At 47.7% G+C, this 62,666-nt stretch overlaps 3 protein-coding genes, 1 long non-coding RNA gene and 1 pseudogene across 5 annotated transcripts; 4 read left to right on the top strand and 1 right to left on the bottom strand.

The window, feature by feature from the left end:
- Nucleotides 1–11,781: 11,781 nt before the first annotated feature.
- LOC120706044 (zinc finger protein BALDIBIS-like) lies at nt 11,782–14,776 on the top strand. Its single transcript, XM_039990616.1, has 2 exons — nt 11,782–13,043; nt 14,476–14,776. The coding sequence occupies exon 1, from the start codon at nt 11,842–11,844 to the stop codon at nt 13,018–13,020; it is 1,179 nt and encodes a 392-aa protein (XP_039846550.1). The 5' UTR covers nt 11,782–11,841; the 3' UTR covers nt 13,021–13,043; nt 14,476–14,776.
- A 1,286-nt stretch (nt 14,777–16,062) lies between these two features.
- LOC120706028 (7-deoxyloganetin glucosyltransferase-like) lies at nt 16,063–21,307 on the top strand. Its single transcript, XM_039990594.1, has 2 exons — nt 16,063–16,645; nt 17,752–21,307. Exons 1-2 carry the CDS (start codon nt 16,144–16,146, stop codon nt 18,732–18,734), a joined length of 1,485 nt encoding a protein of 494 aa, XP_039846528.1. The 5' UTR covers nt 16,063–16,143; the 3' UTR covers nt 18,735–21,307.
- An 8,694-nt stretch (nt 21,308–30,001) lies between these two features.
- Nucleotides 30,002–56,787, top strand: LOC120655027 (annotated as a pseudogene).
- A 1,244-nt stretch (nt 56,788–58,031) lies between these two features.
- LOC120656924 lies at nt 58,032–59,136 on the top strand. Its single transcript, XR_005668036.1, has 2 exons — nt 58,032–58,319; nt 58,398–59,136. It is a non-coding gene; the product is annotated as an uncharacterized LOC120656924 (long non-coding RNA).
- Nucleotides 59,137–59,496: 360 nt separating this feature from the next.
- Nucleotides 59,497–62,421, bottom strand: LOC120706014 (myosin-2 heavy chain, non muscle-like). 2 transcript variants are annotated; one of them, XM_039990578.1, is made up of 4 exons: nt 62,192–62,416; nt 61,943–62,087; nt 60,457–61,854; nt 59,497–59,733 (listed from the first exon to the last, which is right to left on the bottom strand). In XM_039990578.1, the coding sequence occupies exons 1-3, from the start codon at nt 62,215–62,217 to the stop codon at nt 60,463–60,465; spliced, it is 1,563 nt and encodes a 520-aa protein (XP_039846512.1). In that variant the 5' UTR covers nt 62,218–62,416; the 3' UTR covers nt 59,497–59,733; nt 60,457–60,462. The 2 variants fall into 2 exon arrangements, with proteins under 2 accessions (XP_039846512.1, XP_039846520.1); XM_039990586.1 differs by having other exon boundaries at nt 59,534–59,741; nt 60,465–61,854; nt 62,192–62,421.
- Nucleotides 62,422–62,666: the final 245 nt, after the last annotated feature.

Genomic DNA, 62,666 nt, shown 5'->3' with positions numbered 1-62,666 from the left:
TTTAAAACTGAAATTTTATTCAAACATTTTGACTGGATTCCCAATTTTTTGACAGTCGAGGTCCGTCAGTAGTCGAACCCCTGCACGGAGGTAGTTGCTGGACAAACTTTGTCGCTGCTTCATTTAATTTTTGCTGTTGTTTTGTTTTCCCCTTATGGCTGATTTTGGATTATTTGATGCATCTAGCTAGTGCCTCACTTATGATACTACGTGCCATGTTGGCATATTAGACCTTATTAATCCCACATGTGTACATGTTTGGTACTAAAGATATTCGGTTCTTATCTAAGACTTGCTGACCAGCTGAACCGCCTGTTTACATCTAACGACCCACGATGCAGCTGAGCTTTGCTCAATTGGTCGACGCCGTCGATATCGTCATGGCTCCCACATGGAGATGGAGCGGAACCGAATCACTTAAAAATATTCAGACCCCGGATCACCAAACGTGGCCTGTCGTACTTACAGCTAGCTAGATGCTATATCGATCAGATTTATCGCAGTGCATGCCAATCATAGTATCATCAGTTAACCAATAATAGGCTGCATGCACATGTGGCTGCACAGCACGTACTGCAATGAATCGGTGCCCTTGCTATTTGTCTGCTACCGCACATCTAGATCCTACTGGTAGTAAGGCCCTGTGTAGATTCAAAATTGAAAATTTCAAAAGAATGTTGCGGCATCTGCATGAAGAACTAAATCTAGACGAAATAAAAAATTAATTGCACATATTGCTTGTAAATTGCGAGACGAATATAATGAACCTAAGTAGGCCGTGATTAGACACTAAATTGCTATATGAAAGCTGCAGTAAACATATGCTAATGATGGATTCATTAGTCTCATTAGATTCGTCTCGTAGTTTACAAACGAATTCTGTAATTAGTTTTGTGATTAGTCTATATTTAATATTTCAAATGTAAAAAAATTCTCTTTCAAAAATTTTACACAATGCATCTAAGGCACTGTTTAGTTCCCACCCCGTAAACGCAAAAACACAAAATTTTGTGAAAGAATCTTACTAATTTGAAGTACTAAATGAAGTCTATTTACAAAACTTTTTGCATGGATGGGCTATAAATCGCGAGCAGAATCTAATGAGACTACTTAATTCACGATTTGCAACAGTGACGCTACAGTAACCATCCGCTAATTATTAATTAATCATGGATTAATTAGCATCATTAGATTCGTCTCGCGATTTACAACCCATTTATACAAAAAGTTTTGTAAATAGACTTCATTTAGTACTTCAAATTGATAAGATTCTTTTGCAAAAAAAACTAAACATGCTCAAGCAAACTACTGCCTAGCTAGCACACTGAGCGTCTTGAGCATCCTGCCGGGAACGATGGCGACCGTGTGGGGCTGCTGCTACTAGATATAGGGTCTGTTCAGATGAAACGCAATAACTTTTTGCGTTGGAATCTTGCTAATTTGAAGTACTAAATGAAGTCTATTTATAAAACTTTTTGTACAGATGAGTTGTAAATCGCGAGACAAATCTAATGATGCTAATTAATCCATGATTAATCAATAATTAGCGGATGGTTACTGTAGCACCATTGTTGCAAAACATAGATTAAGTAAGTTCATTAGATTCGTCTCGCGATTTACAGCCCATCTATAAAAAAATTTTGTAAATATATTTCATTTAGTACTCTATGCATGTGTCGAAATATTCGATGTAACTGTTTTTTGTGTTTACAGGTTCATGGGTGAGAGGCCCAAAGCCACCAAGCCACCGACTGCATTGGACCCGCCGCTTGCTAGGCACCGTACGACTGCTCCATCCCCCAAGTAGCTTGCGGGTGGTCAAACGCTGGTCGATTCGGGTTGCTTGCTTTACCGACAACTTGGCCCGGTTAATTGGAATCGTATACTATCTTTGGGAGGGCACTATTCCATCAGCCCAAAGGGATAAGATTTATACGAGTCAAATCTGATAGACCAATCAATGGCTTCCTTCCGTTGATCTATACCTCCGTGAAAAAGGCAATGTTTTGGCATCCGTTCTGGAACAACTGTATGTATATTGTGACGGAACCGCTAAATTAAAACTCTAAATTAAATTTAATAGCCGTTATTTGAACATATCGGACGCATTAGTTTAATGGTTTAATTTGACGGTCCTTTCTCAACCCACGTCCCGATCAAAACAACACTGGTAGTCCCACGCGAAGGCGGGCGCAGATGGTACAAACACGACAATTACTTGAAAATACAACACGATAAAAGTTTTATACAAACTTTTGCGCAAATCGGTTTTAAATACGTTAGTTTTACAAACCGAGTTCAACCATACACTAGCTTACATAAATTACAAGTTTTACAACCCTTGAGACCAGTGCTTGAATGAAAGGGAAAAAGACTGCACTTCACTACTTCTGCACCTCTGCCTAAGCATAACCGGTCAGACCGGTTCCTTCAACCGGTCAGACCGGCCTGCAAGAAACCCCTGCGCGAATACCGGTCAGACCGGTCCCAACAAAACTGACAGGGTGCACACCCTGCCCACAGGTGTGCAACCCGACAAACCTCTAACCTAGGGGTCTCGATCCACCACTTCTCACCCCTCTGCATCTCTGCGGATGAATTTGACGTAGCAGTGATAGAAGTCAACGTCCAGGTGTCCTGTAACAAAAATTGGTGGCAACAAACCCTAAGCAACTAATACTCAGCAAGACTTACCCGACTAGTGAGTATAACTTAGCCCACATATCTAGACATGCAAGGCATTTGGCTGGTGGTTTATTTTGTAGAAAAGCATCTAAAAGTGGATGCTTATTTTCAATATTTTAGCTCTAGGTTCTATATAGATTAACCTCAATCTAATATTTGCACAATTCAACTATTGCACACAAGGTGAAGCAATCATAATAATTCAAGGTGTTCAACATTATATATATATATATATAATTCACCATCCAACATTTTGCTACGATGCAGCAAAGAGATCAAGGCCCTCATATCCGCGAGACACGGCGAATCGATCCGATTTAACCTTGCAAGGTGGACCTAACCAACACGGCACGCATAAGCCCCGTCGGACCACACGCACCAACCATTCCCCTCCCCGCCTCGAACTACAGGACCGCCACACCATCATATGGTCAGCCGAGCTCAACGTGAGACCACCAAAAGTAAATACATGCATCACATTTCTCCGCGACTACTCGACTACCCCAGGAGGTGAGATAGGGTCCTGTACTTTCGAAGTGAGGCAGTACTAGGCTTACTGGTTTCGACTACCTCCTACTCCCGGCATGCAGTTAGTACAGTTCAATCCCCGATCAGCACTGCCGACAACGATCGGTCCTTAATCGACACAGACGGGGCTAAGACAACCAGGAACCCTGTCCTGCTGCCATACCTACATATCATCATTATTCCCAGCCCGGTCTCAAGTTTCCATCACTTCCACATTTCATTCCATAACTCAAATACTGAAGTATAACGATAATTGTATATTTATCTCGCGAGTAACCGGCAATTACTCGACTTCTAAATATCATGTATCTCGCGAGTGACAAGAAATCACCCGTCTTCTACCGAGACCTATTAAGCATGGCATCGCTATCGACCTATACATACTAGTATAAACTCAAGGAATCCTAAGGATCATGCAACTAGGGTTCCAAATAACTCCTAAAACGTAATGCACAAATAATAACTATATATATAGTGAATCATAAGTTAAAATAATAGGACATGCACCGGGGCTTGCCTTGCGTTTGCTGCTCAACACCGGGGTCCACTGGGCCCTGGGCCTGGTTCTCACGCCTCTCCTCCTGCTGGGCCTGCTCTAATGGCTCCAGGGGCTCCGCAACCACCTCGTATATCGCCTCCTCCGCTGTGGCTGCTATACGTATGCATATGCATATGATATGAGAGAGTGCGTGCATGACTTGCAAAAATTACAAGTAATCAACAACTAAATTAATTTCTATCCAATTCTGCCAACTAACCCTAATTGAACCCTCGCAGCCCTGCTAGCACCGGTCAGACCGGTAAACCAAACCGGTCAGACCGGTCTGGCCTGTGTGTGACTCGAAACCAAAAATCCGGAGTATCCGGACGTATTCTCGGAGTATCCGGACTCCCAAGTCCGGAGAATCCGGACCTAAACCCGGAATGTCCAGACTATCACAAACCCGGAGTATCCGAACACATAGGCGGACTGTCCGGACCCCTACCGGTCAGACCGGTGCCCCATACCGGTCAGACCGGTCCTAGGTACTCAACCACGCCACCGGTCAGACTGGTCCCAGCCAGACCAAAACCTAGAATTCCTTGGCGCGGCGAAAATCGCCCACCAATTCCAAAACCCATCTAGGCTCTAATTCTGGGATGCAAATGGATGTGTTTGACCAAAGAGAATCACTTAAAGCCATCTAGAACAAGAGATCGAGTAAACACAAGCTAAAACACCTAGAATGAGTTTTTCCCCCCACAAAACTTGAACCCACTGCACAAACCTATCTAGGCTCTAGCTTAGAAATGTAAATAAAGATGATTGACCGGAGGAAATCGATTTAAACCCCCTAGAACAAGGGACTTGCCAAACCCTAGCTTATTTACCTTGTGGTGAGCTCTTCCTTGCACCAAGAGCTTGAACCCAAGCCGCCCAGGAAAGGAGCACGCGGGATAGATGATCCACCACCCAATTGAAGCTCCCTTGGGCCTTGGATCAAGGGTAGAGGGAGGGTTTTGGGTCTCTAGGATTTGGGGTGAGAGAGAGCACGGGAGAGAGTGAGAGAGAGCTGGGGCGATGGGAAAGAGTGAGAGTAAGTGAGAGTGGAGAGAGTGTAGTTTAAATGATGTGGAGCCACTTAGCCCCATTTCAACCGGTTTGACCGGTCGCTCCGACCGGTCGGAGCGACCAGTCGGACCGGTCCGGGCTGAGCCAGCCAAAGATTGTTAAAAAATTTCCTGCTGATTTGTCCCGTCGATTTAGACCTTAATGACCATAATTAGCCTAAATGAAAAGTAATTAACACCCGAGGTGTTACATATATACTAGTAGGACGCATGCATGCATAGATAAAATGGTGCTGCTTTTTTCTTGAGCTCGCCATCGTGTGACAAAGCACTTTCTGGTATTTTATAAAAAAAACACTTTCTAGTAGAATACATACACATCTTTTCAGGCGCCACAAATTGATGTCATCATGATGAGCATCACACGTACGAAGGCGCTTAACATTTATAACACGAGAGCCCCCCATCCATCACATGCATATTTGCTACAGTTATTAGTAGCTACGGTACTAGGGTGTGTTTATTTCTCGAAAAGTTCGCGAAAAAGTTGCTGGAGCACGTTTCAGTTTTATTTGGTAACTATTGTCCAACCATAGAGTAATTAGTCTCAAAAGATTCGTCTCGTCATTTATAACCAAACTGTGCAATTAGTTATATTTTTTAACTATATTTAATACTCCATGCATGTATCGTAAGATTCAATATGATGTGCGTCAGTGAAAAATTTTGAAAATTTTTCGCGAAACTAAACACAGCCTAGCATGGGTTCACCACATGTTGTTGCTGGTCCTCGTCGTCGCAGCTGTCCTGTCGTTAGAAAAAGAGAGCGAGAAATAAAACCCCGCCCGTTAGCTTGACACATTCAGCATCTCTCTTTCGCTCTTGTGATCTTGTCGACGTCGGGACGGGGATGATTATTGATTAACCTCCAGTTCGATTGGGAACAAGGCGATTGTTCCAGCGATCCGCTTCTTCGCGACGCGTCCCATCGCCCAGCTCGATCGAGAGAAGACTTGCAGCGGCGGGCGTTTCACTGTACTACTGTAGCCGGCCGGATGTGGACTTTTTAGAAGGCTCCAATAAAAATGATGGGTTACGTGTGCTGCCTAGCTATATATGTATAGTCTAGCTCCTCCCGGAATATACACATACTATATAGAGAATTTTGGACGATGTGCCAAGTCTTTGCATCGAAACCGCGCGCAACAACAAAAGAAAAAGTACACGTACATGACGTTGGGTTTTGTTTAAAAGCAAGACGACGGGTATTTAGGATGCAAATGCATGCCTGTCTTCCTAGCTACTCCATCCGTTTCAAATTATGGGTCGTTTGATTTTTCTGATCTCAAATTTGACCACTCGTCTTATTTAAAAATTTGTGCAAAATATTACTTCTTTTGTTGTGGCTTGCATTACCGATACAAGTTCTTCAAGAATGACTTAAATTTGATTATATTTGCACAATTTTTTTGAATAAGACGGGTGGTTAAACTTAGGGCTAGAATAAATCAAACGACCTATAATTTGGAACGGAAGGAGCAGCTAATAAAAGTAAGAGGAGAAAAGGCGTGCATAGACTTTGATCGTTGCCCGAAGTCTAATCCATGAGCTGGGGCTATTGAAATTGTTGCTCGTCCGGTCGTCTATTCCAAGTTTAGTTTTCTAGATATACAAAACAAATGATAAGTTAATGTGGACTTTTAGGATTTCGCATGCTAGCTAGCTAGTATCCCCCATAATATATTGGTGGAATTTTGGATGCGATGTTTGTGCCTATGGCGTGTTTCGAAAATAAACAACATGCTACATGCACATGAGGGTTCATTTCAAGTTCCACCACACAAAGCCTAACCGACTAATTATGATATATCTGAGGGCTGGACAATATCTATGATACATATCTTAAAGCACAAAAAGAAACATGCATGTATAACTTTTTTAATTTCAACTCAAGTCTAGTATATGCGAGTTAGGCCTGCCAAAATTTCCGTTTGTCTTCTTTGAATGAAGCAGCACGAGTTTTGTAGTAGTCACACAAAGAGGATCAAAGGTAACGTACGGTGGAACGTCGATCCTTGTGAACGCGGGGTACGGTTAATCATTACATTCCTGCTTTATAAAAACCTCTTGCAAGGACTGTATCACGCCTATCCACGGGGAACTTTGGGACTATATATGGTTCGTACCAGGGGCGAAGCTAGAGCTAAATCGAGGGGGTGCCATGTGCATGATTCTGCTGTTAGCTCTCTAATTTATAAGATGAAAATTTGATGATCAACATTGAGTTTTCATTTTGACGTGGATGCCCGGGCACCCCCAGAATGAATGTAGCTCCGCCCCTGGTTCGTACCCATTTCATTAAATAGAGAAGATTAACATTGTCGTTTGTCATCTCAGTAGTATCTATACTATATATTTTAGTTTTCGTTTTGGAAATAAACAAATTAAGGGATGGATCGGACGGACAAGTACACCAAAGCACGTCTAACAAAGCCATAGAGCTCGAGGGAATCGATCCAAATAACCGGCTTGTGGGTTTGCCCCCAACCCTAGCTCTCTCTCTCTCCTGCTTTATCCCCCTCTGGTCCATTCCATCTCCGATCACTCCGGCGTCTCAATCAGTTTCGATCGGCTAACCCCTCCTCTGTGCACTGTCTCTTGCAAAGCGCAGTGTGTGGTGAGAATCGCCGCGCGTTAGGACCACATCGCGGCGGTGTTCGCCTCTCGACCACTCGTTCCCGGGGGGCTGCACGTACGTCCATTCTCATGTTTTGTTGCCTAGTTCCTCCCCATGACTTTCTGTCCATGTAGCAAACGCAGCTTTGCTTGCTTGCTCCCCCTGTGCTAGATTCGGATAATGATCCCATACCATCATGTCAAGGCAAGGCTACCTGCTGCACGGCGTTTTTTTTTAACATTTCAGTCTGTAATAGTTGGCCCTGCTTTCTAATGATATGGCTGTCCTGGAAAGTTCTTGGTAAAAGAAAATCATGTGTAGTTGCGTCTGCTTTGAAATACTTGCCAAGTTTTGTTCGTCTTCTTGTTTGAGCTTTCATCCATATATTATTGTTTCGAGAGTACTTAGTTGAGTAGACTGAAAAACAATTTTGATATATTTGTCGTAATACATGTCTTACCAAGGAAGGGAGTAGAGCGATTCTCTTAACCCTTGACAGGTCAGTCGTTAACCTCCTCCATTAGTACTACAGAATATACAATAAAGCTTACTATATTACCAAAATGCTTTTGTATTTTTTTAAATAAATAGTATCTTACGAATTGCTGACAATGAAATTTCGGCCGGATCTTGTCGAAAATGTCGGGAGAAGCTACGTGGCCAAACTAACAGGCTTGCCCGTTAACAGTTTCACAAACTCAAACTGCGCTTTAAGAGCAGGTTTAATAATATTGTCGCCAGCCGGCTGGGATGCCGCTCGCTCCGCGCCTGCTGCAGGCTACAAGCCGGCAAGTATGACGGTGCTAGCCAAGCGCCCGTTCTAGCTGGCGGTTTGTGAAGTGCCAACTTCTTTCTCTCTCTTCTCTTTTCTCTCTTTCACGTAGAATTCAGTTTGCTTATAGCTTACCATAATAATTACTTAGTTGCTCTAACCAATTCCGAAGTAATTTCCACGGCAGGCACACACGCGCCGGCATCTCCCCCAGGCCATCTGGCAGGCGGTTCCGGGTCTCGGCGAGCAACGCAGAGATCGAGCACGCGCTCGCAAAGCTAGCGCGATAGCTTAGCCCTGAAGCTAGTCCTCGACCAGCTGATGAAAGAGCCAAGAACGAAGACGGCGACGGGGGAGAGGTGCGGCGAAGCCGTGACTGCGAGCCTTTTCGTACGGTGGCCTGCACGCGCGCGTGCCCCCCCCCCCCCCCTCTCCGTTGTGCCCTCCGGATGGCCTGCGAAGTGCGAACCCCGATCGTTTTCAGCGCAGAGGACCACACCACCCGCGCTCACTGTTGCACTGACCAAGGAACTGTGCAGCAGGGGGGAGAGCTTGGAATTTCCCTCAGGGATTTGCAATTAAAGAGATCTTTGGGTACCTGAGAGATCACACTGTTCTAGCTCGATTCAGACTAGACAGCCGAACGCCCGAACCAACACTTGGACTGTTGGGTGGTTCAGGGTCATCTCCCCCGGATTCAAGACGAGATCTTTGTTTACTCAGATACGCGTGGCAAAGCTTTCATTTTTTTCCTTTCTACTCAAGTGTACCACGTGCCCGTTGATGGCGCAGACGAACCCAAGTGTAAAGCAGAGCGTGGCGTGGGTGAGAGGGCGTCGCTGACTCGCCGCCGCTGGTGGAGGATGAGAGAGACGCGGCGCCGGCGCCGGCCGTGCGTGCGTGCGCGCCATGTGAAAAGGAGCGCGGCGCCACGGCCGCATGCTTGCCTGGGACTGGGACAGAGAATCCGCGGATGCCGGCGGGATGGGGTAGCGGCAGAGCAGCAGCCATCCAGCGGCCCAGCGCTGATTGATTGGTGCCGGAGATGACAAGCAGGAAAGGAACCAGCAGCCCACGTGACACGATGGCATGGCGCGCGGAAGCTGATGGGGAACGCTGCTCCTCCGCACGCACGACCTGCACTCCACTCCCCACCGTTGGTGGGCGGACCTGGTGCTGAGCCTACTCTACTCCGTCCAGGCAATCAGGCACGCAACACGGCAACAGAACAGGGCCGCTCCAGCAGAAGCGACGGGGAGCGGCGCACCCGGAGCCGGAGGGACGGGGCGGGACTCGGGAGGCCTCGGCTCGGCCGGCCGAACCCGCAACGCCGTGGCGGCGAAGGATTGATCCATCAAAGAGCCTCGCAGGCGTCCCTGGTTGGTTGCTTGGAGCCGCAGCGCCGCCGGATGCAAATAAGGTGTTGGTTGGTTTTTGATACCGTAGTATATTTCGTCGTTACTTGACAAATATTTCCTCCATTTTCGTTTATAAGGCGTATGATGATTTTCTGCTTTTCTCCATATGTAAGGCGGGCCATCTCGAAAAGAGAGAATGATTTCGCATGGAGTTGAAAACAGGCGCATGTGGCCATGCAACCACAACATTAACGCTAACCACAAGAAAACCTCCACAGCATTCACCTCCGCAGCATTAATTCCACACCTTGGTCTCTGTGATACGCCTTAGAAATGAAAATGGAGGGAGTAATGTTCAATTATGGATTAATTAAATTTAAAAGATTCATCTCGTGCTAATCAGTTAGACTGTGTAATTAGTTATTTTTTTCAACTGCATTTAATACTCCATACATGCGTTCGAACATTCGATGTGATGGTTACTGTAGAATTTTTTTTTGAACTAAACAGGGCCTAACGTAGTGTACTCAGACCAATGCAAGCCCGTAACCATATGGCCCAGGATTGGGATTTTAGGCCGTGCCCAGCAAGGCCTGCATAATGTTGCGGAGGCTGTTGGACCGGGCCCTTTGGGGGAGAACAAGGGAAGAATCAAGAATGGAGGCCCATCTTGACTCGTGCTCTTTTGCTTTTTTTCCCCATTCTCATCAGAGATCATGTTTTTTCTTTTCTATTGTATTGCATCGATGATGCCAACTAATGTCCAGGTTGCAACTTATTAGTGTCCCCTTCTTATTCGCCGCATCTCGCAAAGTCCATAGTAATGTTTTTTTTACAACAGTGCAAATATAAAGCGTATTAGACGATGGAATAAACACAGCTATGCCCCCAATATAGGCGCCCTCATTTTTGTAAAACCACCCCGCCTGTTTAGATAAATTAATACTAAATTTAGCACTTTTGGATAGTAGCACTCGGATCCAAATACCCTCTAAGTAAACTACTCGTGGGAACGACCTCTTAGTGTGGTGATCAAGGAATATTAATTAAGCGACAGTGTATTATATATAGATAAATAAAAATGCAAGAGAAACCTGTATGTTCACTTGTTCAGTACCAATTATTTGGCAACGAATATAAAAATTTTAATGTTTTGTGTATGCGATATGTAATACACATTTACGACGATCAAAGTCTTCAATAGTTTGATTAGAACATGTTTCAGGATCCTTCCCCACCTTGGAGGCACTGAGGCTTTTCTTTTTGAAAAGTGGCACCCAGGACTCCACTCACAAGTCACAAACGGAGATTTGGAGGCCAGACGTGTGAGGTTTGCCTGCCTAATTCCTGCCTCCTAATCAGCATCCACGGACCTCGAAATCCGTAGTTTACTTGAATTATTGGAGGTGGTGGCCCAATTCCAAAACCACCCAGCGGCAGGTGCTTCTTTTTGCCTTGCAATTGCAAAGCTTGTCCACTCCACTTGACCGCCCGCGACACGGGGTCTAGCCCATCACGAAAACCTTGCTGGAGACGCACCAGCGACACGGTACATCTCCGCTGCTGACCTGTGGACCCACGATTTCTTGGGTTAGAGTGTCAGTGAGAGAGCGAGCATGTGGGTGTACTAGCGGCAAGTTGACTTCGATTACGACCGCCTCGCTTCCGCACTCCCCCCACGCGCGGCGCAACCCGATCGCTCTGGCATTTTCTCACCCCGGTCCTTACTCCTGGGCCCAATTTCATTTCCTTACGACCACACGTAGCTATACGAAATTACATAAAGAGGCCACCCGTTAATGTTAATCCATTCCCGTTCCATTGGCACATGATATAATCCCGCCGTTTTGTATTTGGCCTAAATTTTTGTATGTCGTGTAGATTGCTGTGCTTATGATAAGTCTAGGCTAGTACCTGCGGGTTCATTATATCTTAGACTCGCCAGATTTCTTCAAAATGCGAAAATGTTAAGTTTTATGGAACACTGGCAGTTTTTTTTAATAAAAGATTACATAATAGAGACTCATTTAAAAGCTACTACTGTTATAGGCACCATAGTCAAACTTGCCAAACCAGAGGGCATCCTTTGTGTTCACATCTGTGAATTGTGATGCAACCCCCCTTGGAAAAAGGAAATAGAAAGTGTGCCGAGTGCTGCCTCAGCGAACGCAAATTTCACAAGCGAAGTGGGCTTGCACGCAAAATGCGATGGCCTCAGCAGTCAGCAGCAGCACCAATCCAAGTTGGGTACCCACTCGCGGCCGGCGACGATGGACTCCACCCCGGGCAACCCGGCCGCCGGCAGCCGCGGCAGCGCCATCGCGTCCAGGGGTGCGACGGCTCCGCCCCAGCTGACCATGCCGGGCGGCGAACCCTCTGATGCCCTCGTGGGTGGCGGTGCCGGAGGACCGGACGGGGACCCCCGCGTCGCCCTCCTCCGCCTGGCTGCCCTCGGGGACCGCATGGCCGCCGTCCGGGGCCGCATCACCGCCTCCATCTCCGGCGAGGCCCGGCCCCTCTCCTACGCCGACATCCAATCCGTATCCTTGGAGATCTCCTCCGCCGCCCAGCTCGTCGTCCTCAACGCCGCGTCGCTCCTCGCTTCCTCCGTCCCCTTCCCCGCCCCACCCCCGCCCCCACCTGCTACCGCCGCCGCTCCCTCTCCCGCTCCCGTCCGAGAGATCCCTGCTGCGGCCGCCTCCGCCCAAGCCCAAGAGCAACCCCTAGAAGCTGCCAAGGGCGACGGCGGCTACGAGGTCGTGGAGCTCGACGCCGCCGAGCTGCTCGCGGAGCACGTCCACTTCTGCGAGATCTGCGGCAAGGGCTTCCGCCGCGACGCCAACCTCAGGATGCACATGCGCGCGCACGGGGACCGCTTCAAGACCCTCGACGCCCTCTCCCGCCCTGGCCAGGGCAAGCCGAAGCCTCCCGCCGGCGGCCGCGAGGTGCGCTTCTCCTGCCCCTTCGCGGGCTGCAACCGGAACCGCGCGCACCGCCGCTTTCGGCCGCTCAAATCGGCGGTCTGCGCGCGGAACCACTTCCGGCGCAGCCACTGCCCCAAGCTCTACGCCTGCGAGCGCTGCGACGGGAAGAAGCGCTTCGCCGTCCTCGCCGACCTCCGCAGCCACTTGCGCCACTGCGGCGAGGAGGCGCAGTGGCGATGCTCCTGCGGCACCACCTTCTCGCGCAAGGACAAGCTATTTGGCCATCTAGCCCTCTTTGAAGGCCACACTCCAGCCGTCACCGGGCCAAAAAAGGATGTGGCAGCAGGACCTACAGAGCCAATTCTTGATGCCATGGAGGAAGGAGGAATTGAAGAAGGCAATTGTGACCAGGAGGAGGATGAGGAGGGCGGCTATGATCCAGAGTTCTTCAAGGAGTGGATGGAGGAGCTCAGAGGTGGTGCCAGCTGCTCGAGTTGGCCTGGACCTGCAGCAGCTGGACATTAGCAATGTTGAGAGGGCTATCTGTGGTAAGACGGCTTTCCCGCCATTTTGTTGTCGCTTCGAGTTTTGCATGGGATCGTTTGTTTGGCGTAAGAAGCTTCCAAACAATGCCAAGGTGCTGATCATAGGATACATGTGGCTATGCTATTACAAACTAGGAATATATTGGGCATATAATTCTGACAAATAAAAGCATCCAGCTTTCAGTTTGGTGGGTCCTGATAATGATTAAACCACAACTATTACACATTACTAGATCGCATATCAAAATTCCAAGGATATGATGCATATAAAGTATAAACAATTGTGCTATGAACCTATGACTAACTATACAGACTTAATTCTCTCCACAAGATTGCAACTAAGCCATGCAGTGATATTCCACAAGCCAATTGACCTAGTTTTGATGTATTGAATTTTGAGTGTCTAGTAAGTAGTAAGTCATCCTCATACAAAAAATTGTAATATCAACTAAGTTTTGTATCTTACACTCTCTTTTATGGAAATTCGCTTAATTTAGTTTTGTAGTGGTGGTGCTTATATGAGGCCCCTATTTCTCAACACCAATCAAAGAATTAAGCTGAGTAATTTGATGGCAAGACAAATTGTATTTCTTTATCTGGAGCTATTGTTTGCTTTGTGGACAGAATTATTATGTATGTAGTGTTTGTGAAGAGGCTAGTGTATGGTTAGGCCAGGCAGAGTGGCACCTAAACATGGTCTTTTATGACTCAAGATCTTTGAATTAATTTCAGTTGTTATCTAGTTCCCCCCGTTTTCACCTCTTTAGAAGAATTTGAATGCGGTATAAATTGGATGGTTGTTTCAGTCCCTTCATCTTCTTCCCTTTTTTTGGACGATTCCTGGAACCACACTTTCTTTGTTAGTGGTTTATATGCTAAGTATTATGTTTTGGTTTCCTTATTATGATAGAATGTAAACAACTAGTGAGTCAAGGGCTATTATCTAGAGACAAAACTTCTTGTTAAAATTTTGCCTGGAATTCTGACTGGTGTGAACGTGTAGCTTGAGTTCCAGGAGCACCTATGTTAGCCATTTTTTGCTTTTTGACCAGGAAGGTAGAATTTTTGTCGTATCTCCATTGTTCCTTTTCTCTAGATGTTTTCTCATCCTTATGCTTGTTGGTATCAATTCTTGACCTGTCTTTCTCTATGGTGGCTTGATATTGGATTGCAGTTTTACTCATTTTCAATATGCGCAAGTAATTCACTTGTAGTTATTTATGTACTATATCGTTGCTTTTCCTTGTGGATATGTAAAGGATTCATCTGTCTCAATAGATTGTATATTCGACTTAAAATGGATAAGAATGCGAGTTAAAATCCTTGTGCTTGTTTAGCAGAGAGAGATGTACTAAACCCATTTTTGTGGATCATTTTATAAAAAGATTGCAAGCATGTTTCCTATAATCTGACTATGAAACCTGTTGTCTTGTAGATGACCTGACGAGGGACATCAGCTTACATCAAGTGACCAGGAGGATCGAATGAAGAAGGGCGGTTGTGAAGAACTGAAATGTTTCAGGAGTGTTAATCTGTAGGTTTTGTCTTTACCAGCGTATATGCGGGCGTTCTGACCAGTAACTTGTATGGTATGGTGCGTCTGTCTCTCTGTCGCCGTCCTCGCCATTCTCGGTCGCTTTTTGTGTAATCCTGAGAGCTGTTACCGGTTAATTGGAGTACACCGGAGAAATGGGTTATGATGCTATGCCAGTCGTCTCCTCTCTGTTGCGTGGTCAGTCTTCTGTGTGTTGCGAGTGACTGGAATCAGCTGATTGTTACAGTGAGATTGCCGAAAAGCAGTGGCTGGCATTGGTGTTTGATGGGCGCGCGCCACTGCCTCCAGCCATACGGATGCTTGGGGGATTCCCGGTAACCATAGTGGCCGCAGGCGCGATCGCTGAGCTTGGGGCCGGCCGGGTGATCCTGGATCAGTGGGTTTCGTTCAGAGTTGGCACCAGGGGTTACTGTGTGCTGCCGTGCCCATCCGCCTAATGATGTTCCCCGGCCTTGTTCATCTCTTGCTCGCGTTGCTTCTTGTCTACGCACCTGCTAGTACTGTGCAGAGGCTGGCACCCTCACCGGACAGGCAGACAGTCCTAGCTCAACTTCTCCAACCAACGCCGACATTATTGGAACGCATCTGCCAAGATCACCGTCACCCATCACCTACATACAACCGGCGACCTCGACGGGCTAGCAGACCATTGACATTTTCGCACTTGCTTTTTTTTGGCTATGCCGTGCTATTTCCGGGCCAAGATCTTAGCATGGTGAGTGGCAGTACACAACAGGATAGCACGTCGTCTTGATGAGCTAGACAATAGAGAGAAATTAAATCTACCTCTTCTAGTGCCCATTCCTCCTCTACTTAGTGACACATAGATCTCATTTTAGTGAACATCTTATGAGAGCTGGGAACTAAACCAGCATGGCATATGCCAGCATAATACTTGAACCCACCTGTTACCGTTAGGAACGTAGCACAGTCCCCTACAGTAACTGCAGAGGAGACCCGTCCCTTGCTCACGAGGCACAATAGGGATATGGATGATAGGGATATGGATGAGTCTCCTCTGCAGTACTAGGTCAGTGGAAGAGTCTCTCTGCTGTACTGCAGAGGAACCGGTTCTTAGGGATATATAGGCCGTTCCTTGCGACACGGCCCGAGTCCCACCTCTATTTTTATTTTTAGCTAGCTCCAACTGCACAATTCAATCCACTTTGTTCTCGTGCAGTCGTAGGGTCGCATTCGCAGCATTAAGGCCTTGTTTGCTTCCGAAAAAATTTCTAAAAAAAAGAACTAATTATACAGTATAACTGTTTCATACAAGATAATTTTTTAAGTCTAATTAGTCTATAATTAGATACTAATTGTCAAATAATAAAGAAATGTGCTACAATATCTAAATCCAAACTTTTTCTCGAGCTAAACAAGACCTAACAAACATTCACCTTTTGTGCAATCCACGCACTGTGGCTCCATCTCTGTAGGTATACCTACTACCGATCGCTTTGGTCGATCGTGAAAACCTCGTCAAAGCATTGCATTGCTCGAGGCGGGCGGGCGCGCGCGTAGGACCACGCCGGAGCGAGCGTGCCGGGCATGGCGGCGGCGCCGGCGGCGAAGCCTCACCTGGTGTTCTTCCCGTTCCCCACGCAGGGCCACGTCACCCCGGCGTTGCAGCTCGCAAGGCTCCTCCACCACTGCCACGGCTTCGACGTCACCTTCGTCCACACCGAGCGCAACCGGCTGCGCCTCCTCCGCGCGCGCGGCCCGAGCGCGCTGGCGGGGGCGCCGGGGTTCCGCTTCGCCGCCGTCCCCGACGGCCTGCCCCCGTCCGACGAGGACGCGGCGCGGGACGACGCTGCCGCGCTGCTCCTCTCCCTCCCGACCGTGGTCCCGCAGTTCAAGGATCTCGTGCTGTCCGAGCTCCCCGCGGCGAGCTGCCGCCGCCTCCTCCTCGTCTCCGACATCGACCCCATCCTTCGTGCCGCCCAGGAGATCGGCCTGCCCTGCGTCACCTTCTGGACCACCAGTGCCAGCTCATTAATGGCCATGCAGCAGATCCAGCACCTCGTTGCCAAGGGTCTTGTCCCTCTCAAAGGTACAGTAAATGGTTACGACGAAAAATTGTTTTACCAAAAAGGTGATGTTTGGATCCAAACTTTAGATCTAATCCCTCCGTTCAAAATTATAGGTTGTTTGACTTTTTTATTCTAATTTTGACCACTCGTCTTATTTAAAAATTTGTGCAAACTATCACTTCTTTTGTTGTGGCTTACTTTATCGATACAAATTCTTCAAGAATGACTTAAATTTAACTATATTTGCATAAATTTTTTAAATAAAATGAGTGGTCAAACTTGGGGTTAAAAAGTCAAACAACCTATAATTTGTAACGGAGGGGATTAAAATTTAGTCCATTAGGTGATCCAAAGGCAAAACTTTGGACTAAAGTTTAGTTTCATCCCGACTAAAATTTCACCTATTTATGTGTTCAAATAGTTTCCCACCTTAAGTTTAGTGATCCAAACAAGCATGGCATAAAGTTTAATTACCTAATGTTTAGTCACCAAAACCTTAATCTGGACTAAATTTTCCAAGGGAACGTATCAGGTGCAAATCAATGTCTCCGTGCAAACTATGTCAACTCCAATATGAGTCATTGGATCAACATCCAAGGAGTACGGGAGATTGGGTAATGTTACAATCTGGACCTGCCCTTGGATTGGGTAATCACACTTTTGCAAATCCCCCCTCCCACCTCTCTGCGCCCCTCCCCTTGGATGTTGATCTGATGGCCCAGATTGAAGTTTTCATAGTTTGCACGGAAATGTTAGTTTGCACCTGATGTGTTCCCATTTTCCAAATAGGGTCTAAGTAGTACTACCTCTATTCCAAAATATAACAACTTACAGATTTGGTCAAAATCAAATATTTTGATCTTTGACTAATAATATCTTAAAAAATATTTACTGTTAAATAGAAAATGTTGTATATTATAGTTGGTTTCACTACGAATAAGCAAATATCACTTTTATGTTGTCAATCTTTATATTTTATTTACCACCTAGGGTTAAAGTTTAAAGGATTTGACTTGGAGAAAACATACAAAAAGCTATATTCTGGGATGGAGGTACAGTAGTAGTCAGTACCTTAATTACCATTTGATGGGATAAGTAAAATAACAATCGCTGTAAAAGCATGCAGATGCTGAGCAGCTGAGGAATGGATACCTGGACAGCACGGTCATCGACTGGGCACCCGGGTTGCCCAAGGGCATGCGCCTCAGAGACTTCCCGAGCTTCATCCGCACCACGGACCCTGATGACGCCGTGCTCGCCTTGACCCTGCGCTTAACGGAGTGCTACCGCACCGTCCCGTCCGCCGTCGTGTTCCACACCTTCGAGGAGCTTGAGAGCCAGGTCATCAGTGCCATGTCGGACATCCTGCCGCCGATCTACGCCATCGGGCCGCTACCGCTTCTCCTCAGGGAAGTTGGCGCCGGCGCTGGCGGTGACCATGCCGCCAGCATATCGGTGGGCTCCAGCCTTTCCAAGGAGGACCGCGCGTGCCTGGACTGGCTCGACGGCAAGCGTCCCAACTCGGTGGTGTTCGCGAGCTTCGGGAGCCTAGTGAAACTGACCTGCGAGCAGCTAGTGGAGCTCGCCTGGGGGCTAGCCAGCAGCGGCTACGACTTCCTGTGGGTGATCAGGGCCGACCAGCAGGTGACGGGCAGCGCTGCCGGTGCAACCGCCGTCGTCCTGCCGCCGGAGTTCATGGCGGAGACGGAGGGGCGGGGCCGCGTGACGAGCTGGTGCCCACAGGAGGCGGTGCTCCGGCACGAGGCCGTCGGCGCCTTCCTGACGCACTGCGGGTGGAACTCAATGCTGGAGAGCGTCTGCGCCGGGGTGCCGATGTTGTGCTGGCCGTTCGCGGCCGACCAGCAGACCAACAGCAGGATGGCGTGCACGGAGTGGCGCGTCGGCGTGGAGCTCAGTGAGGACCCCGGGCGGGAGGAGGTGGAGGCGGCGATACGACAGGTGATGGGTGGGGGAAGAGGGGAGGAGCTGAGGAGGTCGGTGGCGGAGTGGAAGTATAAGGCCGCGCTCGCGGCGCGACTAGGTGGCTCTTCCTGGGTAAATCTTGAGAGGGTGGTCAACGAGGTGCTTGCTCTGGTGGACAAGAAATGAATTTGTTGACATGATGTTCTTCTTTTCTGATCATTGGTGTGTTGCTGTTAATTTCACCTCAAGAAAAAGTTGGTCTGGATTTAACTTTTTTTCTTACGAATATGCTTATAACTTGCTCATTTTCATGGATTGTAAATAAACTCTATTATTTCGAATGTTCCAAAGTTGTAATAAATAAAAATAAAATTTTACGTATCAAAATATGCGTAGGTTAATAGATCCTACTTTTAAAAGCCAAATTATTCTTCCGAAAATAATGCAGTTTCGTTACTGATCTTATCGGATTCGGATAACATGACGATTTTTAAGGAATCGTATACCATATTTACCTGTGTATACTAAGTTGATTTTGTCCTAACAAATTGTTCTGAATCTGTGCACGCATCTAATCTCCCTTTCATCTCCAAAACCAAGACGAATTATTGACATAGACATGTCCGCGGTCGATGCTGTATGCTTGCATTGTGGTGGCGGTTGCTAGAGGTGGGTGGTCGTCAAGTTGTGCAGGTTCTTGAATGAAATCTTGCTCGGATTTCAACCGTTGACGGTAACAATGGTGCCATGGTGCATCGTTCTCCTTCTTGTGGGTGTCGCTATGAGACCTCAAACTCCAAGAATTGCTTCAGGTGAAAAGCGAAGAACTAAATTATTGTTGGTTCGGGCGACGGCGGCATCTTGATATTGCTCTCTTATTGGAGTTCTTGGGAGGGTGTGTTAGATGGTGTGTGTATTCGGTTCTTATCCCGTGTAACAAACCATGTGCTGTTAGTAGATTAGTTGTAGGATATCTTTTTGTAATCCTAGATCTCAGCCAGGTTGTTACACGGGTGCATCTTGTAAGCCACGGTGGGGGCTATTCCCATCCTATATTAACACGCACAGCGGCCTCTACGGAGGTTCAACGCTTCCACCAAATCTCACATGGTATCAGAGCCAACTGCCTCTAGATTGCATCTAGAATGGCGACCTCCAACTCTTCCCTTGGTCAGGCCATCGCCTCACCATTTGTTCTTCCCGTCACCGAGAAGCTATCCAAGAATAATCTTGGTCTATGGAAGCTCCAGGTGCTGCCGGCCATTCGAGGTGCCCTGCTGGAGGGGTTCCTTGATGGGTCTACTGCGGCACCATCGAAGGAGATCGACGTCAAGCACGGCGACAAGACCGTCAAGGAGGCCAACCCGGAGTATGCCTCATGGGTGGCCCGCGATCAGCAGGTGCTGAGCTATCTGCTCAGCAACATGACTAGAGACGTCATGGCGCAAGTCGCCATGGCAAAAACAGCTGCCGGCCATGGCAAAAACAGCTGCCGAATTATGGGCAGCTATGGAGGAGATCTATTCCTCCCAAAGCCGAGTGCGTTCGGTGAACACCCGCATCGCGCTCGCCACGACAAAGAAGGGGAACTCCACTGCCTCGGAGTACCTTGCCAAGATGAAGTCCTATGCTGATGAGATGAAGGACGCCGGGAGACCTCTCGGCGATGACGAGTTCACATCATACATCTTGACGGGATTGGATCAGGAGGATTATAATCCTCTTGTCTCGGCTGTCCTCACCAGGATCGAGCCGATCTCCTACACCGAGCTGGTCACCCAGATCACCAGCTTCGAAGCCCGGTTGGAGATGCAACGTGGTGGCGGTGGATCTCAGTCCTCTGTCAACTCAGCCTCGCGAGGACGAGGCGGCTTCACCAGAGGAGGCGGCCGTGGTGGCCGCAATGGTGGCCGTGGCCGTGGCTCCGGCACTGGAGGCCGGGGTCGTGGCAACGGCAATGGTGGACAAAAGCAAAGGTACAATGGCAGGTGTCAAGTCTGCCTCAAGGAGGGACACAGTGCGGTCAACTGTTGGCATCGCTTCGACCAAGACTATGTCCCTGATGAAAGGAACGTCAATGCTGCCACCAACTCCTACGACATCGACACGAATTGGTATACCGATACGGGTGCCACTGATCATGTGACGGGCGAGCTTGAGAAGCTTTCCACCCACGACAAGTACACTGGAACAGATCAAATCCGCACTGCTAGCGGATCAGGTATGAACATTAACCATATCGGTCATGCTATTGTTCGTACCCCTACTCGCAATTTGCATCTAAATAATGTTCTTCACGTTCCAGAAGCCAAGAAAAATCTTGTTTCCGTTCATCGTCTTGCCAAAGACAATAATGCTTTTCTTGAATTTCATCCTGATTCATTCTTTATCAAGGATCAGGCAACGAGGAGAACTCTTTTGGAAGGCAAATGTAGATCTGGTCTCTACCCCCTACCGAAGCCAAGCAAAGACGCTTTCAGTGCCGTCAAAGCCTCTACCACGAGATGGCACAGTCGGCTGGGTCACCCTGCTTTTCCCATAGTTCAGCGTGTCATTAGTGAAAATAAGCTGCCTTGTGCTAGGGAGGTTAATCAACACTCCATTTGTAATGCTTGTCAGCAAGCTAAGAGTCACCAGCTTCCCTACCCCAAGTCATCCAGCACCTCTAAATTTCCCTTAGATTTAATATTTTCTGATGTATGGGGACCTGCTTCTACTTCGGTTGGGCGAAATAAATTTTATGTGAGCTTTATTGATGATTATAGCAAGTTTACCTAGATCTACTTGCTCAAGCATAAGTCTGATGTTTTTCAATGCTTTAATGACTTCCAAAATCTTGTTGAGCGCCTATTTAATAGAAAAATTGTTGCTATGCAAACGGATTGGGGAGGAGAATATGAGAAGCTCAATTCTTTCTTCCAGAGGGTCGGCATCACTCATTTAGTGTCTTGCCCTCATGCTCACCAGCAGAATGGAGCAGCAGAACGTAAGCATCGACACATTGTTGAAGTTGTCTTATCTCTATTATCTCATGCATCCATGCCTCTTAAATTTTGGGATGAAGCTTTCCTTGCCGCTACATATCTTATTAATCGCACTCCCAGCAAGGTGATTGATTTCCAAACACCTCTTGAGCGTCTATTCCATGAGAAACCCGACTACTCTATGCTGAAAGTTTATGGGTGTGCATGCTGGCCGAATTTGCGTCCCTATAATTCCAGAAAGCTAGCCTTTCGATCCAAACGCTGTGCATTTCTTGGATACAGCAATCTTCACAAAGGATTCAAATGCCTTGATATCTCTACCGGACGCGTTTACATCTCTCGAGATGCTGTCTTTGATGAAGAAGTTTTCCCTTTCTCTGAGCTTCATGACAATGCCGGTGCAATTCTTCGTAAAGAAATAAGCCTCCTTCCACCTGATTTACTTAGTCCTCTTATGCTTGCTAGGGGTACAACAATATCTAGTACTGATGTGGCTAATAGTTCAAATAATTTACCTGTAACTACTGATGCTTTTTCTCCTGAAAATCTGGCTTCGGAAGGTTTTTCTGGTGGTGGTGATACGCAGGGGGAGCACGTTCTCAATCCCGAAGAGGATTTGCCTGCAGCTGCAGCACCTGCGCCAGGCGAATCGCCCTCCGACTCCGTGTCGTCCAGCCCAGGCGAATCGCCCTCTGCTGCTGCGGCTAACGACCCCGCCACCGAACCAGCACATGACACGGCTTCGCATGCTCCCGCCTCGCCGACCCGCGCGGCCCCTGTGGCTCCTCCTGTGGTGTCTGCGGATCCAGGGGGAGAAACACGACCAAAAACTCGCGCACAAAGTGGGATCCGCAAGCCGAAGACTTATACTGATGGCACGGTCAGGTATGGGCTATTAACAGAAAATTCTAAGCCTAGTTCTCTTGATGCAGCACTTGAAAATAAAAATTGGAGGCGTGCTATGGATCAAGAATATGATGCTCTCCTCAAGAACAAGACTTGGCATCTTGTTCCCTCACAAGCAGGCAGAAATTTAATTGACTGTAAGTGGGTTTACAAAATTAAGCGTAAACCAGATGGCACTATTGACAGGTACAAGGCCAGGTTAGTTGCAAAAGGTTTTAAACAAAGATATGACATTGACTACGAGGATACATTTAGTCCTATAGTGAAGGCAGCTACTATCAGACTTGTACTCTCCATTGCAGTATCTAATAACTGGAGTCTTCGCCAGCTAGATGTACAGAACGCGTTTCTTCATGGTATTCTTGAAGAAGAAGTGTTCATGAGGCAGCCACCTGGGTATGAAAGTAAGAAACATCCACACTATGTGTGTAAGTTAGATAAAGCACTATACGGATTAAAACAAGCTCCTCGTGCTTGGTATTTTCGACTGAGCACAAAACTACAAAGTTTGGGGTTTAAGCCATCCAAAGCTGATGTTTCACTCTTCTATTTTCGCAATGGAGGGGTTACTATGTTCCTGTTAATATATGTTGATGATATTATAGTGGCAAGTTCGTCACAGGAAGCAACTGCAGCGCTTCTACGGAAACTGCAGTCTGAGTTTGCATTGAAGGACCTTGGTGATCTTCATTATTTCTTGGGCATTGAGGTAAAAAGAATAGAGCAAGGTATTGTTCTGTCTCAAGGAAAATATACCTCTGATCTGCTAAAAAAGGTTGGAATGGTGGACTGTAAACAAGTGAATACACCATTGTCGGCCTCTGAAAAATTTTCAGCATATGACGGAGAACAATTGGGGACAACTGATGCAACAAAATATAGAAGCATTGTAGGAGCTCTTCAGTATTTAACTCTTACACGCCCAGATATATCTTTTTCAGTGAACAAGGTATGTCAGTTCTTGCATATGCCAACCACTGTACATTGGACAGCTGTCAAAAGAATTTTGCGATATCTAAAGTTTACATCTGGTATTGGTCTTCGAATACATAGAAGTCTCTCTACTCTTGTGAGCGCCTTCTCAGATGCAGACTCGGCCGGTTGTTTGGATGACAGACGTTCAACAGGTGGCTTTGCTGTTTTCTTGGGTTCTAATCTTATTTCATGGACAGCTCGAAAACAAGCCACAGTTTCAAGGTCTAGTACTGAAGCAGAGTATAAGTCAATGGCCAATGCTACTGCTGAAATTATGTGGGTACAGACTTTGTTGCAAGAACTTGGGGTAAGAGCTCCTACTTCTGCTCGTCTATGGTGTGATAATATTGGTGCTACATACTTGTCGGCAAATCCAGTGTTTCATGCTAGAACAAAGCATATTGAGGTAGATTTTCACTTTGTCAGAGAACGAGTAGCTCAAGGGCTTCTTCAGATCAGATTTGTCTCTACAGATGATCAAGTCGCGGATGGTTTTACAAAAGCACTTCCTGTTCGACAGCTTGAAGTTTTTAGGAACAATCTCAACCTTCAAAAGGTGTGATTGAGGGGGAGTGTTAGATGGTGTGTGTATTCGGTTCTTATCCCGTGTAACAAACCATGTGCTGTTAGTAGATTAGTTGTAGGATATCTTGTTGTAATCCTAGATCTCGGCCAGGTTGTTACACGGGTGCATCTTGTAAGCCACGGTGGGGGCTATTCCCATCCTATATTAACACGCACAGCGGCCTCTACGGAGGTTCAACGCTTCCACCAAATCTCACAGGGTGACCATAGTCAGTGTGGTGGGATGAAGAGATTTGACAAGCAACAGATGATCCGCACATCAAATTTCTAAATTCTAAGTAGACGAGAGATGCCATTGATTGGTGTTTGCGCGAAGTTGCAAAGTTGGAGTGGGAACGAATAAGATTGAATTTTACTAGCCTTCTAGAATTCTTGCATTGTTTTCTACCTTTTTCCCTCTTATTTTATGAAATTCCTCGTTTGATATTTAGAGTGTAAGAACTCTTCTGTTGTCGTTGTCGGCCAAGCTGTAGTGACATCTTGAGATCTTCCGCCGCCTGGAGCCGGCTACCGTGCTCTGCTGCACCGGAGTCTGCAAGCCGTGGCGGCATGCCATCATCGGCAATGCCGCCTCGTGCCTTCGACCCCGCGCCCAACTGCTTCGTTCCTGGCCTCCTCATCGGCTTCTTCCAACTACAGGGACAGAGGAGAGCGCATGCAGCGCCTGCCAGGACTGTTGGGGCCGCACCTGCCATGGCCGCCGCCACCGGCGGCCTAGCGCCGTACGACGAGCTATTGTCGTCTCTTAACGGGCTCTCCCTTCTTGGTGGGAGGGCAGTACAGGATCTCTGCCAGTGCAGATGGGCGGCGGCAGGGGTGCGCCCATGTATGCTATGGCATACCCATGATTTGAGACCAAATGTTAGTAAGTAAGTGTGTGTGTCTATATATATATATATATATATATATATATATATATATATATATATATATATATAGACACACATACACACACACACACTTATATTCAGCTCAGAAGAAACAAAGCCATTTATGTACTATATCTTTGCTTTTTTTTGGTGGAAATGTAAAGAATTCATCTGCAGTCTCAAGAGATCGTGTGTTCGACTTAAAATGGATAAGAATGTGAGTTAAAATCTTTATGCTTGTTTAGCATAGAAATATACTAAGTCCATTATGTGGATCATTTTATAGCAAGGTTACAAGTGTGTTTCGTATAATCTGACTATGGAACCTGTTATCTTGCAGATGACTTGACGACGGACATCAGCTTACATCAAGTGACGAGGAGGATCGAATGAAGAAGGGCGGTTGTGAAGAAGTACCGAAATGTTTCAGGAGTGTAAATCTGTAGGTTTTATCTTTACCAGCGTATATGCGTGCTTTCTGACCAGTAACCTGTATGGCAGTCGAGCTATTGGGTTTCGTTCAGAGTTGGCACGAGACGGTCTGGAATCAGGATCACCGACGCGGACGCCGAAAGCGCCTCCTCGCCGGCCGGTCCCGGGAAGGCCTCTTGCTCGCCGGCCATTCAATTCGATTGCTCCTGGGCCCTAGCAGCTCATCGAATCGGATGAGCGTTCCATTGAGGTGTGCGCTGCCGTGCCTATCCGCCCAATGATGTTCCCGGCCGGCCTTGTTCATCTCTTGCTCGCGTTTAATTTCTTCTTATCTACGCACGTGCTAGTACAGCGCAGAGGCTGGCACCCTCCCGGACAGGCAGACAGCTCGGCTTCTCCAACCAACGCCGGCATTATTGGAACGCATCTGCCAAGATCACCGTCACCCTCACCATCACCTACATACAACCGGCGACCTTGACGGGCTAGCGGACCATTGACATTTTCGCGCTTGCTATTTTAGGCTATGCCGTGCTATTTCCGGGCCAACATCTTAGCATGGTGAGTGGCACAACACAACATTACAGCACGTCGTCTTGATGCGCTAGTATGACAGTACAAAGAAGTCTACCTCTTATAGTGGAGTTTTTTACATGTATGTCTTTATAAAAGTTAGGGTCGATCTCTATGTTTCAAAAAGTTTAGTTGCATTTGTATGTCCTCGCGTTTTTTTCCTAGGACCCGTGCGTCTTTCCGTTAGAAGTTAACGGTAAAGAATATCTGACAGTTGAGACTGGGCAGCGGAAAAGACGATATTACTGCTGTGAGTAGGAGGGACCCTTTATTCTTTTCCCAGCCTGTTGCGCCCCCCACCCATCCCCGCCGCCTTCCCATCTCCTGTGCCACCGCCCAGCATCCCTCGCCGCCTCCCCATCCCCCTCCGGCGGCGAGACCGGCGCCCCGCCCGCCTGGATCTACGCGGGCCCCGCCTGGCCCCGCCCGGCCCCGCCTACCGCCTGCCGCGCGTGGAGGGCGCCGCCCGGCCCCGCGTGCCATGCCTGGAGCAGAGGCCAACTCAAGAGCAGAGCCGAGCCAGTAGCTAGAAAAATTAGAAGACACACTCTGTCGGACGGACGGGGGTGAGAGAAGCTACCTAGCTAGGCAACATCCACGGCAGCAGCGGAGCCTGCAGATGGAGGCATGGATCCTGCCTTGTACAAGGCCGTGACGTACGGGTGCGTGTGGAGCCTGCAGCAGCTGGTGGCGGGCGACCTCAAGGCCCTCAACTCCAATACGCCCCAGGGCAACACGGCGCTCCACGTCGCCGCCTCGCACGGCCACGCCAAGTTCGCCGGCGAGGTCCTCAAACTGAACGAGGAGCTGATCGTCGCCGAGAACGCCGACGGCGACACCCCGCTCCTGCTGCACTTGGCGGCCAAGAACGGTAGGCTGAAGGTGGCCGAGCTCAGTGGCGGAGGACGGGAAAATCTTTAGGTATGGCGAAATTGACAACATAGATAGTAAGGTATAAGATACACAAAGAAATGCCTTCATAATCAAGTACAAAATGGCAAAGGATGTTAAAAAACATTTAAGATACTATTGTTGTACTATATTCAAGGTGTGGCAGCTGCCATACCTTGCCACCATGGTCCTCCGCCCCTGGCCGAGCTGATGATACGCCTCGCCCAGGCGCGCGCAGACCACCCCAGGACCAAGGCCCGCGCAGAGGATGCCGGCGAAACCAAGGCGCGCACAGAGGACCCCGGTGCCGATGGCAAGCTGCTCAAGACCCCGGCGCCCATGACGAACGGCGAGGGCAACACCCCGCTGCTCAAGGCGGTGCGGCACCAGCACATCAAATATGAGTTTCATTATACCAAATATGGATGCTTCTGAAATTTTTTTATAAAAAGAAAAATCAATTTTGTGGAGCGAGAATACACAGGTGCAATCAAAACTTTGTAGGGGTATGAAGGCCAATAGCAACTTTCCTAAGGACATACAGGTAAACGAGACTTTTTCTAGCGCCTCCCCAACAGAAGGGTAAAGACGTCTGTCTCCACCTCCGCCAGGCACCGTTACCCTCTATTCCATACAAAAGGGCACACGGGTCACAGGAAAAAAATACGAAGGTATACAAGTGCGACCAAACTTTTTAGGGGCATAGAGGTCGGCACCAATTTTCATAAGAACGTACACGTAAAAGACTCCTTCTAGTGCCCACTCCTCTACTTTCGTGACAACGTCCCTGTCAAAAAATTTACACATAAATGTTTGAACACATGCATGGTGTATTAAATGTAGACGAAAATAAAATCGGTTTTCACAGATTGCCTGTAAAGTGCGAGATGAATCTTTTGAGCCGAATTATATGTGATTAGACAATAAATTGTTACAGCAAACATGTACTAATGACAAATTAATTAGTCTTAATAAATTCATCTCATAATTTACAGACGAGTTCTTTAATTAGTTTGTGATTAGTTCATGTTTAATACTTCAAATGTTAAAAAATTTATTCCAAAAACTTTACTCGGGAAACTAAACAAGGCCTTATTTTCGTGAAGTACATCTTATGAGCCAGAGAACCAATCCAACATGGCGTGCCAGCAAAATGCTTGAGCCCACCTGTTAGTGTTAGGAACACAGTCCCTCCACAGTAACTGAAGAAGAGACTCGTCCTTGCTAACAAGGCACGAATAGGGATGAAAATCACTACTACAAAACTGGAATAACCGAGGCGCTTTGAAAATGACTCGGAGGCGGACATGAAAAATAACCACATCGGTTAATACCAGGCATTAACCGAGGCGGTTATTTTCTATCACTACACCACAACACCGCAATAGCAACGTCGGTATAAGCCGTTATACCGACGGACAGTCCGTCAGTATAAACTTTTACCGACAGATAACTAACGTCGGTGCTAGTCCCGTCGGTAAAAGTTTTTACCGACATACTCTACTTATACCGACGGATCATCCGTTAATTATTTACGGAGGCGGACATATATAAAACAACCGCCTCAAAAAATCAAACCCAACTCAGATCCAGTCAGCAGCCCACTACCACATTCAACTATAAAAGAAAAACCTAACCCTAATCCACTCTCTCTCTCTCTCCAGTCTCCAATCCCGCGCCCCCTCCCTCAACTCTCTCTCTCTCTCTCTGGTGGCGCGCCCCTCCCCGGCGGGAGCTCCCCCGGTGGCCGCGCCTCTCCCCGGCGGCGGGAGGCCCCCGCCACGCCCTCCCCGGCGGCAGGAGGCTCCGACAGCCGCGCCCCTCCCCGCCGGTGGACATGGAGGACGACAAGGTCGTCCACGCGAGCGCAAGGTCCCCGGCGGCCGCGGGAGATTGAATCCGACCTCGGGGGCTCCCAGATCTGGTCTCGCAGCTGGCGGATCCGGTCGGATCCCGAAGGAGCAGAGGAGCGGTGGCGCCGGCGGCGACCTCCCCGTGGATGGGCTCGGCGGGCCCGTGGATGGGCTTGGCAGGCCTGTTCACGGGTTTTCTATTTTTTTTGTTTTTTCTACACGATTAACCGAGGCGGGCGGGCAACCGCCTCGGAAAATATGTCATTTACCGTGACGTTGCCTCCGAGGTGGTTGCGAAAAAACGCCTCGGCTAATTGATTTTGCCCGCCTCGGTTAATTATTTTTGTAGTAGTGAATGGTTGGAAACGATCGGTGAAAGGCTCTGTCACTTTCACTTTCATTTTTCCATAAAAAATGCAAATGATACAATATTATTGGAAATGAAAATGGCATCGGTATTACTGTAATTTTGGAAATAAAAATATACGATCAAGAACACATCGATAATGATCGAAACCTATTGAAACGGTATTTAAGAAAACAATAAATATGTCAAACCATAGAGCACAATTCTAACCATATCATGTATCTCATCCACCCATAACATGTATCTCATTTCATAGTACTAAAAATTTATACAACAATCCCACCATCCAAGAAATTATTCATAGTCCTATGAATTCAGGTCGCTTGTGATTTAGGGTTAGGACAAATGAGTTATGACGCTCTAAAAATATAGATTTGACATTCTAAAAATATAGATAGTAGGGTGCTAGTATTGTATATGAATACGGTATTTATATCGGTAAAATATGGTAGAATACCTTGAAAATATGATAGTTCTTGAAAACAATTGGAGGATGCTCAAATCATTTTCATTTTCACTTTCATATTATTTTAACATTTTCATTTTTATTTTTGCGATGATTATTTTAATTTTTGTTTAGCCTTAAAAGTTGATAAAATCTCAAAAACGATTCTCAAAAATCAAAAATTATTATTTTTGTTTCCATCCCAATGGCAATAGGGATAGGTCGTGTCTTGCGACAAGGCTCCTCTATTTTTAGCTAGCTCCTGCCGCACAATTCCGCAAATATTAAGAGTCGCTCGTGTGACTAGCAGTCAAATTATCATACTAGGTCCAATAAATATATTTTGTTTTGAAACTTTTTTTCCGAACAAATTTTTTATATTACTAGAACAACTAAAAAAATTGTTTCGAAATAATTTTTTTTGTCCTGAAACAAATTTAACTGAATTACACATGTGAACGGTTTGTTGGGTCAGTTTAGACTCAACATAAAATCTGAAGTGAGATATGAAGTGAGGAGGACTTAGTGTGACAACTGTGCTGCAGTCACACGGCTAACCCCAGCAGCGCCGCCGCAACCCCATCCGCTTCGTTCTCCTGCAGTCGCAGGGTCGCGGTCGCAGCATTAACAAACATTCACGGCTCCATCTCTCTGTACACCTACTATCGATCGCTGGTCGATCGTGAAAACCTCGACAAAGCATTGCATTGCTCTAGGCAGGCGCGCGCCTGGGTAGGATCGACCACGTCGGAACGAGCGTGCCGGGCATGGCGGCGCCGGCGGCGCCTAAGCCTCACCTGGTGTTCTTCCCGTTCCCCACGCAGGGCCACATCACCCCCGCGTTCCAGCTCGCAAGGCTCCTCCACCTCTGCCACGGCTTCGACGTCACCTTCGTCCACACCGAGCACAACCGGCGGCGCCTCCTCCGCGCGCGCGGCCCGGGCGCGCTGGCGGGGGCGCCGGGGTTCCTTTTTGCCGCCGTCCCCGACGGCCTGCCCCCGTCCGACGAGGACGCGTCGCGGGACGACGCTGCCGCGCTGCTCCTCTCCCTCCCGACAGTGGTCCCGCAGTTCAAGGATCTCGTGCTGTCCGAGCTCCCCGCGGCGAGCTGCCGCCGCCTCCTCGTCGTCTCCGACGTCGACCCCATCCTTCGTGCCGCCCAGGAGATCGGCCTGCCCCGCGTCACCTTCTGGACCTCCAGCGCCAGCTCGTTCATGGCCATGGAGCAGATCCGGCACCTCGTTGCCAAGGGTCTTGTCCCTCTCAAAGGTACAGTAAATAGATACTCCTTCCGTCTCATAAAACAAAACTAGTCATTCTAGAAATTCTAAGACAAATTAATAAAAGATAAAATGACCATGTTTACCCCTATATATTATCCATATTTGACACTAATTGATTCTTACATGCACATGCACTTTCTAAATAAGGTAGAGTGACTTATTATTTGGGACAAATTTTGAATCTCAGGATAGCTATGACGAAGAATTGTTTACGAATAAGTAGTAGTCAGTAGCTTAATTACTATTTGATGGGATAAACAAAATAAAAGTTGCTGTAAAAACATGCAGATGCTGAGCAGCTGAGGAATGGATACCTGGACAGCACGGTCATCGACTAGGCGCCGGGGTTGCCCAAGGGCATGCGCCTCAAAGACTTTCCGAGCTTCATCCGCACCACGGACCCCGACGACAACACGCTCGCCTTCATCCTGCGCTTAACGGAGTGCTACCGCACCGTCCCGTCCGCCACCGTCACTACGTGAGAAACACAGATTTATAATGGGCACGGATGGCCCTTCCGTAACAGGCCTAGCAACCGTTACTGTTATTGGGTTACAAATGACAGTATAAAGGTAACGGGCGCATGCCTGTTACACAGAGCACATAATCGTAACGAGCTCTAAACCTGGCCCGTTACAAAAAACTGTGACCCGTAACACAAACTTGAGTTTTTGTGGGCCCACAGAGCAAAATGGTAACGGGTGTCTGTAAAACACCGTTACAAGTACTCATATTTTGTAACGCCATGCTAACAAAGACCGTTACCTTTTATAATATAGGTAACGGTAGTTGTACAGAGCCCGTTACAATATGTGGTTACCCATGACCAAAGCGTGTCTTACATGGTCCCACTTGTCATATTTGGTAACGGTCAACTTATGAAACCCGTAACCATAGATTTATATAGGTAACGCGCATTTAGAAAAGCCCGTTACAAACAGGTGTTACCCATAACCAAAGCGTCTTTTTCTGGTCCCACTGGTCAGATATGGTAACGGTTGTTAACATGGGCCCGTTACTGAAATAGAATATAGGTAACCATTGTTTTGTAATACCCGTTACAAATAGATGTTACCATTGACCATACGTCTCTATCTGGTCCCACTTGTCAGCTTCCGTAACAGTTTATGTTTAACACCCGTTACCATAATATTATATAGGTAACGTGTTGTTTTGGTGCCCGTTACCTATTATGTTTTAGGTAACGGGTTTTATTTGATGCCTGTTTCAAGCTCGGTGGTGTTTGCAACTCGCTTTAGTTAATGCCCGTTACACATATATCTGCCACCCCAGCATTTGCCGCTTTTCTGGCTGGATCCTGAAACCAGTCAGGATTTGGCAGCCACCAGCAGACATCAGAGATCACACAACACGCACATACACATCAATCACACATATATATACACATCAAGCACATATATAGATACACATGTACACATCATCAAGTTACACATGTACACATGTACACTGCTGGTTACAAGTTACAAGTATCAAGTTTAAAGGACACAGATTCTGAGCATCTAGAATGAACTCACACGGCGGCATCTGCTGTAGGATCATAGAAGCAGCCCTTTGGGTCGATGATCTCCTTAAGAATGAATTCGGCCAACATCACCTGGACCATCCTTAGTGCATTTTGATCGGCCTGTTTGCTTGGTTTGAAATCCTGCATAATACAATTATTGAGAATACAATTAAATATCTGTTTCTGAATTGAAATGCAGAATGTGAGCAGAGACAAGGCTGATCAGTATATATACTTACAGAAGCCTTTTTCACATTGCATATATCACACAGTAGCTCGTACATGTTAAATGCAACATAGAATCCACACGTCGTGCTCCCCGACGGCTGCTGAGCGCACTGCATGAAGAAGGTACAAAAATGACAAAGTTAAGGCGGTACAAAATACATATGAAGGCGCTTTTAAAGAAAAACCGGGCTGTTACCGGGATATCTGTCTTGTGTGTGAGTTTAGGTTTGTTTTTTGATTTTTTTAATCTTAGGATCAATGTACTCATAATAGGCCCTGCACGATCAGCGATATTGATTAGAAACATTAAGAGATGGAATTTTTGTGAAGAAAACCTACAATATACTTACCAGTTGACAACAGTTACTACATCCTTGAACTTTTGCAATGGAAAACCTTTAGAAGAATCCAAATACCAGATCACATTCCACTTCATCGCATTGATGATCAGTACCCAGTGGCTACCGGTGTTGAAGGCACCGACCACGTAGTCGTGATTCATAGCCTTTTTAATTGCTTGAATCACATCATTGCTCTTGAATTGAACCACTGTAGACGAGAAAATTTGTGGGTCCAAAAAGCCAACATTGCATTTCATCTCCTCAGCTAGTTTCATCATTTTCTTACAAATAAACAATTTCTTAGCATGAGCTTGTTTGTAAAGAATTAAAGAATTTTTTTAGATTGAAGGGACTTACAATGTTCAGCACCTCAACAAGCCAACATCCAGATTGTCCAAGTTGAAAAGGTCATACAAGTCATTGAATCCTACTGTCAATTGCATTTCACCGTCAGTATCAAAGTAGGATGCAGGCACCTTTGCAGAAATTTTAGTAGTACCATGCAGACTTTTTTGCATGACAAAAGCATGCAAGCCTTCACAACTTTCCCCAGCAATCTTTAAAGCCTCTTCTGACAACATAGGCTCAGCAGGCTTGTATTTTGGATTAGCCATAGTCCAAGCAGCGCCAACGTCCATTTTTCTAGTCTGATGTTGGTCCATCTGCTGCTGCTGTTGTGGCTTGTGCAGCTGCGTTGTTTGGTTGAGCTGCTGGGTTGGAGTTTGGCTGAGCTGCTGCTGATTGGTTGGAGTTTGGCTTTCTATTAGCTGCTCCGACTGATTTTCAGGCTGATGTGGCCCCATTTTATTTTCAGGCTGCTGGCTGAGGTGCGGCTTCTGCTGAGCCTCCTTTTGTTGACGCGGAGCTAAAGTAGCTCTATCTGAACCTGTACAAGCATTCTTTGTTGATGTTGCTGCAGAGTTTGGATCTCTAGACCTGGGTGGTACAAGAATTCTTTGTCTTGGCCACTGTATGCGTTGCAAGAGAGAATCACCTATGGTTATGATTTCATCCCCTACTGGGATAGGAAGTTTGATGTGCCTTGCATTGGGCCACACGTAAGTAGGTTGCACCACTGCATACCCACATCTGCTGCAATCCACAAGACTGCACTTAGTTGGCTCTGTCAGCTGCTCTATTGTGTCCGGCTCATCAGGTTGTGGACCATCATTTTGGTCCTCGTCAATGTGCAAATCCTCCTCACACCTACTGTTGTTTCCAGTTTGGGTGAGGCACAGACCATCCGGTATGTGCACGCCTGCAACTCTTAGCAACTCCATAACTCTGGTGATTGCTTCACCAACGATCTCTTCCTTGTCCACATTAGACCTCCTCCTCTTTTTCTTCCTGTACATTCCAGCACACTCTTCGCCAAACCCTTTACCCCAGCCAAGTGAACTTGACACGCCTCGCACCCGACCTCTATGCTCTTGATTCTCAAGTTCCTCAGTAAGAACATCATTCTCCCTAACCCCGGTGAAAGAACCATCGCTAGCTTGAGCTGCAATTCTTTTTCACCTTATCTACTACTTCCGCCACCAGAGGGGAACTGAATGTTATGTTCCCGCTTTCACTAGTGGCCTTCCCTGACCTTGCCCGCAGATATGGCCTCGAACGTCCAGGAAATTGCTCCCAAGGGTTCTCCTTTCCTTCTGCAGCTAGCTTTGTATCCTCCTCCTCCCACTCTTTCCTTTTACCATGATAACCTTTTCTGCCCATCTTGTGTGGATTATTGTGCTTGGCTCTCTTCTCTTTCATCTCCTGGCTCACATGGTCAAACAATGGAGAATTGGTTGTCTCCACAAACTCCTCCCAGTCTTCCTGCTTTAAAAAGGGGTGCTTCTCATAGGGAAGCTCGTCTTGCCGAACAAAATATGCTCTTAAATGCGACTTGAATCGCCGCTGCAAACTCGCAATCTCTTTCATAGCTGCCTTAAATGCTTTATCGCGAGCAGTTGTGGACAGATCAGCTGGGTACTCTAGCTTTTCCTCCAAAACAGTGAACATATCTCTCCTCTGTTCTGGTGTGAGATCCTCAGCATTTGTGTTGATTGACACCCTCTCCTGGGCAATGAGGCCACAGACCGTAACGAATCTTTTTCTTGCAGCATCTGGGGTAGGTCAACCATCATCATCAAGTCCAGTTGCAGTCACTTTGTCCTCTGGCCATTTGGTTTGTGTCCGTGACTTGCGTGCTCGAGTGCTACTCCCAGCAGTTTGTGAGGAGTGAGCCTGTGAAGCAGCTGCACTGTTGAAATTTGCATCATTTGACTCAGGTGCATTGTTGCCCTGTGTACCAGGTTCACTATCACCAGTGGGACTTGCTGATGAGGCCGACTGCATAGATTATATACAAGTGTGTCAGTAGAGCAACATAAGTAAGGCTGCAAAGCATCAATAATTATATAATAGTTGGGGATAGGTACTAACCATTTTGACAGTGGCAAGCAATGCTTATATATCAAAGCAATGAAGTGTAGATTCTATGGCCTTTTGGCAAGAATAGGATAGAGCAATCAGTTAGTATGATTATGAAATTAATATCATGCAAACTAATAGTACAATATTATTTGCTTGAAGAACAGTAATATTCACCAAAACAACAGCAAAGTAGTTGTTAATAATACTATCCACAAAGACAACAGCAATTCTAGTTCAATAATGCTATGTGAAATGACCCTAAACAACAGCAAAATAGCAGAATTAATTGTTAACGAGTTCCTGTAACTAATATAGGCAATTCCTAATATAAGTTCAAGAATATCAAATATAAAAGATACAAGAAAAAGGATCAGCAGATCAACAGATAGCATGTAGAATTAATTGTTAACTACTTCTTGTAACTAATATAGGCAATTCCTAATATAAGTTCAAGAATATCAAATATAGAAGATACAAGAAAAAGGATCAGCAGATCAGCAGATAGCATGTAGAATTAATTGTTAACTACTTCCTGTAACTAATGTAGGCAATTCCTAATATAAGTTCAAGAAAATCAAATTTAGAAGATACAAGAAAAAGAGTCAGCAGATAGCATGTAGGCAATCCCAAAATCACATGACTAATATAAGTTCAAGAAAATCAAATATAGAAATACAAGAGATACAAAAGCACCAGCAGATACAACAACAACAACAACAACATAGCCTTTTTTCCCCAGCAAGTTGGGGTAGGCTAGAGATGAAACCAGCAGATAGCATGTAGGAAATTACTACAACACTAAAAGTTATAACATAAAGTTTTTAACTAGTTCCTGTAACTAATATAGGCAATTTCTACCCAAAACCACATTAAAGTGGCATTTCTCCCTAATAGCACAAAAATTTATACCCAAAACCACATCACTGCTCGGTAGTTGCCCAAATTGGATCATTCTAGACTATAAAATTGGAGCAAGGAGCCCTTACCTCTGTCGCGAGGTGGCCGTGTCGCGTCGTTGCCTGAGGTGGCCGGGTCGCCGTCGCCGGGATGGGTCGTCGTCACGGCAGGAGCTTCCTCGCCATCGTCAAGGCAGGAGCCGGCCCGCCGTCGTCACGCCAGCAGCCGCCTCGCTGTCGTCACTATGGCTGGGCATTCGGGTTACCCGAAATTTTCGGGTCGGGTAGTTCGGGTTTTAGGAATTTCGGGTTTCCAAAAATGATACCCGAAATCAATTGGGAAAAAGAAGAACCCGAAAATTTGGGTACCCGAAAATTCGGGTTCGGGTTTTACCCGAATTACCTGAAATTTTGGAACTACACATATGCAGTATAAAATCAAATCAAATACACCCAACCATACATCCAGTTCACACATCCAAACTGATAGTTCAAACGAAATTAACTAACACTTCACACGTCCAAACCGTGACAGTTCACACTTCACATATCACAATTAATAAACATAGTTTTGAAGCACACAAATCAAATCATAGATGAAAAAACTACATGAATAAGACAGATTCGCTTCCAAAGTCCAAACCACCCAGCACTCCATCTGTCCAGCAGCACCACTGCACCACCCTAAATGCAAAGCAATAAGATAGGGATTTTCATTAACATAACAGAGATTGAAAAAAGTAAAAAACCATTAGAGCATTACCTTTTTAAGATGTAGATGACCCAGGTTTGGAGATCGACTTGGAGTTGCTTCCTGTTAGTGTTGCTTGTGCTTGTGTTTTCGCAGTGGAAGCCTCTTTTTCTTTGCCAATATTCTGGGCTTTATGGTTACCAAATTCTTCTATTAACTCTACAATGACAGGAATCGAAGCAATGAGTAAAATTTTACAATGATGCAACAAATGCATAAAGGAGTTAAGAAAAATATCTTCAGTTTCAGGCATTTGAAAGACAAAGAGCACTGATTTCAGTGAGTTCATCAAGACACTGCAGTTCAAAAGTCGTGACTGATTCCTATCCTTAAGCTATGCATTCAGATTTCAGAGTGTAACTGTGGAAGCGAATCAGCGATGCTACTAGATCTGAAAGACATGAACAAGTACAAGAGGGATGAATGACATACGTTGCAAGATTCCTCCGTCGTTGCTGCCATTCTTCGGTCGTCTTCCCGGCTAGAGAAGCCCCTTGCCCCTGCTGGCCATCGGCCGTCGCCGGTCTGAGCAGTAACTTGGAATATCAATAGCCTAGACCCTTAATACAATTGATTATACACTGCTGAATAGAGAGGCATTTAAATCAGACTTCTGAATAGACATATAGCAGTAGTGAAAAGTTTACTAAAACTTAAATATGCATGGCATAATTCAGAAGTATGTTAAGCACACTTGGCACTATATAATTTTTGATAAGAACAGTTCAATCAATCCTAGAAACTAAGATGCCAGCACATGAAATTGATCACTATCGGGGACATGAACATTAGCATTTATAGAACTTGGAATAAGATGTTGAAAGCGACAAGGAAGAACATTAGCATTACTTGGAATCAGATGGATATATAGAAGGAATTAGTATGTAGTACATGATGAGTTTACACATGAATGCATGCTTGATTTACTATATATACTTGGAAAAGCTTATATATGTAAAATTCACGACTAGCAAGTGCACATATATATATTGATTGATTTAGCTGAGGGCGCAATGCAACAATCAAGAAACACACTGGCCTCAGCAGCAGCAGCAGCAGCAGCAGCAGCAGCAGCAGCAGCTAGCCGCAGCAGTAGCAGCACACACACACACACACACACACACACACACGCGCGGACATATAAATTACAAAACACGTACTACGTGCATACATAGACCGGCCGGAGATCGAGCAGCTTCTTATTGAGGCATTACTTGGAATCGTATTGGCAACTAGGGGTCACTGACCAAATTAAGCTATAGAGATCCATACGACGCAGACCAACCAATTGCTAACGGACGGACCAATCGGAGATCAGATAGGAGGAAGGGGATCGATGAGCCTCGCAGAGCTCAGATGGATCTGGGGCGCGTACCTTTCCTAGCCAGCGGTGTCCCAGATCTGGGCTTTGATGACCTTGTCCTTGACGTGGATGCGGCGAGTGGCGAACTCGACGACCCCAATGGTGGACGATGACGGCAAAGAGGTGGAGGCGGAGGACACGCAGCTCGTCGGATCCAGCGAAGGCAAAGGCGGAGCGAAGGGGCGGCGCCGTTGCATGGAGGCGCGAGGAGGAGTGGAGGGGCGATGCCGTTGCGTGGAGGTGCGAGGCAGAGTGGAGGGGCGGCGCCGTCGTGTGGACAGGAAGCTGAGGTCACCGGGGATAAGAAGAGAGTGAGGCGGAGAGCGACGCCGGTCACCGGGATTCGGGAAGAATGGGCCTCGACAGTCGCCGCCTTGGGCTCGGGGGCCTGCACGCTCGGCCGCTCGCGCAGGCGCAGGTGCACGCGGAAGGTGGTGCCGGTGGCGGCGGGCGGTGGCGCAGTGGGCGGCTGGGGCTAGCGTGGGGGGGGGGGGCGGTGGCGCGGCGCGGGGTTGGGACGACGCGGGGTCTGGGCGTCTGGCGAGTTGCGTCTAGCCGTCTGGGACCTGGGGGCACGGCGTGGGGTTAGGGTTAGGCTTGGACACTTGGTGTTGGTGGTGGGCTGGGCTGCAATTTACTTGGGCTAATGGGCTGACTAAGTTTTCGGGTAAATCAGGTATTTCGGGTACCGTGGCCCAAAACCCGAACTACCCGTATTAATTTCGGGTACCGTGGGCTGGAACCTGTATTAGGGTTCGGGTTTTTCGGGCTCGGGTTTTTCGGGTTCGGGCTCAGATTTTTCGGGTTCGGGCTTTGGGTATCGGGTTTTTTGCCCAGCCATAGTCGTCACGCCAGCAGCCGGGTTGCCGTCGTCACGCCAGGTGCCGCCTCACTGGCGTCGGGTCGGGTTAGGGTTTCAAACCCTAGCTGCGATGGCGCGAGGAGGAACAAAGTGGAGGAGAGGCGCCGGGAGGAGAAGGCGAGTGGCGCGGAGGAGGAGGGCATGAGGCTAGTCGCGCGGAGGAGGAGCGCAGGGGCAGAGGAGGAGCGCAGGAGTAAAGGAGGAGGAGGAGAGGAGGGCGGCGGCGGAGGAGAAGAGAAGTGGATTTGAGTTGGTTCGGCGGAGGAAGAAGCGGTTTGATTTGGGCCAGAGACGCTGACGCATGGGCCCGTGGCCAAGGCAGGCGCTGGGATTCCAAAATTTCGGCCGGCTGGCGCCTGCGGCCTGTGACGCTGACGCGTGGGCCCGAAATCATTTTTTTCAAACTAAAATTTGAACCTTCAAATGCCTAAGCTACTTTAGTTCAAAAATTCAACAAAAAATCTTTCTGGAAAGATAAAAATAGAGATAACAATCTAAGATATGGCTTGGATCTTCTATGGTCTGTTCACAACACAAAAAGAAATACAGCCCAAATTGAATGTTCCACTAATTTTAGAGTTCAGAAAACAGCCCCTAAAAATTCGTTAAAAATTTCAAGAATTCATCATTTGACATCTAGTATTTGAATAAAATAACATAATTCATAGTTGTGTAATAAGAATGTAACTTACTTTACAATATGATGAATCTTGTATAAATTAATATGATATAATAATTTTAATAACATCTTAACTTGGTATAAAAGTTCTACAAATTGATGTGGCAATATAATTTGGGTCCCTAAGCTTAACATAAAAATTTTAAATGGATTCGATGAAGGAAGAATACGCATTGTGTACAAATGCCTACATCTTCCACATAGTTCCATACAATGTTACTCCAACATTGAAGTCTTCCATACTTTACCACATGTTCGAACTCGTATGCATGTCAAATTTAAACATAACCTTGTCCTCACCTTAATATTGCAAAATACGATGAAGTACAAGGTAATGGTAGTGTCAAACAAATGTGTTTTCTAATATCTATTTAGGTCAAACAAGGTCAGGTATAGAAATAGAATCTGATAAATTGAATATATACTTGAAAGCGTCATTAACAGAAGGAGGGTGATTTTAGAAAAATTCAGGAAAAAAAACCATCGAATTTGGATTCCGTATGACCGAGTAATACCAGTTACAAATTTTAATTGTAGATTAAAAGGACAAATGGCAACCGGGCCAATAGAACTGGGCCAATCGCGCACTGCCACCTGGCCCGTAGCGTAGAACTAAATAAAAAAATAAAAAACTCAGTATAGTGCAACAAACAACGAAGTGGCGCAGTGGTAGTGCCCAATTAGTCATGTGCTCCTGCTAATATATATTTATGTACTTGTGAAAAACTGAAGGGTCTGTGTGTGTGTTATGTGATCTCTAAAAATGAGCTGTGTCATGTGTCATGTGTTCTGTGCTCTGTGCTCTGTGATCTGTATTCTGTGATCTGATCTCTAAAAGCCCGTTACGTATGACACAAATTACTAATGTGCCCATTATGTGATCTGATCTGTGCTCTGTGCTCTGTGATCTGATCTCTAAAAGCCATACTGGGAATTGTGTCATACATAACGGGCACATTCGTAAGGCCCGTTACGAATGACTAATTTGTAACGGGCACATTCGTAATGCCCGTTACCAATGACCAACTACACAATGCAACAGACATAATGTAACAGACTGAATATTACCAAGTCAAGCATGTGATCTGAATATTACCAAGTCAAGCATGTCTGAATATTACCAATTACCATGTCTGAATTTACCACATCATATATTACAAATGGATTCAAAAATCACCAATCCACATCATATAATACAAATGGATTCAAAAATCACCAATCCACATCATATATTACAAATGGATTAAAAAATCACCAATCCACATCATATATTACAAATGGATTAAAAAATCACCAATCCACATACAAAGTCAACAAAAAAGGCTCAATTTCCACAATACATACATCAAGCTTGCTTTTTCCTTGCTTTATGGACTTTGATGGTTTCCCGATGGTTGCGTCGCAAGTATGGTGTTTTTTCATCTGCCAAGAGTCGGGGCACTGTATGGCATGTCAAAGGAAGGAATTTCATCAAATTGGTTGTATTCCTCCTCCTCAACAACATTTTCAACCCCAACAATCCTTTTTTCCCCAAGCATAACCACATACCAGTTTTTCTTTGCAAGGTCGGGTACATAGAACACCTGCTGCACATCCTTGGCTAAGACAAATGGTTCATCTTTGTAACCAAAAACTCGTAGATCAACACTAACAAACCCATATTTGTCCTCGGTCACACCTTTCTTTCCATTGACCCTTCGGCACCGAAACAGGGCTACCTTCAATCCAACATAGTCAAGTTCCCATATCTCCTCTATCTGACCATAATATGTGTCTGTCTCCATGTTGTTGTCGACGGCATCAACACGCACACCACTATTTTGATAGATGCTCTTGGCATCCTGGGCCATGGTGTAGAAAGTGTATCCATTGATATCATATGCTTGGTATGTTGTAATAGTGAATAATGGCCCCGCTGCTAGTTTTCTTATCTCATGATCGGTAATAGCAGTGCTGCCTTTCTGGACATAATCTCGAAACCAAGTGTTAAAGCCTTGCATGTGCTTTGCAACCCAAGCCTCATTTCGATTAGGATTACCTTCACGTAGGTGTCGCAAATGCTCGTTGACATACGGTGTAACTATGTCAGTCTGTTGTAGCACGATAAAATGAGCCTTGTTGAAGGAATCTCGACTAGGAGTGATTGACTTTTTGCCCAAGGTCCCAACAACTGCAGGCCTACCTTCATGCCGTGAATGAGGCACACCAATGGGGTTTTGGGGGTCCATATAACCCATGACCCACTCCACTGCTTCGATGGTACCATAGCCACGAACCATGGCTCCCTCAGGAAAAGACCGGTACCAAAGATTTGAGGAAGCCATAGAACCTCTCATAACGAAACATTTGATGAAGGTAAGATGGGCCAAGGTAGAAGATCTCCTTCGCAAGATGTGCTGTTAAATGGACCATGAGATCAAAGAATGTTGGTGGAAAAGTAGCCTCAAGCAAGCATAGGGCCTCAAAATGCCTTTTCTGTAACCTCGATAGTGCATCCACGTCAATCACCTTCTGTTCTATCGCATTGAAGAAAAAGCACAAGCTCATGACAGCCTCGCGAACCAGTACTGTCTTGATACCTCTAAGTGCAACAGGCAGAAGAGCTGTCATCAACACATGGCAATCATGAGATTTCATCAAGTGGAAATTCATTTTCATGTCCTTCACCGACACTAGCCTCTTGAAGTTCGATGAGTAACCTGAAGGTACTTTCAAACCATGCAAAAACTCGCAGAATTCTTTTCTCTCCGTCTTTGACAATGTGGTTGCAGCTACAGGAAGGACTGTCCCCGTGTCTATTTCCTCTGCATAGAGCTCCGGCCTAATGCCCATATCTTTCAGATCCTCCCTTGCATTTTTATGATCTTTTCCTTTGCCCCTCTGTTGTAACAATGTTCCACACATGCTCTCACACACATTCTTCTTGATGTGCATGGTGTCAATCGAATGACGCACATCCAACAGCTGCCAATACTCTAGCTCCCATAATATTGATTTTTTGTTCCACATCCCCTGTTCCTCTTCTTCTTCACCATCTCGCTTCTTTCTTTTGCCAAGGATAGCATCCTTAGGTAATTCCTCAATAGTTTTGATGTCTTTGACTTGCAAGTGGACCTCCATTCCAGACACATGCTGAGGCGCCATTCGATTCTCCTTTTTCCCATCAAACTGACAATCCATGTTCCGGTATGGATGTTTCTTATGGAGGAAACGACGGTGCCCCAAAAAGATGAATTTCTTCGACTTTCTCAGCCACAATGAGCAAGTTTCATCTAAGCAGTGGGGGCAAGCTTCACCTTTCCTTTTACTCTGCCCGGAGAGGTTGCAATGAGCCGGGTTGTCGTTGAGGGTGGTGAACAACATGCGTGCAACGTAAAGTCCTTACTCTCAAACTCATCCCAAACATCCTTCACATCAGGCTTCCAAAGTGTCTGCAGGTCATCAACCAAGGGCCTCAAGTACACATCAATACGGTCACCGGGTTGCTTTGGCCCTGAGACCAAGATTGACAACATCAAGTATTTACGTTTCTTGCAGAGCCACGGTGGAAAGTTCAACACTGACAACACGACAGGTCAGGTGCTATGCGTTGAACTCTGATTCCCGAATGGGTTCACCCCGTCTGTGCTCATAGCGAACCGAATGTTCCTGCAATCTTCTTCAAACCAAGGAAAGTGGGCATCAATATTACCCCACTGTGCTGCATCTGTTGGGTGCCTAAGCTTGCCATCCCCGTTCTTGCTACGGCCTTCCTTATGCCAACGCAAGAGTTGGGCCTCCTTTCGTGTGGCAAACATGCATTTCAAGCGGGGAATGTGTGAAAAATACCATGCCACCCTCACAGGACCCCCTCTGTTACCCTTCCTGCCTCTAATCTCCACGGGCTTGTTCCCGTCCTCAGCATTATTATCTCCACCATCTTTTGTCCTCTTGAAACGACCGAACCCACACTTTGGGCAATTGTCAAGGTCCTCATACTCTCCACAGAACAACACACAGTTGTTCTTACATGCATGTATTCTTTCCACCTCTAAACCCAAAGGACAGATTATCTTCTTAGCCTCATAGACAGACCCGGCCACTTGGTTTCCCTCTGATAGCATGTCTTTTAGCAGATCCAATAGTTGTTTGAAACTTTTGTCGGTCCAACCATGACTTGCCTTAAGCTGCAGAAGTTTGAGATCACCAGAAAGCCGAGAGTACTTGTGACAACCAGGGTACAGGGGTTTCTTTGAATCTTCGACGAATTGCTTCAGCCTCGATAATTCTGAAGATGTGTACACGCCCTGAAACTCAACATCTCTCAACATTTTATCAACATTGTTCACACGAGGCAGTAAATCATCATAGTTGAAACCCGTAACTTCTTGGTCAGTCATTTCCTGAGGCTGCATCACGCCCGGTGGGAATGCTTCATCTTCCTCAAAGTCATAATTGCCACATTCTTCTTCTCCTATAATAATGACAAATCAAAGAGTTAATCCATTATGCTCTACCCTGTAACAATGAGAAATCAATGAGTGAAGTCAATAGTTACTCGTTTCACCTTCATTATGGACTTCAGCATGGTGTCGCGCTACATCTTCATTAAGGCATCCATCTTCGTCTTCATTAAGGCCTTCCTCACCATGCTTGTTCCAACACATGTAATTCTTTTTGAATCCACGTGTGATCAAATGATGGAAAATGTTGTCCCGTTGTCCAAACTTCTTCTGGTTCAGATAGTCAACACAGGGGCAATGCATTGAAGGCACACCCCGATTTCTCATGTCCGCCTCTGCTTGAGCAAGGAAACCATTAACCCCACTTAGGAAGGTCTCCCAAACTCGGGGCTGACTGTACATCTAAGTCCGATCAACCGCCATCTACAAGATGTTTTGTTCATTTCATATTGGTCAAATTTGTACTATGAAACAAAGTGTTACAAAGGCTTTAGCAAAAACATGAAAACATGGATCAACAAGAGTATTTTGGTTGTATTTGATAAATATTTATTGTACTAGAGGTTTGCCAACTACTTGGGAGGATAAGGAGGCTCAAATTACATACCCTCTCAATGTGCTGCTGTAGGAGCGGCGGGGAGGGAACACGGTGGCGCGACGGAGTCACGTGGTGGAGCCAAGCTGCCGTAGGGGTCGCCGGTGGAGCCAAGTGGAGCAGAGGCACCGGCGGGGTCGCCGGTCGAGCCAAGTGGAGCCAACTCGCAGTAGAGGCGGCCCGAGGTCGCAGCAGAGGTGCCGGCGGCGGTCGAAGAGCAGAGCAGCGGCGGCGGTGTGTTGACGCTTCTTAAAGCGCCAAATTACGTACCACAAGCGCACGGATCATGTAGCTTTTCCCTTAGAGTATTCCCCCAAGGTTTATCAATCCACGGAATAAGTGTATTACTATGCTTAACTAAGCACTAATGATGTTGGTAAAAGATTTATATTGAGTGATTGAATATGAAATAGATCTAATCTAACCAATCTAATCTAATCTAGACTAGTGAGCAATGATAGATGTGTGCACAAGATATGAAGAGCATTTGTCCATAGGGTCTAGGATCACTAGAGATGTAATCGCCAAGCAACGAAGAACGGATCTAATCTACCAAAGGTGTGTTCCAAGATCAAAACCTTTCCCTCCCGCATACTATCACTACACGAGGATAATCGGTAACGAATCATCGAGAACATGATAGTTGATGTAATCTAAGTAAACCATGCAAGAGCAAAGCAAACCCAAAGCCAAGTCGCGAACTATTAGGCATCAAAGCATCATCAACAAGAATCAAGGTAGATCAATCTCATAAAGGATTCGGCAATTACAACTCAAGATCTCCTTACAACCCCATGAACAAACGAGGACTTTACCCCATGAAGCTAGGCGAAGCGTAGTCGATCATGGTGGTGAAATCTCCGGCAAGGGATGGATCCCTTGCTGTCCTCCAACTTGCAGCGGCGCTGAGGGACGATGAGGCCTCCGGTGTCGCCTTTCTCTTGTGTCTAAATCGAATGTATCTCTGGATGCTCTTCTCTGGATCCTCTCGATGCCTTGGATGCTCTCTCTTTGACGGCGGCTTCGGGGTATTTATAGGCAGATATAGTCGGCGGTTTTGGTAAAACACATATTAGGGTTGACGCATACTTCGCGCTGAAGAAAACTGAGACCGATTGGGCTCCGAAATGGGCTAGGCCGGCCGGCCCAAGGACTCCAGGCCGGCCGGCCTGGGCCCCTTTCTGGCCCTTTTCGGTCACATCTTTCGCGTGTTGAATCTTCCTCTTATTCCTCATCTTAGCCCAGTTATAACCATGCGTCAAAACATCTCCAAAAATGTCCAATTTCCTGTCAAAATGCAACATGCTCCAAAATCCAGGACAAAATCGAAAACAGTCAAGTTCGGGTGCCAAGTGGCGGGTTAGTACATGAATCATCCCGAAGAATTTACCAAAACAACTCCTAATTGTATAATAAAATGGGTACTTAAGGAGTGCCAACATTCCCGCCATGCTTAGCTTTTGCTCGTCCTCGAGCAAATCAAATCATCAAATCCTTCCAAGGGTTGCTCAAGAGTTCTTGAACTGCAAAATTCACTTATGCAAACAAGTCTAACAATATTTCTTCAAACAAAAGTCAGAGGAGCAGCGAGGATAATCATATCTTGTGCGTTTAAAAACTCATCCAATATTACTCCACGACTCTTACCTTTAGCCGGCAACTCGAATATCGACAACACTTGCTTTTCTTGCCATCCTTGGAGGTTTTTCTCTCTTTTTTTATTTAAGAAACAAAATACCCTGCAACAAAGGTTAGACCAAAAATTCTTGCACAAGTCCTTTCATGTCTCTCGATAAAAGTGGCTATCCTATTATTATTTGCAAACTCTCATCTCCCAAAAGTCTCTCAAGTGTAAAGTGGGGCTATAGTTGAGGCTTAGCAAAGTATATACATATATTGTCAAATTAAGAAAACCTTCTAATGATTGCTTACCTTCCGAGCCAATGATCATGAGAGTTTCTCCATAATGTAAAGGGTTCAAGGGTAAGAAGATTTAGAATGGTGGACATGTGCAAAGACATACAAAAAGATTGACTTCAAGGCACAAGCATCGTCCTCGTTGTCGGAATGCACATGGTTGGAATTGAGGATATTGTTCTCAAACAACAAGGTGACATCTCTTTGCACTTCTCTAACCATAGAATCCCTTCATTTATTCTTTTCTTCTCATACATTTTTTCTTTCTTTCTTTCTCCTGAATTTTCTTTCTCTTTTCCGAACCTTTTCATAGGACACTTTCTATAAAACATAGATAGGAAATTTCCAAAGTGGCTCCCTGAATTTTTGGAGCCCGAGCCGAGGCCAGAGGGGCCTAGGCCGGCCGGCTCAAGAGGTGTAGGCCGGCCGGCCTGGGGCTTTCCCAGGTCGGATTCGGTCCATCTTTCGAATACTCCTTTCTTTCTTCATCCCAAAATTATATTTTATACAAATCATGCGCAGAAACAGAACGTATCCTCACAATTGGGTTGTGGTCAAGGAAGACGATAATAAACAAGATAATCTTGGGTTCGGGTTTTGGAATCCGGTAGATCTCATGAGTTGTTCCAATGAGGAATTCTCATTACCGAATATTGACGTGGCTAGCAATTCAGAGATGAAAAATATGGACATGATCATTGCTCGAAATTAAAGCTCCCAAGAGAAAGAAAGCCTAACTCAACTCAATGTACATCCAATACTTATGGTGGAATGAATATAGCTTGTGGATGATAGGATTTTTACTCTCAACTTGCCAAGAACTTGATCAACCTTATGTTTGTAGGGGTTTTATTATTTTTATGAAATTAAAATCCTCCAAATCATGCCTTACTCGCAAGCGTAATCAAAACCAAGTGCTAGATCAAAGCTCAAGTGTGGGTATTAACATGAACGAATAATTTACTAAGCTCCACAAATAAGAATTAATTTTCATGACAACGCTCGTGAACAATTGCTTTTAAAGAAAATAAAACTGAATGCATAAATAAAATTGCACGATCCAACAAAAACAAAGACTCTTTTTATTTTGTTTTCATGACTCAACACTAATTTAAGACTCACTCTCACACATGCGAAAAAAATAAAGCACACAATGCTAGACTATGACTCTCACACATGCGGAATTAAAGACACGCACACGACAAACTTTTGACTAAACAAGGACTAACAAAATCGATATACGAGCCGTCACACCTCCCCCCATGCTTAGATTATGCGGCGTCCTCGTCGCAATGATATAAAAGACGGGTGTGACGCTCGTCGGTGTTCTCAATGGCACCTTGGGCAATTGCATCTTGGACGCCCTCCTCTTTGCTTTTGTAGATCTCCGACCATCTCGAATAACTTCCTTAAGTTGTGGACAAGAAAGTTGTAGTCTTTTTCGGCCAAGCTCTCGATGTCATCCATCCTTCGATCCATTGCCACGATTCGATTGTGACACCTATCGATGGTGGCGCGGAGATCCGCGATTTCATTGCGGCACTTGAAATAGCACCCGGAGTAATGCCCGCTGTGGTTGGGGCTGTCGTCCTCGGGCTCATCGTCGTCCTCGGGCTCATCGTCGTCCTTCTTCTTCTTGCCGCTATCACCTCCGGAGGGGTCGTCTTCCTCCCTTCTCTCCTCTTCGGCCCACCCTGGCCAATCATCATCGTAGTCACGACCGGTGGCGCCCCATGAACCAGGGCTCATGATGCTCTCCCAATCGCTGTCCCCTGCATAATCCTTTGGCTCCGGGGTGTGCTCGATGTAGTTCTTTCTTTTGACTCCGATGAGGCGCAAGGAACGCCTAGGCACGGGTGGCTTTTTGTCTTGTCGCTTCTCGCCTTCGTCTTCATTGCTGCTGATGACGACGACCACCCTTTGGGCTTGAGCTAGCTTCTCGTTGCACCATTGAAGGCCCTTCCCTCCTACGCTCATCCTTGATTGAGTATTGAATTTCTTCGGAGGGGCTTTCGCTTCACATCGCTTTGCTTCGACAAGGAGGGGCTGCGCACCGGTTGCCGAGATGGGGCTAGGCGACTTTGGCGTGGGGGTGTCGGGCATCCAACCCCTCTCCTCGATCTCCATTGTTGCAATCATGGCTCTTGCGCTCGCTGGACCGGCCATTGTCGAAGTCTCTCACGAGGTGGTGGTGTAGATTGAAAAGTAAGAGAGAATAGATCTACCCCGCACCTCTATTTAAGTCCCGAAAAGACTTGGACGAGAAGTCCAATATCTCTTCGGTTTTGGTATGCGAAATCTATAAGGCACAGGTTTGAAATTTCCTTATCTCGTACCTACCAAAAATTGAGACCGATTCTCACACGAGGAGGCTTAGGCCGGCCGGCCTAGGGGTGTTGGGCCGGCCGGCCCAGGGGGTTTTTCAGCCCCCTGGACTCCAACTTTTTCCGAGGTGCACACCAATAAATTAGAAGCCTATGTTTTACTCAAAGTTCGTCCAGAATAGAAATAAAACAATGAAAATAAAATCTAAAAGAGAATATTTACAAACTTACCTTGCTTAACGTCGTTAGGCTTGACGTTCCGGTTCCTCATCCATGGTGTATATGTCAATGTAATGAAGGGGCACGACGTCGGGCTCCAAGAATACCTTTAGTTGCTGTCCGTTCACCACATATTGGTCACCTTTCGCATCCATGATTGTCACCGCTCCCGTGGGTGAAACCGAGTGTACAACGTATGGTCCATCCCATTTGCTTTGTAATTTTCCTTTGCCTAAAAGTTTGAATCTTGAATTGTAGAGTAGAACCTTGTCTCCTTCTTTGAATTCCTTGTTTTGTAATCGCTTGTCGTACCACCTCTTCATCCTTTCTTTGTAAATTGATGCACTATTGTACGCTTTCAATCTTAACTCCTCCAATTCGCTTATTTGGATTCTCCTTTTAATTCCAGCGGCTTCTGCATCAAAGTTCATTTCCTTCATCGCCTAATACGCCTTATGTTCTAGCTCAACCGGCAAGTGGCATGTTTTTCCATAAACAAATTGATAAGGAGTCATACCAATCGGGGTTTTGTGTGCCATACGATATGCCCATAGTGCATCATCCAGTCTCTTCGACCAATCTTTTCCTCCTTTTACCATGGCCTTCTTTAAAATGTCATTCAATTGCTTGTTCGAAGTTTCTGCTTGTCCGTTTGTTTGGGGGTGATAAGCCGTGGACACTCTATGTTCAATTTCCAATTTCTTCAAGCATTTACCAAAGTCTTTGCCCGTGAAGTGTGTTCCTCCATCGCTTATCAAGATTCTCGGGACGCCATATCGAGGGAAGATTACCGATTTAATCATGTGTGTGGACTCCTCCGTTGATACCTTCCAACACGGCATAGCTTCAACCCACTTAGAAACATAGTCCACCATCACCAATATATGCTCAAACCCATGTGAGTTCACGAATGGTCCCATGAAATCGATTCCCCAGACATCAAATAGATCTATTTGCAAGTTGTAGTTCAACGGCATGGCATTCCTTTGCGAGATATTCCCCGTCCTTTGGCATTCCGGACAAGTTGAAACAAATCTTTTCGCGTTTTCATGCATCTCGGGCCAATAGAATCCACTAGCCCATACCTTAGCTTGAGTTCTAAAGTGCCCATAATGTCCTCCATATCCCGACGAGTGACACTTCCTTAGAACTTCTTCACGTTCCTCCCTTGGTATGCATCTTCTTAGGACTCCATCTTCTCCATATCTATATAAGTATGGTGGACCCCAATAGTATTTTCTTCTTTCCGCGATCACTCTTTTCCTTGCATTCTTGTCCAAGTGATCCAAGGGCATCCCTTTTATTGCCCTTATTATTTCATTCATCCAACTATCTTTGTCGAGAATTCTATATAGGTGATCATCTCTCATTTGATCCTCGATCGGTTCTTTTCCATCATCTCCATAGTTCATCCTTGATAGGTGGTCGGCCACAACATTTTCTGCTCCTTTCTTGTCCCTTATCTCCACATCGAATTCTTGTAGCAATAGGATCCATCGAATCAAGCGTGGTTTAGCATCTTTCTTGGACAAGAGATACTTGATTGCTGCATGGTCAGTATAGACTATCACCTTAGAGTTTACTATGTATGATCTGAATTTTTCGAAGGCGAATACCACGGCAAGCAATTCTTTCTCCATTGTTGCATAATTAAATTGGGCTTCATTGAGAGTCTTGCCTGCGTAGTAGATAGCATTTACCTTTCCCTCTTTCCTTTGTCCAAGAACGGCTCCTACGGCGTAGTCGCTTGCATCACACATGATTTCAAAAGGTAGATTCCAATCCGGAGGTTGCATGATAGGAGCACTTATGAGGGATTGCTTGAGTGTTCAAAATGCGTGAAGACAATCACTATCGAAAATGTACTCCACATCTTTTTGGAGAAGTTGTGTCAATGGCTTGGTGATTTTTGAAAAATCCTTTATAAACCTCCTATAGAATCCGGCATGACCGAGGAAGCTCCTCAAAGATTTGATGTCTGTAGGTGGTGGCAACTTCTCCACGGTTTCTATTTTTGCTCTGTCCACCTCTATCCCTCTCTCGGAGATAACATGACCGAGGACAATTCCTTCTTTCACCATGAAATGACACTTCTCCCAATTAAGCACAAGATCAACCTCTCCACATCTTTTAAGAACTTTATCCAAAATTGCCAAGCAATTATCAAAGCTAGTACCATGCACCGAGAAATCATCCATGAATACCTCCATAATCTCTTCTATGAAATCTGAAAATATAGCCATCATGCACCTTTGAAAAGAAGCTGGCGCATTGCACAATCCAAAAGGCATCCTCCGATATGCAAAAGTTCCATACGGGCAAGTAAACGTGGTCTTATGTTGATCATCCGGATGAATAGGTATTTGGAAGAATCCCGAGTATCCATCAAGGTAACAAAAGTGTGAGTGCTTTGCCAACCTTTCTAGCATCTCGTCAATGAATGGTAGTGGAAAATGATCCTTCCTCGTTGCCTTATTCAATTTTCTATAATCGATGCACATTCTCCATCCCGTGATGGTTCTTTGTGGTATCAATTGCTCCTTCTCATTTTTCACAACCGTGAGTCCTCCTTTCTTCGAAACGCAATGCACGGGGCTTACCCATTCACTATGTGGCACGGGGTATATTATTCCGGCATTCAACAATTTGATAACCTCCTTCTTCACCACATCACGCATAGCATGGCTCAACCTTCTTTGATGCTCTACGACCGGCTTGTATTGCTCCTCGAGTTGTATACGATGTGTGCAAAAAGCAGGGCTAATACCTTTCAAGTCATTAATCGAGTAGCCGATCACCTTTTTGTACTTCTTCAATAAATTCAGCAACTTCTCCGTCTCTTCCGGGCTCAATTCGTCGCTAATAATCACTGGAAAATTCTTGCCATCTCCCAAAAATTCATATTTCAATCCCTTGGGGAGTGGCTTCATCTTAACATCGGGCGCACCATCCTCTTCTTGATCTAACTCTCCAATGTCTTCAAATTTTTCTTCCTCCAAATTCCCGTGTTGCGGCTTCAACTCTTCCATCGTTTCCACTAGTTCTCCGTCTTGATCATCCTGAGCGTCTCCATTCTCCAAAGCGCGTTGGAGAGGATCCCTGAAAGAATCAATGGAACGAATGCTCTCTACCTCTTCGTTATCTAAGAGGTAGAGGTGAAGCAAAAGACGGTTTTGAATGAAATTCGAATGAGCGCTTCTCTCCATCTAGATCAAAAGTGACAATCCCTTTTCCAACATCTAGAACAACATTTACTAATTTGAGAAAGGGTTTTCCAAGGATTATGCCTTCATGCTCATCATCACTAGCATTAATCACAAAAAAGTCGGTAGGAATTTTTTTACCCGCTATGGCAACATTTAGATTTCTAAGCACTCCTAGCGGGTTGATTAATCTACCATCTCCCATGATCAATTTAATGATTGTAGCATCAAGGTTTGGTGTTTCGTTAAAAAGCTCAACATAAACCTTGGAACTCATCACACTAACATGGGCGCCAACGTCACATAAAACATTGCAACATTTTATTCCTTCTATTATGCAATCAACACGAGGTGTGGGTGATGGGTTACCTTCGCCTTGATCGCTTCCAATCGCATATACTTGGGCTATGTGCGCGTAGGGTGATGATTTCGAGTTCACTCCTAGGGTCCTTTTGATCTCCAGCACTTCGTCTAAGTCAATCTCTTTCTCTTTTTCTTCAAAAAGTTTCTGAATAATATCACCGGCCGATTCCTTGCCAAATGTATATCCCGTGTAATTATCCGGCGGGAAGTCTTCCGCTATCACCTTCGCCATTCCTCGCTGATTTGGATGCGGTCTTGCTTTGTTGAACAATCTTCTGAAGTCAATTGGTATCCAATCCATTTGCTCGAATTCCCTTAGCGATTTGGCGGTGCCCATGGTTCTTCCTTTCTTTTCTGGGTCGTCTTTCGTTGCACTCCGGATCGATGCTTCTTCATCGTGGTTTGTCTCTATGACTTTCCCATGCTTCGGTTGTTCTTCCCTCACTTCTGATGTCTCTTTTCTGAAAATTCCAGCAAGCACCCGCACTTGAGATTCTTCCTCGGAGCTTGCCGAACATCGTTTTTCCCAATCTCTTCGAATGGCCGCACCCTTGCTGATTTTTTGTAGGAGTTGGGCGGCTTCCGTGAGTGTTTTCTCCATGAGATCTCCTCCTGCACACATTTGAACAAACTGCATGCACTCGGGGGTTAGGGAAAAGTAAAAGGTATGCAAGAGTACTTCACCGGAAAATCCGAGCTTCGGTCCTTGTTCAATCAATCCATTGAATCTATCCCATGCTTGGTCTATCCCTTCTTCTTCTCCTTGCGCGAAGTTGACCACTTGCTTCCGAATATGTTGAACCTTGCTTAACGGAAAGAACCTCTCGCAAAATTTCTTCATCAAGTCATCCCAATTTCCTTTTACCTCGAATGATGCAAGTGCAAACCATCTTCTCGCTTCTTCCGCAAGTGAGTATGGGAAAAGATTCCATCTAAACCAAGCTAGCGGAACTCCGTCTTGTTGTACCGTATTGCAAAGCATTGTGAACCACTTGATATGTCTATATGGGTTGTCCGTCTCATCTCCTCTAAAGGGGTTTGCCGCCGCCATCTTGATGATTTGAGGCTTGATCTCGTACTCGGTGGCTCGCAACACCGAATCTGATTTTTGCATGTCGAAGTCCTCTGATCGCGGGCTTGCATAATCCCTTAGTGATTTTTCTCCTTCCTCCACGTGTTGAATGAGATTGGCCATCTAGACAATCAAAACAAAAAAAAAAAACAAAAATTTTCTAGAGAAAAAGGTTAGGTGTTAGTAACCAATAAAATTAATACAAAGTTAAACGTAGCAAAATCGCTTGTTCCCCTGCAACGGCGCCAGAAAAGCTTGTTGACGCTTCTTAAAGCACCAAATTATGTACCGCAAGCGCACGGATCGTGTAGCTTTTCCCTTAGAGTATTCCCCCAAGGTTTATCAATCCACGGAACAAGTGTATTACTATGCTTAACTGAGCACTAATGATGTTGGTAAAAGATCTATATTGAGTGATTGAGTATGAAATAGATCTAATCTAACCAATCTAATCTAATCTAGACTAGTGAGCAATGATAGATGTGTGCACAAGATATGAAGAGCATTTGTCCATAGGGTCTAGGATCACTAGAGATGTAATCGCCAAGCAACGAAAAATGGATCTAATCTACCAAAGGTGTGTTCCAAGATCAAAACCTTTCCCTCCCGCATACTGTCACTACACGAGGATGATCGGTAACGAATCATCAAGAACACGATAGTTGATGTAATCTAAGTAAACCATGCAAGAGCAAAGCAAACCCAAAGCCAAGTCGCGAACTATTAGGCATCAAAGCATCATCAACAAGAATCAAGGTAGATCAATCTCATAAAGGATTCGGCAATTACAACTCAAGATCTCCTTACAACCCCATGAACAAACGAGGACTTTACCCCATGAAGCTAGGCGAAGCATAGTCGATCATGGTGGTGAAATCTCCGGCAAGGGATGGATCCCTTGCTGTCCTCCAACTTGCAGCGGCGCCGAGGGACGATGAGGCCTCCGGTGTCGCCTTTCTCTTGTGTCTAACTCGAATGCATCTCTGGATGCTCTTCTCTGGATCCTCTCGATGCCCTGGATGCTCTCTCTTTGACGGCGGCTTCGAGGTATTTATAGGCAGATATAGTCGCCGGTTTTGGTAAAACACAGATTAGGGTTGACGCATACTTCGTGCTGAAGAAAACTGAGACCGATTGGGCTCTGAAATGGGCTAGGCCGGCCGGCCCAAGGACTCCAGGCCGGTCGGCCTGGGCCCCTTTCTGGCCCCTTTCGGTCCCATCTTCGCGTGTTGAATCTTCCTCTTATTCCTCATCTTAGCCCAGTTGTAACCATGCGTCAAAACATCTCCGAAAATGTCCAATTTCCTGTCAAAATGCAACATGCTCCAAAATCCAGGACAAAATCCAAAACGGTCAAGTTCGGGTGCCAAGTGGCGGGTTAGTACATGAATCATCCCGAAGAATTTACCAAAACAACTCCTAATTGTATAATAAAATGAGTACTTAAGGAGCGCCAACACGGTCGCAGAGCAGAGCAGAGGCGCCGGCGGGCGCAGCAGAGGAGCAGCGCGGCGGGCGCTGGTGGTGGTGGAGCCGGAGTGCGACTAGTCGCAGCAGAGACACCGCCGGCGGGCACAGCGGCGGCAGTCTCAGCGGCGAAGGACCGCCGGCGCCAGGTGGACGACGCCGGCGATCGAGAGGCTACAATGCTAGAATGATGCCGCACGTCAATCATTGCTAAAGTGCTCCACCTCAATCATTGCTAGACAATTTTTAACGGGCGTTGAGAAACATACGTAACGGGTTCTCTCCCACGTTACGGAAATAAGACATCGGTAACGGCCATAGCAGACCGTTACTCATGTCTGAGCCATTCGTAACGGGCGTTGAGTAACATATGAAACGGGTGCTCTCCCACGTTACGAAAATAAGATATCGGTATGTCAGTGCCATTCGTAACGGGGGTTAAACCAACCGTTACACACTTTGGTATTTTTAGTAATGGTCTTTAACAAACCGTTACTGATAATGTCCCCATTAGTAACGGTTGCGTGCAGATACCGTTACGGCCCATAATCCAGTAATGGTCGTTACATACGACCGTTACTATTGTTGATTATTAGTAACGGGCGTTGTGGTGGCGTGGTCGGGCTGGGCCCTGCCAGGATTATTGGTAACGCGCGTTGTTTGTAGTCTGTTACAGTTTTACTTCTTTGTAACGGGCTTCTAGAGCCCGTTACTAATGCCGTGTTACCTATTTGAGGTTTTCACGTAATGCGTGTTCCACACCTTCGAGCAGCTAGAGAGCTAGGTCATCAGCACCATGTCGGACATCCTGCCGCCTATCTACGCCATCGGGCCGCTACCGCTTCTCCTTAAGGAAGTCGGCGCCAGCGGTGACGGTGACCATGCCGCCAGCGCGTCCGCTGCCTCCAGCCTTTCCAACTCGGTGTTGTTCGCGAGCTTCGGGAGCCTAGTGAAACCGACCGACGAGCAGCTAACAGAGCTCTCCTGGGGGCTGGCCAGCAGCGGCTACGAGTTCCTGTGGGTGATCAAGAGCGACCAGCAGGCGACGGGCGGCGCCGCCGTCCTGCCGCTGGAGTTCCTGACGGAGACAGAGGAACGGGGCCGTGTGACGAGCTGGTGCCCGCAGGAGGCGATGCTCCGACACGAGGTTGTCGGCGCCTTCCTGACGCACTACGGGTGGAACTCGATGCTAGAGAGCGTCTGCGCCAGGGTACCGATGCTCTGCTGGCCGTTCGCGGCCGACCAGCAAACCAATAGCAGGATGGCGTGCACTGAGTGGCGCATCGGCGTGGAGCTCAGCGAGGACCCCGGGCGGGAGGAGGTGGAGGCGGCGATACGGCAGGTGATTGGCGGGGGACTTGGGGAGGAGCTGAGGAGGTCGGTGGCGGCATGGAAGGAGGAAGGATAAGGCCGCGCTCGTGGCACGGCCAGGTGGCTCTTCTTGGGTAAATCTGAAGAGGGTGGTCAACGAGGTGCTTGCTCCTCTGATGGACAAGAAATGAACTTCTTGACATGATGTTCTTCTTTTCTGATCATTGGTGTGTTGCTGTTAATTTTACCTCAAGAAAAAGTGGTCTGGATTTGAGTGTCCCCCCCCACACACACAATATGCTTATAACTTGCTCATTTTTAAGGATTGTAAATCAAACTTTATTATTTAGAATGTTCTTTTATTTTTTGAGAATCACATAGTACAACGAAGACGCCCACAACACGCACACGCACTCACACCCTATGAATACACGTACGCAAACCCTACCCCTATGAGCACCTCCGAAGGATTGAGCACCGGCAGATCTGAAGATTCCGAAGTCACCACTGGCGCCATGTCGTCGACCGGAACGTCGCTTACCACTTAACGTGTAACACCGGTAAATCCTAGGAAAATCCCAGGAAAAGTTGCGAGCACCAGGATTTGAACTCTAGTGGGTAGCGTCCCACTGGACCATCCTACCATTGGACTACAAGCCAATTCGCAAGCCAATTCGCATTATTTAGAATGTTCCGAAGTGGTAATAAACAACGTATCAAAATATGCGTAGGTTGATAGATCCACTGTGTCTAAAAAAAGGTTAATAGATCCATTGTCGTCGGGGCCGCCTGCCTGCCAACGTTTCCTTATTTTCTCTCATATTTGTAATTCATTCATAAAGTGATTGGCTGCTTTTGACTTTATTGTTTATTGTTATATCAAATTTGAATTTTTATTGGACTACTTTTACCATCCAAGAGAAATAGCGGTCGCTCTAGCTCCAACTAACTTCTGCTTCAATTTGCTCCCTGCTGGATGATTCTGTGTTTGTGAGCGCTTCCTGCTCTGCTTCAGCTCCCCACCGCTTAGCACAGATGGGATCTCGTCATATCGAAGATGGCGACGCGTTATTTTATCCCCACTGCAGATCAGAGCTCAATCACACCTTCCGTCGTGGCCACAAATTGGCCCTTCCTCATGCCAGCGTGGCCACGGCTAGCGGAGAAGAGTAGCTGGCAAAAAGCCGGTGGATGGGGACGAGCAGCGGCTGGTCGGTGGGCGGGATGGGAACGAGTTGCCAGCTGCCAGCGCGGTTGTGGACGGGCTGGGGCGGGCGGTAAAGCTACGCCAAGATCTGCCTCCTGCAATGTTTGTTATGATAGCAGCTTTATGTTGTTGGTTAGGCAGGAGGTGCTGTTCATTGGGGAGTTGAAATCATGTCTTAGGCCACTGGTGTCCCATATCACCCATGTTTTCCTGGTTGTCGCTGCTTACGTTCCCTGTTCTCTCTTCCCCTCCTAACATCACACATTGCGTGGTTGTTGGCACCAGCGCTCATTGTCCTAGAGGTCAACGGCGCCCATTGTCCCTTGAGGTCACCAGCGCCCCTGTCCCGCTAGAAGCCAGCCTTAGATGTGCGAATTAAGTTGCACTCGTCATTATGCAATGGTGCAAAGAAATTTGTTGAGGTCAAGTTCTGTTATCCATTCAAACATTTCGTTGAATTTTTTCTTGCATGCATTCGAATGTTTACTTGGGTGGCGCAGGATCTCTGCCTGTGCAGCCTCATGACCGGGGACTGCAAGTTCCTCCCCGCCGGTGCGTTCAAGGCGTGCGTGCACGTACGTCTTCCTCGCCGGCTACGATCTCGCCGCGTCAGATGGCGGCGGCGGCGGCGGCAGCAACTTGAGGGCACTGATTCTAGCCGTGAAGGAGAAGAACATCGAGGGCGGTCTGACCTACCAGGTACTCTGCCTCTCCACGAGCGACGGCGCGTCGTGGGGCGCGGTCACGCGCTCCCCCAAGTTCGGGGAGGGTCTCGTCTCGTGACGCGCATACACCCCGGCAGCGAGGCCATCTGCCGCGGCATCGCCGTCCACTGGCTCGGCACGGCGACAGACGCGGTGTGCTCGAGTGCACGGTGGCCGTCGACGTGTGCACTCGGCGGACATGGCTGGAGGGGAGGAACTTGAAGGCAGCAGATACACATTTGCAGCCCATCGACGCAAACGGAAGGAGCCCAGCCACAGACGTCTGAGATGCCTCCTCTTCTCCTAGAAAGAGGAGCACCCACCCATTCAGTTCCCTGCATTGCACGGCCGGCTTGCAGCTGTAGCTGCTTTACAGCTAGAGACTAGAGACTAGAGACGACACCCGATGATCTGACAGCGTGCTAGGACTCTAACTGCCGATGATTATAGGCAACGATCCTGTATTTTTTTTTTGAAATCGGAACGATCCTGTAATTTTGGTTGTGTTGGAAACGCAAACAGTGCGCGCAAGAAACCATTGGTTTTGGGGACGCAAAATGCTGGCTGTCCGGATGAGACGGTGCGTGGCCGACGCTGTTCCGGGGCGTGGTACTCCTAAAGTGCACTGATGATCCTTTAACCTGAAAAATGAAGAAGCTTAAGTAATCGACACGCATCACTGACATCATCGCTATAAACTAACTAATCTACCGGCACCATCGAGATTACAGGAACAATGCAATCTCCTTCAACCCCCGCTGCATCATCTGCTGCAGTGGCTACCATGCTTACCTATCCTTCACAGAGTATGTTAGGATGAGCTAAAGTTGAATGCTAAACTTTAGCACCTATTAGCACTATATCTTTGCTAAAGTTTTTAAATTTTGGCTAAACATTAGTCAACCTATTAGCATTCCTATTTCAATGATCAGTATTAAAATCTAACATTTTCATCCATTAGCACTTAGATCCAAACAGAACGGATGCCACCTATTAGAGCTTCAGGCTCTCGGCAGAGAATGGTGTTCCGAAGAACCTTGATGACGACGACACACTTTGTTCGCTAATTATTCTGTATGTGTATCATCACTCAAATGATCGACCTCACCAGCATCTATGATCTACTGCCTAGGTTGTTCTCAGGGGCGGAGCCACCACTAGGGCGAGCCCGGGCGGCCGCCCTAGGTCCCCTTGGCCGAGCAGTAGAGGATATCCTCAGACCTCAGTTCTCCACACCGCCGGGAAGGCAGCAAATCGCGGCGGCGCCTGCCGGAAGCGAGGACGACGCTGAAATTTGAGAGGAAGACAGGCAACCACGTACTGGGCCGAGACTTGGTGGCTCGTGGGCCGAGTATTGGGCGGCGGGATGCTTTAGGCTTCAGCCTAGCGCAGCCTAGGGTTTGCGTGGGGTTTGGTGGCCGCTTGGCCACCCGCCCAAGCCAGCCGCGCGACGCGACCGCACCCCCGGCCCCCGCCCGCCTGCGCCTGCCGCAGCTCGTCGCCTCGTCCTCTGGCCTTTGCGCCCGCCGCCCGGCCGCCCGTCGGCCATCGCCCCGTCTGACCGTCCGGCCGTCTCGTGCACCGCTGCAGGCCGCCTTGACCGGTGGACGGAGGTGGAGGCAGCTGGCGGGGGCGTGGGGCGGCGGCCGGTGGATGGTGGACGGAGGGCGGAGGCGGCCGGCGGCCGGCGCCGTGGGCTGCGGCGGCCCTGCGCTGCTGCGCCGGAGCGGCCGGAGGCCTGGAGCGCCGGGCACCGGCGGCCAGCGAGCCTGCACACGCGCCTTCCGTGGCGCGTTGCACTGTTTCACTGGTACTGTTCCGCCCTAGGTCACTTGTTAGGCTGGCTTCGCCACTGGTTGTTCTAGTAGTGATTGTGCAGCTCCGGCCCGAGGTCGGGCTTGTACATGCTCCTCCTCCGGAAGAGGTCCCCGAACTTGCGCAGGATCGACCGCCGCTTCTTGTGCTTCTTGGCGTGCTCCGTGGCGCCGCCGCCGCCGCCGTACTGGCCCACGTCCAGGTGGTCGAACTCGTAGTCGTAGTCGTCCATGGCCGCCGCGGCCGCCGCCGACTTGAGCTCCGCGAGGTTGCTCAGCGACGCGAACATCCGGTCCTTGCGCCCCGGGAGCACCCTCCCGGGGTCCAGGAACGCCGCCGCGCCCAGCTTGCCCTGCGCGGCCTCGCGCCTCCACTTCTCCACCAGCGGGATCTCCGCCGCCGCCTTCCCGGCCGCGGCGCCGTCGTCGGTCGCCACGAGGACCTGGGCCTCGAGGTCCTTGGCGCGCTCCCGCGCCGCGGCCTCGCTGACACTGAGGCTCTCGTTCTCCCGCCGCAGGGCCTCCAGGTCGCGCTCCTTGTCGGCGGCGGCGTCCCGCAGGTCGGCGTTCTCGCCGCTGACGAGCTCGAGCGCCTCCGTGGCGGCGTTGGCGTCCTCGGCGGCCTGCTCGAGCGCGCGGCGCAGGGCGTCGTTCTCGTCCCCGAGCGCCCGGCGCGCCCCGGCGAGGTCGGCGTTCTCCCGCCGCGCCGCCGCGGCCTCCCCCTCGGCGGCGCGCGCGCGCGCCAGCAGCGCCTTCTCCCTGGCGCGCCACCCGGCGGCGGCCTCCTTCCACTCGGAGGTGAGCGTGCCGACCTGCTCGGTGGCGGACCACAGCTCCGCCTCGGCGCCCTGCAGCAGGCCCCGGAGCCGGTCGACCTCCGCGTTGGCGGCCTCCAGCTCGGCCTGCGCGTCGGAGAGCCAGGCCTTGACCTGCCTGGCCTCCATGGTGACCGCGGACAGCGCGGCGGTGAGGTCGTCGGCCGCCTTCCGGCTCCGTTCCTCGGCCTGCGACGCGGCCCGGAGGCGGGCCCGGAGGCCGTTGATCTCCTCGTCGACGCCGCCGAACATGAGGTCCATCACGCTCCACTGCTGCTGCTGCTGCTGCTGCTGCTGCGCCGGCGGGGCCGGGCCGGCCTCCTCCTGCTGCTGCTGCTGCTGCTGCTGGCGCAGCGCGGCGACCTCGAGCCTGGCCTCCTCGAGCGCGATCTTGGCCTGCTCCAGCTCCTTGGTCTGCCGCACCAGCGACTCGAGCATCTTCATCTCCGTCTGCTTGGCCGCCGCCGCCTCCAGCTCCAGGCGCCGCACCACCCTCTCCATCCCCGCGTCGGCGCCGCCGCTCGCCGCCTCCCCTCCCGTCTCCGTCGCCGGACGGCTACTGAGCTCCTCCTCCTCCTCCAGCCGCGCCGGCGCCGTCATGCAGCCGTTGTCGCCGTGACTCTGCTGCGATGAACGAGTCCACGATCACGATCTGCGCACTCGTGTCCGTGTTGCAACTAACTTAACGTCGTGGAGGAGCTACGCTACGCACCTGTGGCTCTGAGGGGAGGAGTGGCGAGTACGTGGACGTGGTGGACCTGCTGCGCTCGTGTCGAGGCTTCGTCGTCTGCGGCCTGGGAGACAGGGGCGGGGTGGCGGCGGTGCCCCAGGGCCCGGCGGCCCCCCACGACCGGGATCTGCACGGCACAACGGCGAGTAGAGCACGGGGTCAGCGTCGGATCGGGACGGGAACGGTCGCTCGCCGGGTTACCATGTCGATGCCGAGGGTTGCCGAGCTCACCTCGCCCTGGAGGACGACGGCTGCATCGCCTCGGCTGGTGGTCCCTCGCCGGGAAGAAGCTGGTGAGCGGGCGGGTAACTTGGGCGGGTTGGGCTGGCCGTGCGGGGCGTCGCAATAAAGCCGGCCGGTTTTATAGGGCCATGGCACGCGGGTGACGCACGCACGGGATTAACTGGTAACTGCTCGAGGCCATAGAAGAATTGAGCTGGGCGGCCCGGGGATTTGGAGCAGGTGAGGCGAGAAAGAGACGGGGGGCTTGACCCTCCACCGCCAGTGCGTGTGATCCCAGGCGCGCGCGATCCAACGCGGCGGGGGAGATAATTGGCGGAGGGTGCGCCGTCCGATGCCCCGGCCTCTGCTCGCTCGCCGCCAGGGCATGTTCTGCTGTGTTCGTCCGTTCCCCTAGCCTAAACGGGGTAGGACTTTGGACGCCTAGTGAGAGCCCGTAGCCGTCCGTGATATTGCATCAGCAGTT

This window comes from Panicum virgatum, chromosome 1K (genome assembly GCF_016808335.1).
Source record: "Panicum virgatum strain AP13 chromosome 1K, P.virgatum_v5, whole genome shotgun sequence".
Lineage (NCBI taxonomy): Eukaryota > Viridiplantae > Streptophyta > Magnoliopsida > Poales > Poaceae > Panicum > Panicum virgatum.
The sequence above is the reverse complement of the archived record's forward strand: the minus strand, read 5'-3'. Positions and strand labels throughout refer to the sequence as shown.

Excerpts from the sequence above, each read along its gene's own strand:
- LOC120706044 (XM_039990616.1), top strand. The coding sequence starts at position 11,842 with ATGGACTCCACCCCGGGCAACCCGGCCGCCGGCAGCCGCGGCAGCGCC.
- LOC120706028 (XM_039990594.1), top strand. The coding sequence starts at position 16,144 with ATGGCGGCGGCGCCGGCGGCGAAGCCTCACCTGGTGTTCTTCCCGTTC. Across the intron at positions 16,646-17,751 it reads GGGTCTTGTCCCTCTCAAAG|ATGCTGAGCAGCTGAGGAAT; the intron begins GTACAGTAAATG and ends AAAAGCATGCAG.
- LOC120706014 (XM_039990586.1), bottom strand. The coding sequence starts at position 62,217 with ATGCAGCCGTCGTCCTCCAGGGCGAG. Across the intron at positions 62,088-62,191 it reads CCGTCGTCCTCCAGGGCGAG|ATCCCGGTCGTGGGGGGCCG; the intron begins GTGAGCTCGGCA and ends TGTGCCGTGCAG. Across the intron at positions 61,855-61,942 it reads TCCTCCCCTCAGAGCCACAG|CAGAGTCACGGCGACAACGG; the intron begins GTGCGTAGCGTA and ends CGTTCATCGCAG.